Source organism: Physcomitrium patens, chromosome 21 (assembly GCF_059467195.1).
Source record: "Physcomitrium patens ecotype Gransden chromosome 21, ASM5946719v1, whole genome shotgun sequence".
Lineage (NCBI taxonomy): Eukaryota > Viridiplantae > Streptophyta > Bryopsida > Funariales > Funariaceae > Physcomitrium > Physcomitrium patens.
This window is the reverse complement of record NC_143430.1, coordinates 9,516,747-9,571,562: the sequence shown is the minus strand read 5'-3', so window position 1 is coordinate 9,571,562 and position 54,816 is coordinate 9,516,747. Positions and strand designations below refer to the sequence as shown.

At 31.5% G+C, this 54,816-nt stretch overlaps 3 protein-coding genes across 4 annotated transcripts; 1 reads left to right on the top strand and 2 right to left on the bottom strand.

Moving 5' to 3' along the window:
• Positions 1-6,514: 6,514 nt before the first annotated feature.
• LOC112273871 (protein ROOT HAIR DEFECTIVE 3) lies at positions 6,515-9,644 on the bottom strand. Its single transcript, XM_024502889.3, has 2 exons — positions 7,977-9,644; positions 6,515-7,855 (listed from the first exon to the last, which is right to left on the bottom strand). The coding sequence occupies exons 1-2, from the start codon at positions 9,232-9,234 to the stop codon at positions 6,750-6,752; spliced, it is 2,364 nt and encodes a 787-aa protein (XP_024358657.1). The 5' UTR covers positions 9,235-9,644; the 3' UTR covers positions 6,515-6,749.
• A 922-nt stretch (positions 9,645-10,566) lies between these two features.
• LOC112273872 (elongation factor 1-gamma 2) lies at positions 10,567-13,821 on the bottom strand. Of its 2 annotated transcripts, none has more exons than XM_024502890.3 (7): positions 13,727-13,821; positions 13,359-13,511; positions 12,577-12,637; positions 12,423-12,472; positions 12,213-12,314; positions 11,358-11,898; positions 10,567-11,127 (listed from the first exon to the last, which is right to left on the bottom strand). In XM_024502890.3, exons 1-7 carry the CDS (start codon positions 13,736-13,738, stop codon positions 10,748-10,750), a joined length of 1,299 nt encoding a protein of 432 aa, XP_024358658.1. In that variant the 5' UTR covers positions 13,739-13,821; the 3' UTR covers positions 10,567-10,747. The 2 variants fall into 2 exon arrangements, with proteins under 2 accessions (XP_024358658.1, XP_024358659.1); XM_024502891.3 differs by having other exon boundaries at positions 13,359-13,508.
• Positions 13,822-31,243: 17,422 nt separating this feature from the next.
• LOC112274170 (protein THYLAKOID FORMATION1, chloroplastic) lies at positions 31,244-33,293 on the top strand. Its single transcript, XM_024503409.3, has 5 exons — positions 31,244-31,553; positions 31,799-32,066; positions 32,203-32,419; positions 32,696-32,811; positions 32,977-33,293. The coding sequence occupies exons 1-5, from the start codon at positions 31,334-31,336 to the stop codon at positions 33,068-33,070; spliced, it is 915 nt and encodes a 304-aa protein (XP_024359177.2). The 5' UTR covers positions 31,244-31,333; the 3' UTR covers positions 33,071-33,293.
• The last annotated feature ends 21,523 nt before the right edge of the window (positions 33,294-54,816 follow it).

The following is a 54,816-nucleotide window of genomic DNA, read 5'->3' as shown; positions in this document are numbered from 1 at the left end:
CCTTCAGACTCCAAACCTATAGTAAGCACCCAAGACGAGGCGTTCCAAACTTGGCGAAGTAAAGTTAGTGGGATTTACTGTGCATCCAGGAAGCAAGGGCATCGCTCGCATAGCGCTCCAAGCTAGGTTGCGAGAACAGCTTCTGCACTGGTTTGTTGCTGCAGCATTATTCTAATTTATACATTGTATATGGTGAACAAAAAAAACAACGAACAAATCCTTGCAACTGCAAAGGAAAGGACGGATTCGTCCTGTGCCGTTTGTTCGTAGACGATTGTCGACAATACTGAAAATGGGTCACTGTCTGCTATGAGATTCATGCCAAGTCGGTGGCCACTTGCAATGCTGACGACATTTCATGGTCATCAGACTCAGATCCATGCTCCATTTCAGCTAGTGCAGTGTTTCAACCTTCGTCACCACCAATTCTTTTTGCCTCGAAAATCCGGAGCGATTGAGTTGTGTGCCGCGATGATCGTGAGCACATTACGTAATGGAGCACTTCGGGCTACGTTGAAGAGGTTGCGTAGATTGATTGAGTAGTTGTTTTGACACAATTAGAGGAAAAGTTTTGCATAAACGAGTGACATTATTGACAAAGCTATGGATAGTGTAGTGAGATAGCATAAGTTCTGATTAAGTAGAATTTTGTTAGATGTTTAAAATAATATTAGTACTGATTAAGTAGCATTCTATTACATGTTTAGAATAGTAAGGGAGTTGCCGTTGCAGTTGGTAGTTGATGCCTTTTACAAAAGAGCAAATTTCAACATCTTGTGTTTTTAGAGGTTTTATATGTCTTTGTTATGTGTTGTTTTTTTCATGAATGAATTTTATGCTAATTTTCTATAGTTAGTCATTTAACATTAAATCGTGTGATTTTATTTTATAAGAGATAAAATTTGTTACTTAAAATTTCTGTTGTTATTCTTGTTTAAATGTGCTACATTGCCAAATTTTGGAATAGTAGTCATAGCTCACTAATGGTTATGAATTGTAATGATATTTAATACTCAATGATATATTTTTATGAAGAGTTTCAAAGAATGGTTTGTTTTATATCAAGACAAACAATTCTAAATATTAGTGCATTGAATTTATTTCTTTTTCTTTGAACAAATTTATAATTCTATAATTAGTAAAACCTAATTCTTTTGTTCATGTGGTATAAATAAAATATTATTCTAATTGCTCCTTATACATATTCATATCTCTTTGTTTTTTTCTATTCATATGTATTATGATTTTATTTGAAAATAAAGTACAAAAATATATAATTTTATAAATTACTTATCTAATCTAAGTCTCAAGATAATTTGAAGTTGTTGTACAATACTTATTTGATACCAAAAAAATATCTTTTACTAATCTCTTATTTAAAAATCTTTCTTTCATTTTAGTTGCTAAAAAACTTCTATATCAACCATCTTTTTGCTTTTGCTACAACTTTGTAATAATAAATAAATATATAAATCAATATATATATATATATATGTATTGATATTTAATTTTTCAACATTATTTTATTATAAATCATAGTAAAACTTTTAAATTAGTAGTGCTCTTACTTTTATAATTAACTTGCTATTGCCATCATAAGATACATATGTTATACACAAGGTACAAAAACAAAACAATAAAATTCTCTTTATATATCTTACTATTTCATTTTTAGTCTATTGCTTCTCTTGCTAATACAAGAGTTTACTTATTTAATTCTCATTATTTTAATATCATAATATTTATATATAAAAAATTATTATAATTTAATTATTTATTCTCATGAAAATTAATTTGATACATATCTTAATCTATCACTTAAAGATCTAAAATTCTTCTAAGAATAATAGAAACAACATATTTTTTGTTTTAATGTTTTTCAACAACCAAATCTTTTTAATGTGATAACTTATTTAAAATTATCCAATACCTTATTTCATAAAAAATTATTAAGACCAGCTTTGCTTATTTTTTTGCTTATATATTATAACTCAAGATTAAAAAATAAAATAAAATAAGTCAATGTATCAACTATTCAAATGTTCAATTGTAAAGTAAAGATGAAAACAAAGCCAAAATTGATGCAAAGGAGTATATTTACTGTAAATTATTTTTAACAGTTTTACTTTAGTTACACACTTAGTATTTACAACTATTATTACAAACAATCTCATTATTGCCATAATAAACTTCTGATATTTAGGTATTAAGTAAATTTATTCAAAAAAAAATAAAAAAAATAAAAAAGTAGAAGAGATATGTAAAATAAAATAAAATAAAATAGGGTATTGAGCACATTATCAAATAGAGGGCCTTTTATATAATAATGTTTCATAAAAAAAATGATTTAATATATTATTAAAGATAAATTCTTTTGTACGTCAAATATCTAAGCTACAAGAAGAAAATCTTGATTTTGTGAGGTATCTTAGAAATTTAAAAAACCAAGTATAAAAATCTCACTTTAATATGTAATCGAATAGAGGTTGTACTCTAAATACTAATTTGGTGAATAAACATTTCTTTACTAGAGAAATACTTTCATAAGAAGTTATTTTTAAATCTGAAACTCAACTCTAGAATATGTAAAATAAAAGATAGAAGTGATTAAATGTCTTAAGTTTATCATCAATTAAGATAGTAAGAAGCAAGGCACAATAAAAAAAATTAGCAAGTATCAATATTCTATTGTATTAGTTGAAGAGAGAAACTAATCAACAAACAAAAAGAATTAGATTGAACTCTTTCCAAAGAGTGGTTGGCAATTGTATTAGAAATGTAGAAACCATAAAGGGCAATTTTAATGAATTTTAATAATATTTTTTAAAAAACTATCTTATTGAGAAGATATAGAGAATAGATAAAATATATAAAATAAAAAATAAAAATAAAAAATAAAAAATTAAGGAAAAACTTATAAGAAACCAATTATTTAAGATATAATTTTAAAAATCATATTAGCAAATATTTCTATACATCAAATTTAATATTTTCTTATAAAGGCAATTAAAAAAATACATATTAAAATATTAAAATATTCTTGATTTTCTTTATATAAATTTCTGAATTGTAGATTTTATCAATGTATTACAAATCACTTTTATTATGGCTTTTTTATCAATACAAAGATTCTTCTCTAAAATTTGACGTAGTCTAGTACTTTGTGTTATACAGCTATTGCAATCATAATTATATTATCATATTACTAGTTATTTTAATTTTATACAAAAAAATAATATTTGAATTAAAAGAATATCATTCTTGTATCTAAATAAAAAAATTATATATAGATAGATCAGAAACATATATTTTTAAAAATTCTAAAATTAGAATCTTTTATCTTTTTTATTTAAGATATTGCAACAACTTACAAGCTTGTAAGTCTATACTGTTTTTTGAAAAAAGCCATTTTGAAAGTAGGTAACACTATAACATTAAATTTTAGTAATTTTAATCTGAGAAATAGTTATACCTACCACAATTACCAAGTTTTGCAACTCTTAAAAAATATTATTCTTTATAAAAAAAAACTGTATCATTAAATTTTATTTTTAATAATATGCACAAGTAGAAACATTCCTATTTTATTATTATTATTATTATTCATATTTTATTATAATATATCATTATTTGAGTCATTTTAGTCATTAAAAAGTATAAAGCTAAATTTATAACAAATGTTTTTTGACATGTCAAGTAAAATATTCTTGTATTTACTTCCTTCAATTTTTAATTTCTTTTAGATAGTAGATTTAGCTTATTAAGTAGTGATTTAATGCTACTACAATAATTTCTAAGTTTTTCTTGCTATTGGTTTTTATAATTTGTGTGTATATAATCTAATCTCAAAAACTAAAAGACAATTAAATTTTGGCCAAAAACATTTTTTTTTTAGTCTTGTTGCATAAGATCTTCTATATCATCAAAGATTACCAAATTATGTATTTTTTTTATAAATTATGTTATATTTATTTAATACTTTATTTAGAAATTATAAAGTTTATTCCTTATATTTGAATCTTTAATTTTCTATAGTTTATCCTTTTCTTATGATTTCTAATCTTCTTTCAAAACGATTCTTTAATATATTAAAATAAGATTATCAATAAGATTCACAATCAACATCAAACATTAATAAAATTTATAATTCAATCTAAAAACGACCTTGTTTAATTTATATATTTTCTTCATACTTAAATTATATATATAAATACAACAATCAATCATGCAATATTATTTAAATTCTTATAAAGATTACAATAGTTTAATTAAGATAAAGCAGAAATAAGAAAGAAAGAAATTGGTAAATAAGCCATAGAACAACACTCAATTATCTCAATTTTCTTGTTTGTTTGTTTGTTTGTTTTTTTACTAGCATCCAAACATAAAATTCTCTATTTAGGATTTAACCTACCAATGTTTTGGTACCGATCTACCTACTATTCTTTGGTAATTTTAAGATCATTTAAGAGTAAATAAATCTCCAATCTCATATGAGTCAATAGCCATATGTGCATGTAATACCACCAATAGTCTTGAGTAAATGGCCTCCATTTTCATGTAGTTCATTTTGTTGCTTAAGCAGGTAGTGGTGTCTAAAGTGATTTATGCTTCATCAATTTGTAGCAACACACACCAAAGGAAATATGGTAGCTGATCCATTTTCAACCACCCTATTTTTGACCAATAAGGTAGGATATTTCTGCAAGTTTGGCATCTTATTTATGACTAGTTCTGACACCCTTTTGGTCGGAAAAACATCCAGTGCTTGTTAAGTTTATAATGTTTATAACCATGGAAAAGTGTCGCAAGATGAAGTGGATGTATTCCAATTTAGGTGGCAATTGTTGATTGGTTGAGATGGAATTCAAGTTCAGCTGGAGCTGGTTGAAGTCCAGTTACCTCATCTACACATTACAACCAGTTACTTCATAAGTAGCACAAAATTAGGTGAAACTTGATAGCATAATAAGGTGCCACACTTCTCAATTATGAGAAAGGAAGATTCTCAATTTTGTAATCCATGATTGATCAAAATTAGGTTGGCCTATATGTTATATTTGGATTTAAGAGAATCTTCAGCTTAAACATTTATATAAATTCCATTTTTGGACCAAATTGTGTGAAAACACCTAAAATCCTCTTGATTTCTATTTCTCTACATGGGGATATTTTCCTTTAATTCTTACACTAGCTACATATACATTGAAATGCTTAAGTTATTGGAAATGAGTTGGCTACCTTAGTTGGTCACATTTGATCCAAGGAGAACTGATCTAGTGGCATTAAAATTAAAATTAAAAACTCAGCAGACACATGATTGCATTAGGAACCACAGGTGGAATGAGTCACTATGGAACCATTACTGTGCACATAGTTTAGGGCACAGTCAACAGCATTATCTCCAGTAGTGAATTCAATGTGCACGGCTTTTCTAGTACACTTTTGAAGAAGAAAAAATGACCCATCAAGGATTTCCTTCATAAACGTCAACAGAAACTGATAAAGACTGAAAAAAACTTTTAGATGAGGAAACAAAAGTTTGTTTATGGAGGGGGAGATGTCGTTTCATGTGTCGTATTCAAGCTCTCATCTTCTGCAATTGAAGCATCCCAACTACGATATTTGTGCGGTGTATCTGCTCCAAGTCCACTTAGAGCATGCTACAAAACTTTGAATATTTTGATGAAGGATGCAGATGTCATTGAATTTCGTCATGGTTTAACCTTCAATGTAAAACTTCATGTTAACTGTGGAATCGTGAAGTCCACATAATCTTTGAAATAGTAACGATGAGACTTGAAGGATCATTGTTTAGCAATCTTGTGCAATTGGGTCTAAAATCCCCATACCAAGATGAAGAATAGAACATTGGCCACAGATGAAAGGTCGCCAATGGACATCGAGAATAACAATTATTGTTCTCTGAGCTGTATTGCAAGATTATGGTACAAATGATAATGAAGCAGTCAAGTCATAAGAGTGTTCTTAACGAGGAAAGAGAATGTATTCGATCTGAAAACCGCAGATGTTTCTTCAATCCCTTCCAGTAGCCGGGAGGTACAACCATATATAATCTTCAAACCGAGCCCGTTGCCTGTGACTCGAAGCTAAAGTAGCCGGATATACAAACTAACCCAGTCCTTGTGCATAAGTGTAAAACCCACGTTGCTCAAGTTGAATTTAAACGTACAAATGGCGTTCACTTCAGCCCCAGGCGTGCGTAACCAAATGACAGAGTTGCAGTACCAACTACTTACTCTGGGGGCTTGAAAACATAGGAACAGCTTCTGAAGAAGCTGCATCCTGAGCATCGTTGGAGGAGACTTTAACTAAAGCATTCCAATGCATGCAAGGTTGAGGACCACAAATATAAACCTTAGCTTAACTCCGGATTTGTTCTCCCAACACCGAAATAAGGATCAAATACATTAACACGAGCCCGATACAACTTTCCAAATTACGAAATCGTAGATAGACCAACACTCAAAATGCACACATTGGGATACAGCAATCCTTTTAACGATTGGTAGAATTTATTCCACAAAACCAGATAAATTAGATCTTCTCTGCAGTTAAATTACCTGTCACGTAGCTTTTGTAAGAAACGTACTAAACCTTTGCGCCGTAAACTACACCACTCAGCCTAATTTATCTAACTACACATTTGTACACACCTTCAGCCATACATACATTCGCGGCAAGAAAGAAGCATCCACTCTTCGTGTATGCGCACCACAATCGACAAACTAATCGTAAGCAAGCTTATCTTCATTTCTACGATTGGAGTTTGTGAATTCAGCCGGTTTCACAGTGCCTGCATCCGTTAACCCCTTGAACGCCTGCATTACAGAGGGCAAGAACCTGTAGGACACAGAAACAATCCCTGGCAGAACACCATACTGAAAATGGCGGTTGAGATCCAGTTGGACCCACAGTGCCTTAGCGATCAAGAAAACTACAAACACAATAGGAAGATAGATAGGGTTGCGGAGCACTGCCATGATCTCGTTGAATCCCAGACAAAGCATGGCGGCGATGGCCCACGGGGGCGGCAACCATGCATTGCCTTGCCGCTTCGCTTCCTGAGCTGAGAGTGCCTGGCTGATGGTATACTCCGTCTCGGCTCTAAATTGGCGCCATATGCTTCTGCATTGCGAGGGAGTGAGCATGGTATCCTCAGGAGCGATACCAGCCCATGTGGAGGATGCCAGAGGGTTTGAGCTTACGGAGCCATCAACAGAAGAGCCATCGGAGGAAGAATCCGAATCACCAACTAGGGTCATGAGGGCGCCTTCGACGCTGTCTTGGTCGGAATTAGGGTTTAATCGAATGGCAGCGATTACTGCAAGCATCTTGAGAGCACCCACTCTTGCAGATTTTGTGATGGCGCGAACGTTATGCTCCTCGCCCCAGACACGAGGAAGCGAGTCCTCGTCGTGGCCGAAGATATTGTTGAAGCGGTCCTTCATTCGAATTAGAGCTTGGGAGGCTTCCTCCTTAGCTTTTTTCACTACGATAGCGCGGGAGTGTTCGGACAGGTCTGAGAGGACTTGCTTCTCCTCGTCTTCGGTGGGCTCGAATGCAGTGAGTTCTTCCAGAAGAGCTTTCGTGACTTTCTCAGTATCGCCCTCCACGAGCACTCGAATGGATGCCCAAGCGTCTGCGGGAGCTGCATCTAGGATCGCGGCGACTGGGTCTGCAATGGCATCCTCCAAACGCTTCTCGTATTTCGATTTCAGCGATTGCAACGCCTCAGCTCTCAAGGATTCCGCATGTGCGTCGATGTCGCGCTTGAGCTTCTCCCGTGCTTTGGATGGATTCCAAACCGATGATGCTTGAGACACACTCAAATCTGCTAGCAAGTATCAGACTCCTCATCAATTATGGCATGATAGACTGAACGTTAAACAGATCTTTCAAACGAGCACTAAATTTGAATATATAAATCATAATTGAAAGATTGCAAAACTTACCGACGCACGCTTGGTCGAATTCAGTCAATGAAGTCTCAGAGCATTGCCGAACAGCAGCCGCAAAACCCTGGTTCGAGGATTCAACCACGGCTCGCAAATCCTTTTTGAATTTCTCCAACGCGAGAGTGCGATGGTTCATGATTACAGCATCGTACGCTGGCTGGATCATCTCAAGTGCTTCCGAGATGAGATAATTCCGCTTAGCAATCCTCACGCCCTCGTCGAAGAATCCTGCCTCGAGATCATACTCCGAAACATACTTATCTAATATAGAACTTACTTTCTTCCCAAACTCAGGCACCACACCCTCCCTGGACGCCTCCTCGATCATCTTCCACTTTTCATCCTTCATCAAGCTCTGAAGCTTCTCATGCGCAATCTCCTCACACCGCACTGTCGCCACCATAACCTTGTGCGCCGGCAGGTCCAAATCCTTGTTCTCCTTAATTACTTTCCAAATCTCATGCGCACTAAAAGGAAATCCAGTACCCGGCACCACTGCTCGCCTATCTCCCGCCAACCCACCCGGCGCTACAGAATTATGAAACCGTTTCCTCAGCTGCTCAACCTCTGCGTTAAATTGTTCCTCCTTCTCCTCATAATTCGACAGCGCCGTTACTACGACATTAAAAAACTCTGTCAACGGCGTGTCCTTATGCTTCCCGGGCTTCGGCACACTATCCCAAATCTTCTGCACGTCGTCTCTTAATATCGGCTCCAAAACCTCCATGGGCGTCTTCGTTTTATCCCTTATCACAAACATCAAAGTGGTCTTCCTCGGAGAAAATAGCCTCATCATCACCTGAAACACAATCTTCAACAAAGGCTTGTTGGATGCTTGCTCCCGCCCAATATCATGACACCACATGTTGATCAACATAATATCCGCCACCGCCAGAGAAAACAGAGCACTCTGCTTCTCAAACGCCGTGTCATCTTCCCCCCTCTCCCTCCCATCCGTCCCCTCCAAATCCATCACCAAAGTGCACGGATCTATCCCTTCTGCTCGCTGCAGCCACACTCCCTTCGTGGTCTGATTCCGCCCCGTCAACGCGTCCATCTCCTTGAAGGAAGTATGAAACAAATGGTTCAGCAATGTACTCTTCCCAGAGCTCTGCGGCCCCATGATCGCCACCACCGCATAGGAGAGTCCGCATTCTGCAAGCTTCACTGCCTTGCAAAAATCCACCAGTGCAGGCTCATTAAACTTCCCCTCCTCGTCTATCACTTGAATCGCTGGTGCGTCCGTTGGCTCCATCGCTCATGGAAACTCAGAACTCCTCTCAACACTACCCAAACTTTCAATATCTTCAAAAAAAAAAAAAAATCAAAGCGAAGCAAATCCACCGACTCTACTCCAAATTTCGCAAACCCTCACAATCCTCCACAACCCCTCAACCCTTTCAATCCCAGGAACAAGACTCTCAACTCGGTCCTCATCCGGCACACAAATGAATAACTTCCGTTTTTCAGTTAGATCCCTCCACTTTTCCCTACAAATTTTCTACTACGTTACACATATTCTAGTGGTTCCTGCCAGCTATACAGAACACGTCACCACAACACTATATCAACCCTTTAAGAACACGCCGTCTGGAAATCTACTTGTCCGTTCATATAGCTAACAGCTGGTCTAAGGTGACCACATGTCTCCGAACTGTCCGAACAAGGATCGCTAATGCGAAATCCTAAGCTGGAAATCGTTTCTGCTTTCGAGTAATGGATGGCGAGTCCCTGGCCGATGATTTAGGGTTTGCGTTGAAGTTCTCCGTTGTTTGAATAGGGTGTGTGTTGTCTGCACACAAGTGGCAGAGTAGGAAGGCATTAGATTTGCTGGGTGCAGGGGCTGCATCCACGCAGGCGTGGTGAGATAAATTTGGCAAACATTCACACGGCTTGTAATGAAGGATAGATATTGATTGAGATTCTGGCATAGTCAGAGTAACAAGAATCTATTGACTTAGACTTGGCAAGATCTTTCATTTTGCTAATTGTCCTGTTTCAGTGCCTTTTCCGGCAATCAATCCGACATATGAGATTTTCGGATAGATGTTACCCATTCTTTAAGGATGGATATTTAAACTTCCCTAGGGTTACAGATTTGTAACTACTCCATTTTCTAATATATTGTTACTTCCGAATACAGTGAGTAGTCATCGGAAATTTACTTGTACTTAAAGGAGTAATAAATGTGCGTATATAATGTGAATTGTGGAAGTTAAGAGGTGGTGTCTAATGTGATGTTTCTGCCACCGTTGATAGAAATATGGGATGTTGCATATACTCCTTTCCGTTTAGGAACCATCCAACTATTCCTTTCATCGTGTTTGTTACTGATACAATTAAAGAGGTGCAGAGTGCGCCACATTCTTTCATATTGAGAGACTAGGATACTGTGTCCAAATACTCGGTTGAGGAATGACAAGTGGGTGAATAAAACATGAAGGATATTGTTTTTGCCCAACAAATAAAACGCCGGGTGTCAGAACAAGTAAACAGTCATGGGAGAACCAATAATAAATGAAGTATCCATCGATACACTCAATAGACACACTAGAACTGAGAAAAACGCAAGCCACAATAGTCGGAATTGTATGGTCAGGCGGCCACAGGCCAGCGTGGTTTACTCATGCTCACATTGTATTTTCAGATGTCAATCTCAACCCAGATTTACTCCAAAAATGAGGACAAGATTCTACTCACTAATCAAAACTGCAAAGATGCAAATAGGTGCTACAACAGGTCCTACTCAGATGCCACAAGCGAAAAAATCACTTGAAGCACTTGGCCTCCAAGAGCTTTTCGCCTTGGATCGTGTCAGGCTCTTCAAAGTAGGCATTCACAAGTGCCTTCTGCTCTTCGTTGTTGATATCAACCTTGGTCCAGTCGTAAAGCTCGGCATCATAGACCTCATCCAAAACCATCTGGGGCATCTCTAGTCCCCGGAAGAGCCAGACTCCCTTGATCTTGTAGGGGGCTTCCTCGCCAAGGATGCACATCTTTCCAAAAGCGTATTTCCTCATCAAATCCATTCTTTGAAGGAATCCTCCAACCTTGTTCATGGTCACAAACGTAACTTGGTTTTCATCATTGTACTTGTAATCACAGAACCACAATGAGTAACCTTCAGCATCGAACATCTCCCAGAAACCTGTCACAAGCAATCATCAGCAATATTAATGGGTCGGCACAAATTTAAATTTCAGGAACGTAGAGGGCATTTTCGAAATCCAGAGTGCAGATTCAAAAACAAGCTCTGCAAACACGCCAGGCCCATACAGAAAAAACAGACAAAATACAACACAAAAGATCACGTCAACAGAGTTGAACATACACAGTCACTGTCAATTCGGACTATCGTACGAAAATCACATGACTCACCGCTAATTGCCAAGTGGAAATCCTTCGCCTTAGTGTTCGAGTACAGACGCTTCCAGTTATCCAAAACCATTGGGCTGGGTGGGAGTAAATCGAGAGAATTCTTTGCTTTCTTCACTGGGGCAGCCTCCTCATCGTCCACAGACTCGGGTGCGGGTGCAGGTGCAGACGCAGGCTTAGGGGCTGGCGCAGCCTTCTCTTTTTTCTGCTTGGGAGCAGATTCTTTCGGAGCTGCTGTCACCGCTGCCGCAGGTTTCGCGTCCTGAGCAAGGGGTGGTCCCAAAGGCTGGGCAGCTTGGCTGACTTCCCCAATGATTTTCTTGAAGTTTGGTTGGTTGACTAGCGTCCAGAAGTATCTCTCTACGTGGGGGAATTCAGACGTGAATTCCTTCGTGGCGGCCAACTTCACGAGCACTATCATGTTGCAGGTTAGAACGATATCGGCGAGTGTGATAGATTCGCCGACCAAGTATGTTCGGGAAGCAAGGTGTGCGTTCAAGAAGGTCAATGCTCTTTTCAGGTTGCTGATTTTCGATGCCTCTACCTGCAGATTTGTATGTATGTACACCGGCGTTAGACCAATCTCGCATTGGGATAGAACAGATCTTTCTGGGAGAGTACTTGTTCACACAAACAAATAAGTGCACCAGTGGAACAACTATTGCATGGACACAAAAGTGTGCTGTGCCAATTGAGGTACAGTAAATTATTACAGATTGTTCGTGAACAGGCTTTACAAAGCTGTGCAGCCAATGTACATGTGAAGCTAACAGAATTTGACGTACAAGGAGAATAAAAGTGACTTAGGACAGACATTGAAGGAATCCTAGATAAGATTCAAGCAAGTAGAATCAGTACCTCCTCATTGTAAAGCCCAAATCCAAGACGAGGATAAACCCATCCTCCGGCGTTGACGTCAATCTCCATGGTGGCGAAGTCGATCCATTGCTCGACAAGGGCCTATTGTCACAATCCGTATGTAGATTGGATCAAAAGACGGTGATATGTTAACGCCTATCGAGCTTAAACATTTCCATTTATGATCAACCGTTTAGGTCTGATGCTTACCTTTTCGTAGGCTGATGAACCGACAAGGCCTACGTCCTTCTTGTTAGCCACTGCATTCATGCAATGCCATAATTAGGGACTGAATAGAACCCGAGATGTGAAGATGTACATAAACATGGGGCCACGAAAATGAACAAGATGTACGGACACTAACCATAGCGAGCCATAGCGTTGCTCTCGAATATGGGTCCCTCGGGCGTCTGAAGCACTGGAACCTGCAAACACATTAAGCGCAGATTTTAAAAGCTGTTATGTTGTGTCTGTAGACATCAAATGGCATTGAACAAATTCAAGGTGCCCCAAACGGATGATTGGATGCTCCGGAATTCTTTACAGACATCAGAAAAGCTTTCCTCGTTCTTTGGCTTTCAGAGGGCTAGTTGAGTTGGCTGAGCGGACAGAATCAGTCTGGCACAAGACAGTTGCGGATCTCGGACTATGCTTCACAAGTAGCATGGGATCCCAATATTCTTACGAGAACCCTCAAGAAGATGTTGGATATTTATTTCGCTCTTGATCGAGCTCAACGAGTATGATTACACTCCAACGGACCAAGACAACATGAGGCAGAGTCCAACATTAAATCCATACGATATCTGTACATCTATACAGATGTGCGTTTAACTAACGTTTCAGTTAAATTTCCCATTTAAGACATCCGAGTCCGGAAATGACAAAAACCACCCCTCAAGTCGTGTTTCACTAAGATCACCTTCTACTGTTCTCTTAGATGTCAACAACACAAGAATAATTTCTCAGATCGATCCCTACGAAGTCAGTCCCAACCTCAACCTTCACATCCCACTAGTCGAAAAAGCCTCACATATTATCGACTCAACTCAAAGAGAACATCGAAAATGTACTTGTACTGTGAGCAAATATAGTAAAAAAAATTATAATTTTGTGGCTATTTGAACGACAGGTTCGGGCAAGTACCTTTCCAATGGGATTCATCTTCAAAAACTCGGGAGACTTGTTGGTCACTCCCATCTGGAAATCAGGGACGATTTCCACCTTGACGCCGACATACTCGGCGGCAATCAAACTCTTGTATGAGTTCTTGTTGACTTTCTGGGAGTGAATGACCTGCTTGCGAATAGTGAAAAAAAAAACACGCCACCTCAAGTCAACACATCAAACTCCACCATAACCACCTAAAAACTCCAAAAGCCTTAGCAGACCACCAGAAAACCTCTAAAACCCCACGACATTTGAGGGCAATCAACAGATAAGACTAAAAGAAACGCCGCAATGCGATCACCGTCTCCGAAGAAACAAATTAGCAGGGCGAGAGAGAGGCGTACCAGTCCAGCCATCGTGACAGGGGCACCAAGGCAGACGAGCCGGCGAGCTCAGTGTGAAGGTGGCGAGATGGGAGAGAACGAACAGTAGCAATAGGTGAAGAAAACTGTGGCGGCTGTGTGGGAAGAGAGCTTTGTAGGGTGGCAAGGCTTAAGAAAACCCTAGAAACGAACCCCCCGATGGTTGCAGCGCCACTCCAGTGGGTCGACCCTTTCCTCTCGCTCTTTCTCCAACCCCCTCCCTCGGTTAAACACCTTCACCCCGTTGGGCCCAGCAAAACTATCATTTTTAGCAGTTACCAACAAGGGAATGTTCCTTCCGCTGATACTTCATCCGTTTGCTTCGTCAGATGTCGTCGCTTCCACGCATCATCGTCGTCGTTGTGGCCTCTGCTTCTTCAATCATCGGCAAAGAGCTTGCGACGAACTTAAACGTTCCAGGCTTGGCACACACACTCACTCTTCGATCACTGCAATCCGACAGAGTGCAACATCGCTGGAAAGTGCACTTCCTCGGGGGAATTTTTAGGGTTGAATTTTGAGGGGTTTGCTCTACTTCTTCTTCTTCTTCTTCTTCATGTGTCGACATTTCTGAAGGTGAATTGCGAGTGGGCGAAAATCGTCACTGGTGCATCCAACGAAATCAATCCCACAGGATCTCTCGGAAGACGAAAGCTGACAAAACTACGAGAAGAAAAAATTCTTTCCTTTTTCTCTTTTTTTTTCATTCCCGCATTCAAGCCGAACCACGCCGCGCAAGCCGCCACCAGGAGGATGAGAAGTGAGGTGGACGAACATTTAAAACGGGTTTTTTAATGAAAGAAGTTTGGTTTAAGTGTAAAGATATTTCAGTATACTTGTTTAATTTGTTAATCTAACGGTGATGAGAATAGTCAAAGCATACAAGGGTAGTCTTAAGAAATGTCTACAGAAAATATGGTGTAGTTTAGTAAATTATTATGGTGTGATTTAATGAGTTAATGAAAATAATTATGTTCAAATCCAAGTCTTTTCTTTTTTTTAATTTATTATTGAAGAGTACTCTTACCATATCGAAGAGAATATCTACCACATAGTTAATATTTGATTATGTACTAATATTTACTTAAAATTGGTTTATTTTCAATCTAACTCAAAGACATGTGACAAACATTAATTATAGGTTAGAGCCCTCTCTTTGGAATTGAATCCTTGTGAATTATAATTTGTTAATAGACAATTATGAGTACATAAAGTTTAAATTTGCTTTTGCAAATCTACACATAAGAACATTAAAAATAATTATATAGTTTGGTAAAATATGTTGGTCTTTAAAAGACAATTGATGAATATAATAGAATAAACTTAATGAAAAGAATGGCTAAAGTTATCGTCCATATCTAATTCTACCAATAAATTATTAGATTGATTATTAAAACAAAAAATATATAAATAGTCTAATAGTTAATTTTTGGATATAAATATTTTCTATTTAATTTTTTTTTGTGCATATGCATTAGAATTTAAGCCATTTAAATATGATGTTATATTAAAATATAATAGGTTAATATTTACAACAACTTATTATCACGGACATATGCATATAAGCCAATAACTACTTATATAAATAAATAGAAGTAAGTAGAAGTAGGTAAAAACAAGTTAATTCTATAATATCTTTTATAGAAGCTTTCTAGAAGCTTTATAGATGTTGCTTTGTCTCTATAGGTATCTTTAATTGACTTTTTGGATTAGAAATGTAGTCAACAAGTTGGCCATGTGCCACACATGTTGTTAGCTAGAAGACCAAGCTAACTATGTGGCCCACACGTAGAAAAATTTGACTTGTAAGTCAAGGCATGTGTCCTACAAAGTCAACACATATTGGAGGTCCTATAGAACATTACCACATAGCCCCTAGTTAAATAGTATATATAGAGAGAAAAGTGAAGCCCTCTTCACTCTTGTCAACTCCTTTCTTACTTATAGTCTAATTTCAAGAGTCTCAAGTTTTTTTGTCCTTTGGCAATAAGCCTTTTCAATTTATTTTAATATATGTACTCCCTTATTTCTATTTTGTCACTCTATCTTTGACACAGATTTCATTGGTTTATGCATCATCTTTTAATTCATCTCCTTGAAACATTGACAAGAGTGCACTTCTAGTTTCAAAGCTTTGTCTTGTCTTGATTAAGAGTGGATTACCCATTTCTCATGATAAGACATAAGCATATTAGAAGTGACAGATTATCCTCTTCTAAACTGATATTGTTTCTAGTATTTTTTTTGTCTTCAAGTCTTTTCTTTTACTTGTCTTGAATATTATTAGATATTTTTTTGAGTGTTATTATGACAGAGCTCGTTGAAATGAAGAGTGCAATGGCACAAATGTAAGATCAATTGAAGAAAATGATATTTGCAATACATCAACTTAGCTTACCACCACAAGGATCAACAAGAATAGCAGGAAGTGAGGATATAGAGATGATTAGAGTTGCTTCAACATTTGTACCAAATCATGTCCTTCCACCCATGGTAGAATATCCCTCAAGTATTAGAGAACCAAGAGTTGCTTTGTCCAAGAAGTTTGATGTTACAAGATCCAAATTTTGAGGATTTAATTATCAAGTACAACTTGTGATTGAACTTCAACATCAAAGCTATCTAACTCCAGGATCACAAGTTAGATTCATTGGCATACTTCTTTCAAGTTCAGCACTATCATGGTTTTCATTTTTTCCTTGAACAACAAGATCCAATATTGGATAATCTGGAGGTATTTTTAGTAGAATTTTGATCTATATATAGAAAACATGATGCAACTTGTGTTGTGATCAACAAGATCCATATTTTGTGATAAGAAAATCAATTTGTAACATTATATGCTTCACAATTTTGACAACTTGCAACTGATATCAAGTGGAATGATGCTCCACTTATTAGGTAAATTCTCCATGGATTACAATATGAAGTAAAGAAATTGATGCTCAACTTATCAGATCCTTAAACATTGACTCAAGCAATTGACTTTGTTGTGAAATGCGATAATCAATTTTTTGAATTTCGACTTGAGAATCATATAAATGGGCCTCAACGTTACTACAATTTGATGGCAATACCAACATCTCCTCAACACATACATTCAAAAGTAGAGGATATGAAAATTGATGCGGTATATTTTTAACCTCTTATTGAGCAAAAAAAGACTCATCGTTGTCAAGAAGGATTATACTTATATTATCGAGAATCTAAACACATTACTCAACATTATCCAAAGAAGTGACAAAATTATAAAATGAAGAGCAAATCTGTCAAACAAGACAATGTGTTAAAAAATGAATTTGTCCAACTATAATAGAGACCGTGCAGTTGGAATCTTGTACAATTTCTAATGAAGGTCCTATCCTCTCTTTAGAATCCTCTCTTTATTTTATAATAGATGTGCGTTTAGGACCTAATAATTATAAAGCCTATGCCTTGATAGATTCAGGAGCCTCAGCTTGTTTCTTAGACATAAAATTTGTTAAAGGTCATAAAATATTGTTAGTATAAAAAACCAAACCTGTTCATGTAGAAGTCATGAGATGGTCATTCGTTGTCTTTTGGAGATGTTACTCATGAAATATTTCTTATAAATGTAGAAATAAATGATTATAATAGTTACATAATCTTTAATATAATTAAATCTTCCTCTAATCCAATCATTTTAGGTTTATCATAATTAGAAAATTATAATCCTTACATAGATTAGATTTCTCATACCCTTGACTTCTCTAAAAGCATAATTAAGAATAAAATTAATACAATAGAAAGTCGTAAGTCTAGTGTAATTAAACCTATGTTTGTAGGTGCAAGAGCTTTCTTGCATGCTACAAAAGAAGGGTCACCTTGTGTCATTTATGCCACACCTGTTTCTAATTATATGAAGACTTCAAGTAGCATTTCCAACTAATATGAAGAATTTCAAGATGTATTTGATAAGAAGAATGTAGATATTCTTCCAGAACATCATCCCTATGACTGTTCAATTGACCTTCAAAAAAGAGCACAACTGCCATTTGGACCAATCTATAGTTTATCACAAAATAAATTGATTGAATTCAAGAAATATATTGAAGAAAATCTCGCCAAGAATTTCATATGTCATTCCAAATTACTAGAAGGAGCTCCAATCTTATTTGTAAAGAAGAAAGATGGATCATTGCAAATATGTGTTGATTATCGAGGATTCAACAAGATCACCATCAAAAATAGGTATCATCTACTTTTGATATCTAGACTTCTCGATCAATTAAATCAAGCTAAGATCTATACAAAAATAGATCTATGAGGAGCATACCATTTAGTACATATTAAAGAAAGAGATGAATAGAAGATTGCATTTCGAACTAGGTATGGGCATTTTGAATACAACATCATGCCTTTTGGACATACAAATGCATCAATAGCTTTTTAACATCTAATAAATGATATTTTTTGAGAGTTTTTAGATGATTTTGTTGTTTATTATCTGATCGACATCTTGATCTATTCTAAGAATACATATGAACATGAACTTCATATTTGTCATATGTTACAAAAATTAAGAGATGAGAGATTTTTTACCAAGATAGAAAAGTGTGTATTCCACACTACTCAAGTCGACTTTGTAAGATACATCATCTCAAATGATGGACTTATGATGGATCCTAAGAAAGTTCAAACGATTATGGATTGGAAGATTTCAAAAACGATAAGAGATATCCAATGCTTTTTGGGCTTTGCCAATTATTATCGAATCTTCATCAAAGACTTTTCTTGAGTTGCAGCCCCACTTACACGTTTGACTTGCAAAGATAAACTTGAGTAGAGCAAAGAAGCTGAAGCATCTTTTAAAACTTTGAAGTTGTACCAATCTTATATTGTGTTGACTTTTCTAAGGCATTTTTTATGGAAACAGATATATCAAATTTTGCTTTAAGTGCCATAATATCACAAATGGGAACAGATGATAAACTTCACCTAGTAGCTTTTCATTCCAAAATATTTTCAATAGCCAAGATTAACTATGAAATTCATGACAAAGAGCTTCTTGCAATCATGGATTCATTTCAAGAATAGTATCATTATCTAGAAGGCGCTTTCAATCTAGTTATCATATATACAAACCATAAGAATCTTAAGTACTTTATGTCAGCACGAGTTTTGAATCATCGCCAGGTCCGTTGGAGCATGTCTTTATGAAGATTTGATTTCAAGATCACATATTGACCTGGAAAACAACAAGGTTTATGAGACGCCTTTTTTAGACATTTTTATCTTGCATCAAAAGAAGGAGATGCATCTTTTGATCAATAAAGAATAATTTTTTTGAAACTAGAGCATTTTTATCTTCGAGTAATAAAATCAACATTGACTATTGATTCAATCTTTATGAAACAAATCTAAACAAGTATGTCTTATGATCCTCTTGTTTACAATATTAAGAATCTTTCTTCTAAGCCTCAAGATACTTCTAAGTTTGAGTCAAAAACAACCTACTCTATTTCGAAGGTCAATTATATGTTCTAAAAGAAGAAGCACAATTATGTGTTCATCAAGCATGTCACGACTTTCCAGCAGAATGATATTTTGGATACAATAAGACTTTGGAGCTTATATCCAGAAATTTTTAGTGGTCACAAATGTGGAAGGGTGTGAAAGACTTTGTTTAGTCATGCGACATTTGTTCAAGATCAAAAACTCCTTGTCATTGACCTTACGGACTTCTTCAACCATTACTTATTTTAGAACAACCATGCTCTTTTGTTTGTATGGATTTCATTACAAATCTTTCAATTTCATGTGCTTATGAGTCTATATTCGTGATAGTAGATCGTTTTACTAAGATGGCACATTTTGTACCATGTACAAAATCTATCACAAGTGAAGAAACAACTAAGTTCTTTCTTGACAATATCTATCACTATTATGGATTATCCAAGGATATTATATCAAATACGAGAACTTAGTTTATATCTAGATTTTAGAAAATTATTTTTTTAAGATTCTAAAAATAGATATAAAACTATCTTCAATATTCCATCCTCAAACTGATGGACAAATGGAGCATGTTAATCAAGTTTTTGAGAAGTATTTAAGATATATCATCAACTACCAATAAGATAATTGGACAATTCTTTTGCCATTGGTAGAGTTTACTTATAATACTATGGTACATTCTTCTATAAAATAAACATCTTTCTTTGCTAATTATGGTTATCATCCACGACTTAATACTTTTGACTTTTCAAAAGCTGATAATCCTTTGGCAAAAGATTTAGCAAATCATTTGTCAGAGCTACATGCAACAATGAAGGCGCGATTCAAAGAAGCTCAAGAATAACAAAAGATCAATGCGAATGTGTGTCGAAAGGAACAACCACCATTCCACATGGGTAACAAGATATGATTACTTCGTCGCAATAACAATACCACTCATCTTTGTGACAAATTGGACTATTGAAGGTTTTGACCATTTTATATTTCTATACAAATCAATCTAGTTGTATATCGTTTATTCCTATCGAAATCAATGAAAATCAATCCAATATTCCATATGTCTTTTCTTAAACATACAAGATAGTGGACATATTAAGAAGAAGACAAGTTCCACCTCATCCTATAGAAATAGACAACAATGAAGAGTTCGAAGTAAAAGAAGTCCTAGATTCAAAGCAACGCCAAAATAAATTAGAATATCTTGTCCATTGACACAGATATGATATTATTGAACGTACATATGAGTCAATAAAGAATCTTGCAAATACAGCAAAGGCAATGGAGGCTTTTCATTGATGACATTCATCAAAATTAAGATGAAAACCTTCTTTATAAAAGAAACAACATCTACGCAAGATAACATTCTACTTTCAATCCTTGTTTGTAGCTTTTTTATAGTTGTGACACTAAAGAAATGGAGAACCAACAATCAATGGATTTGATTGAAGAGTCTTTGTTTGTTGACCTGCGAGATGACACATTACGATTGTGACAACCTTCAAGACAACATAATCCAGATGAAGATCCTCAAGAATGACATGTTTTTTCTTCGAATAGATGGTGAAATACAACGCGTTTGGTATCACAACTTTGGAAGAGACTCCCAATGTTTGGTAATTTTATTAGAGCTAGGAACAACTCCTGACGGTGTTCCAAATATTTTATTTGAAGGAAGTTATAAAGGCCTCAACAACGATGGGATAATAGGGTGGGTCTTCCTGCTTTGGTTTTAAATACTATCGGTGGTTGAGAGGCCCTATCAACTATCTTCGAAGAGAATAAAGATCTAAGTATGTAGCAAATATAATTTGTTGCATCATAGATTTCTTCAACATATGATGATCGCTCCTCGTGGAACTCGTCTTTAGAAAGAGAGGTAATGTCATGAATATATGCATGTAAGCCAATAATTACCTGTATAAATAGGTAGAAATAAGTAGAAGTAGGTAAAAACAAGGTAATTCTATAATATCTTCTATGGAAGCTTTCTAGAAGCTTTACAGATGTTTCTTTGTCTTTATAGGTGTCTTTAATTGATTTTTTGGATTAAAAACAAAGTCAACATGTTGGCCATGTGCCACACATGTTGTTAGCTTGAAGACCAAGCTAACTATGTCGCCTACACATAGAAAAACTTGACTTGTAAGTCAAGGCATGTATCCTACAAAGTCAACACATATTGGAGGTCCCATAGAATATCGCCACATAGCCCCTAGTTAGATAGTATATATAGAGACAAGAGTGAAGCCCTCTTCACTCTTGTCAACTCCTTTCTTGCTTCTAGTCTAATTTCAAGAGTCTCAAGTTTTCTTCTCCTTTGGAAATAAACCTTTCCAGTTTCTTTTAATATATGTACTTCCTTATTTCTATTTTGTCACTCTTTCTTTGACACGGATTTCATTGGTTTATGCATCATCTTTTAGTTCATTTTCTTGACACTTATATCAATCATGTGTAGGTCTTTGTTCTTAAATATATATCATCTAATTAAAATATGTATATATGTATGTATGTATGTATAATTTTTAATTTTAAAAATCTATATGTGAGATTTATTTATTTATTTATTGAAGTTTATAGACAAATTTAACAACTAAACACAAGTTAATAAAAATAAATATATTTTATTAACTATATAATAGTCTATAAAAAGATTATTTTATTTTTTAAAAAATAAAGCTAAAAAATATTAAAAAATAAAATATTTAATTAAAAATTCATCATTTATTTGTAAAATACTTGTAAAAAATCAAAAACATTTGTAAATCAATAACATATATAATATTTACAATATAATATCAGATTCTAAAAACATTGCTATTATCATTTATTATTGTTATATTTTAATATCATCTATATTTCTACATATATAACTAGATATTTTTAATAATATAAGAATAAAAAAATAAAAGATTAGAATATATAAAATATTTTAATAAGTAAATTATTTCCTAAAATTATTTTAGTTTTTATAATTACTACTAAATAATATATTATATATTATATATTTTCATAAACTTGTAAAATTTTTAAAAGTCTAATAATAAAATTAAAATTTTGAATAACATGTTTTTAATATATTTTATAAAAAAATATTCTCTAAAATTAATTATTTAATTAATTTAATTTCAACTCGTTATATCAAAATAAAAATAATAATTTTGCAATTAGATATTATAAAGATTTTGCTAATGTCACTACAATTTTTTCTACTACTATCATAACTTATTACCCAGTTGACAAATTTATCAAGTTTTTTTATTATTTAATTTTTATTCTAATTATAAAACTTACACACTGAAATGATTTAGATAATATTGAACAAAGAATACTTGTTTGGTTTGAAAGGTACTAAACAAAAGTAGTATGTATTGGATAGATGTTGTGGCTCCAATAGCAAAAATTGTGGTGGTATTAGTAATACATATATTTAACTATAGATATTGTAAAGTATTATTTATTTATGATCTTCTTACTAATTTTTAAAATATATGTTTTTAAGAGTTATAGTTTTTTTAAAATATTATTACATATAACAGATCAATCCAAAAAAAACCATATTAAATAAATAATATATGCAACCAACCTAAATCTTATGTAGTCACATAAAACTATACTATGAGGCAAGTTGTGGCATTATCTATGATTGGCATGTAGAAACCATCTATTCATTTAGTTAATTTTTTCAAAATTATTAAATTACTGATTTTTGGTTGTAGAAAAAAACACATATAAAATATAAATATTATTATTATATCTAAAAATAACTAGTTATAAAAATAATTAATATATAATTTTTTTATCTACTTCTTTATATTACACTTATAAAACTCTACACCATATACCATGTTGTAAATAAAGTAAACTCTCAAATTTTGGTTGGACTTCTATGCTCATGTTATATTTGTCTAATTTCAAATGTGCAATAAATCATTTTTTGTAAGTTTATAATTCAATATTGAACTATAAAGAATAAAGAAAAAACATATGGCATAAAAAAATTAAAATTATAGTATAAAAACAATTCTATTTGAAATCTCTAAAGTATTTTTTTCAAAGTTAAATTTTTTTATCAAGTCAAATAAAAAACAATATGAAGGAATAATTAGAATTTTTTTATGACTACAAGAAAGCAATCCAAATATGTTATAACAAGCAATTTAAGATTTCATATTTTTAAATATGTAATTCTATGTATATGTATATATATATATATAATTCAAAAAATAATCTCATAACTATTATTCGAAACATGTAGTACTTAGAAAATCTTGATTTAAAACATAATTGATGTAATTAACAATTGTAAACATCTACTTTTGTAGGAAATTTTAAAAAATGGTAGAAAATTTAATTTAAATGTCTAAAACTAAGAATCAATCTCTCTAGAAACATTAAAAATATATATTATATAGCTTATAACATATTTTCATTGAACTAAATACACCAATTACAGTTTTTAACTAGCAATAAGGAAATTACTAAATTTCTGAAAATTTACATTTAAGAATTTTATATACAACTTCACTATTGATTTTTAAATGTAATTTTTTTAAAAAAGACATCTATAAAAGAATTAAAAATTTATAGAGGTTTTAGAACTTTTAAACACTAATTAACAAAAGAAAAAATTAAAACAACAATGGAAAATTCTTGAAAGCCAACAAAGTATCACAAAAAGTTTAAAAAATCATAATATAATCATATTAGGTTTAAACATAATATTAAAGATAATATTTCATTAGGATTATGTAAAAAATAAAACCAATGCTTAGGCTTATAGTATATATATAAATATAAATATAAATATATATAAATATATATATATATATATATATATATATATATATATTATTTTCTTTAATTGATATATGTAATATAAGTTCAAATTAATTGAAAATATTGTATATTCATATATACTAATTAATATTTAGAATAAAAAATATTAATTTTAAATATAATTTTAAAAATTAAGTAAGAAAGTTAAAATAAAATAAATACATGCTATTGATAGATACAATTTTAAATATCAATAAACCAACTCCTTATCACCTATAAATATTATAGCAAATAAATGGATTATATGTTTGATATATAACTTGTTATATTAAAAATTTATTTAATCTATTGCATAAAAATTGTTGAGATACTAATGTTTTAATTAAATAAAAAAAATAAAATAAAGTTAACATGTTTTGAACTTTTGTATTTCATATTTTAATTCTTGTCGATAAAAGAATGATTAATTAGTTTTTCTTATAAGATTATATTACATTAGTGCAAATATTCAAAGTAAAAATAATAATTTGATTTAAAATATTTGACAAAATTGCCTCACCAACATGGCTTTATCTTAACTAAATAATCTTAAATTATTATATTTTGTATATTATATGGAATAATATATGAGTATATATTTTTACTATATTTTTAAAGTTTTATAGATTTCAAATAATTTATAAGATTCTAAATTTTAAAAACATATATTATAAAGTTTTCTTAACAAGTATAAATTTAGATATAATCCAAACTCCAATTGAAATTTATTTTATTTGATTATATTACATGTAATAAAGTTTTTATCTTGAAATATGGTTTATTATTAATATTAATAAGATATATATATATATATATATATATATATATATATATATATATATATATATCAGATAGAAAATATAAGTCTTAATTATTTTAAATATAAAGTATAATATTTATATATAATTTATAAATAAAACTAAAAATTATCTATATATATATATATATATATATATATTACAAAATAATTATAGTAGTAATTTGTAGGATTTTAAATCTATAATTATTTATCACTATTATTTTTACATAGGTAGAAAAATATTCCATTAGATTGTATTTATTAATAATCTTAGAAATATTTTAAGAATGTTTGAGAATTTTCTCTAACTTCCAATTTTTGTTCTCATCTAAATTCTATAAATTTCATTATTCACAATGAACTAATTAGTAAAATAATAGATGTATTTAAATATCAGAATATCCATGTTTTTGAATTTATTATATATTTTTATATCAAATTTCCTTCATTTTTTTTAATACACTCTAACTATATTATGATTTATTATGAGAATAGAGTTTGAATTGTTTTTTCATTAAAAAATTAAATATTATTATTAAAACTTAGTGTATCATTTTTTTATAATATTTTTTTGCTTAATTTAATATCAGCTTGTTGAAAATTTTTACAAAAATTGCAAGATACAAATTTACAAAAAAATTATTGATTATATCTAGAAATTAATCAAAACATCATATAAATCTAAAATACAGCAAGGAATTAAATATATGTACAAGATTATATGTATATATAGATTTGTAAATTATTTAATTTTAAAGATAAATATTTAAATATACTTTTCATGGTCATGATATAAAAGTGAAAAAATAATGCTTAAATTTTAAAATAGTCTTATTTTGTAATATTATGAAAGAAATGAAATTACTTGATTTATAAACTTTTCTAATATTATACTTTAAAAATTTAGAAAGATAAATCTATGTCTATTAATATGATTTAATAATTTTCAACCAAAATCATAAATTATTATGATGCTGATTTTAAAAGATATATAAGCATAAATTTTTTTACTTACTAAGTATATAAGTTATAAATACAAATCTTCTTTACTTATTAAAAATTCATGAAAACATTATCACTTAATAAGAAATATAAGAATTTAAGATTGAAGTTTAAAATTAAAAATCATTTTTAAGTATTGTAAAAATATAATTTATATTATTTATCTAAAAATATAATTTATATTATTTATCTAAAAATATATAATTTGATCTTATTCCAATTATCTTTTTTTCTATTGAAATAAAGTTCTTAAATAATTTTAGATTAATTTTATCTAGTAATTAAATTAGCCACAAGAAAATATTGGCATACTTAAAAACTTTCTAATCCATGTTAGCATTGTATTTCCTAATGTAATTGTTGAGTTCATATCTTTTAAAACGAATGAATTTCTAACACTAGTAAAATTATGATATTTTAAGGAATCAAAATACATATGCATGAAGAGGTAATTATGTTTGAAGCTTATATAAGTAGTTAAAACCACACTCCAATTTTATTAATGCCACATCCTACTTTCTACCTTATGATCCATTTTGTACATGTCTTTTGTCTCCAACCTCATTTCCAACCTTCTTCCTCTGCTTCTCTCCTATTCCAACCCTGCCCAATTTCACTGTGCTTGACCCTATCCATTCTTGATTCCACCCTTATCTTAAGTTTTTGAAATTAAATAATTCAATTGGTTAGTTATTTTCTTTAATAATTAAATAAAATATATCTTAGACTTTAGCCTTTCAAAATCATCTAAAAAATAATAATAAACCAATACATTTATTTTTTTAAATAATAAGAAGTTCTTTTGATACTTTTTTTGTTTGCACAAGGATATAGTAAATAATTGAAATAGAACTTTATATCAATCTTTTTATTTGATTTTATTATTTATCACATCCACAATCCTAATTAGAATCCTATAAATTTTATTTAAATTTTTTTAATTACATATTTTCTATCATCTTACAAAAAAAATTATAATTATAATTATAATTATAATTAGTTAATATATTAATTTTTGTATATCTAATTCCACATATTCATAATATAAAAAATAAATAACAAAAAATTATGTTATTTTTAAGGATATTTTGAATAAACTTTTCAACCGTGTTTATCCATGTAAAATTGAAAATATTTTTATAGATATTTCTTAATAGATATGTATTAAATTTAATTTAAAATAAAATAAATTTAGATTAATTTGATATTGGTTTAAAATGACCATATCTATTATAAAATGTCAAACTTTAAACTTCTTATATTCTATCTTAAAATTTAAGGTATACATTAATTTATTTTGAGTGTTTTATTATTCAAAAAATTCAAATCAACTTATTATTTTTATATTTTGTATCAATAAATTTCAGCTACTTAAAACCTAGCTGATAAACTCTGAAACATGTATGATTAATTTATAAAACAAAAAGAACTCCTAGGAAAGGAATGGAGTTGGGATGGGGATGGAGGTGGAGTTGGGGTGGAATTGGGCAGGGTGGAGAAGGGACAAGTAGCTTTAACAACTTCCTGTAAATAATGTAAAGTTTCCACCTTAAAATTGTAGAGTTTCATTTTAATAAAATATTTTCTTTTTTATTTAAATCTTAAAATATAATTATACAAAGGATATTAAAATTTATATAAAAAATATTTTTAAATATAATAAATTATTAATATTCTAGATATTTATCAATTCTTACATAATTATAACATATATAAATGTTCTTATTATTTTTAAAATTTACTAATATTAATTTAAAAATTAAAATATTTATTAATTTTATTATAATAAAACCTATATGTTATAATACTAAGTATTATTTTAGAGTATTATTATAAATTCAGCCTATAGATTGTAATGTTTTTTAATAGGTGACTACCATATTACTTTTGAAAAATATTAATGCAAATTATTAATGATCAAATCATAATTTTATCAAATTCAATCTAATTAAATGATTTTAAGGGAATTTAGAAAAGACACCTAAGTGCAAAAGATGATAAAGTCAATAGTATTATAATAAGATAGAAACTTTTTTCAATTAATAATTTATAACACATTCTTTAGTAAATTTTTTTAAACATATGCAAATCTTTGATCTAAAACTGATATTTGATAATATTATCAATACAATATTGTATTAAATCCATAAGAGAATTTTATCTAGTAATTCACCATAAGTGAAGTAAAAACAATTATTAGTTTCTGAACATCCTTATATCTTACAATATACCAGAATTTTATACATGGTTGAATTTAAAGACTATATTTGTTTAATTTTTTATTGGATTTTTATTAACGCTATCTCTTATTTTGTACAACATTTTAGTTACAATAATTTAAGTATGAGTAATAATTTTAAAATTATGCAAGAAGTGTTAACTTTAAAACATGTTATTTATTATTTTTTATATTTTTTTGTTTTTGTTTTTTTCTAATAGAAAATTTTGGATAAAATTACTTAAGTCAAAGAAATATTGTTTCTAATGAATTTTATTTATAGTTCTTTATTTAAGTTATTTACAAATTGCTTTTTACTTCAACATCCAATTCACAAAAGAAGCACTTAGAGCCACTAAATCCTTGTAGCTTCTTCAACATGGATTTAGTCTATGCACAATAAAAGGTCTTTTGATTCATCTCCTTTAGATTCTTCTATATGATTCATCCATTACATCAATCTCCTACTTGCTTTGAACTCGTAAGCTCAACACAAACCATTGCTCCCTAATAGATTCATGCCAAGAAGAAGCTCAAACAAATTGCTCTTTGGCACATCGATCTAGCGTAGTCTCAAATGCACATAAGAAGTTTGTGAGTGAGTTTTCCATAGAAGGTGGTGTACAATACGTCTAGCCCAATTGAAAGGCCACATTTTTTTTCCATCTTTCCTAGCTCAATGATAAAAATCCAATACAAATAAATGCCCTTGTTATTGTAGTAATATTTAGCCTACACATTTATATGATAGTTCTTTTTCCGAAAAACATTTTTTCTACTTAGATATGCCACTAGATGATTGTAGAAATAAAATGTAGTTCTCCAATCTTATAAAAATCTCATTTGGGTTGTATAAAAAATATTTTTAGAAAGTGAACTAAGCTATATCTACTTAACAATGCTCGTTGTAACAATTTGTCTTCAATAAACTACTTTCTCCATGTTAAAGTTAAGTTTTGATGAAAAATATGTAGCAAAAGTTTTGATGAAAATGAAGATTGAAAAATCTAATCAACTAGAAGGCCAATTTTTCTCTCTGATTTATTCCATTGATTTATACCCCATTTGATGTGTTTTATAATAAAGACTAGATGAATCCGTATTCTTGTCACAAAAAGTGTGACTCAAATGAAGCATTTTTTGAGCCAAAGAATATTTTTAAATATAAATATAATACAATATAAATAGAAAGAAACAAAACATACAATACAGCTTTCAACTATGGAGTAGGATAGGTAAATCCATGTTGTTGTCATAGATAATATGCCAAAAAGTAATTAATTTTGTTCAAGGAACTATTTGTGAAAATACAAAAAAATATTAAATTACATTACTCATGTTGTGACTTGAAACTTGTGTATTATATGTTGCAATATTAATTAGAATTTAATATGCACCTTGCAAAATTCCATCACCTCTCACAGCTTGCGCCTCGTCTCATTGGTGTTTGATTGCCCATTATTTCTTATTATGCAATACACCTATCGCCCCTTTTCTCTCGCAACTTGTGCTTCACATTCAATTGCACATTCACCTTCAATTAGATTTAATTGAAGAAAAAAAATAAGTTCTATGAACTCCTTATATCATTGATTGCTATAAATATTGATGTAGCAATAAATATTGATTCTCCACCCTTTCTATAAATTGACTAAATCCACAACATATAACATGCTTGAGCTTGAAAAATAATCATGTTAGAATAAACTAAAATAAAATTTTGCTCTTATTACGCAATACACCTATTGCCCTTCCTCTCTCATGACTCACATCTCATATTTAATTCCACATTCACCTTCAATACTATTTAGTTATAAGAAAAAAAAAATGAGCCTTGTGAACTCCTTTTGTCATTGATTGGTATGATAATATAATATTGTTGATAATAATCAATATTATTAATATAATGACATTCATTATAATATTGTTGATGATAATATAGATGGAGTTTCACCTTGTTTAAAGTGTCATTTAAAGTATGATAAAATGAATTGGTGATAGACAATTTAATCTACCATGTTTGCATTAGAGTTTGATTTGAACCAAAACGGTTCTAAAATAAAATTTACATGATTCAAGATAGTGTTTCTAGCCTTGTCATATGAAAGAATGTACAATTAATAATTGCAATAGACAATCTCTACACTCACATTGAATATCCACTTCACTCCAAATGCTATTTACTAATACATTTTCCTTACCTTGTACCCAAATGTAATGTCAAAAATAAGTAATCATTTGGCACATTCAACCAATTTTGAACACCATTGAATTGGAAACAATGCAATACACAACACCCTATGTATTAGACCATGCTTCATTGCCATTTGTGTTCTCATTGACATAATTAGAGTTCAAGATGAGACGTATACTCTGCATAATCTCATCACCCCTTAGAGCTTGTGCCTCGCCTCATTGGTATTCAATTGCCCGCTTCTCTCTAAATTATTGTAGAAAAAAAAATGTGCTTTATAAACTTTGTGTAAACTTTGCTTTAGTTTCAATCAAGCTTTTGCTTTCTTTCAAACTCAAGACAATGTTAAGTTTTTTGATGAAAACCAAGACGGGTGCATGAGGTGAATGAGAGCCACCACTTATCTTCTTGATATATACATACATACATACATACATACATATATATATATATATATATAAACGCAAAATATAGAAACAATGAACAATTATATATGTGTGTATATATATATATATATATATATAGATAGTAACACATGCACGTAAAGGAAATTAAAAGATACTGAACTTTAGCAAAACATCCATCGAAGCGAGGCGCATGGAAGGAGAGAGAGCTGTGCAGGCATTCCATGCATGCATTTTTTCTCACCCCCCCCCCCCCCGCGACCAGCGACGCGCGTGCAACCTGGCCCTCGCGGCGTGACACGCGACCTGTGGGCGTGACGGGATGGGAACATATGGGAACACGGCGAACCTCCCCGCGAGGCGTGGCCATGACGCAAGAGCCAGAGTGGGAGCGTCGCTCGCTCGCTCGCAGCCACAGCCCGCGCGGTGGCGCCACCTCACAGCGGGCTATGGCACGGGTGGTGGTGGCCATGGCGTGTCCCCATCTCCAATTCTGGATAAGCCTATCTCCCTCCCTGCCCCCCTACCTCGCGCAGCTTCCCCGTATGTGAACGCGAGCTTGCACTCCCGCCTCATCGCATCCGTCTCCTACTTGCGGTCTCGTGGATTGCGTCGCCATCGTTGCTGTGACGAAGGAAGACCTGGACCAGGTTGTAAGGAGATTGGAGTCGTGGTGATGGCGGCTCTGTCGAGCTCGACCGTGGCATCATTGTGCGTCAAGGGTGCAGTGAGGTTTGACGCTAATGGGGCCGTTGAGAAGGCCAGGAGCTTGAGGAGTGTGGCGTGGCAGATGGGTGCGTGCCCGTTGGAGCAGCTCCGTTCTGTCTCGAAGAAGGTTGAGGTTGTTAGTGCAAGGCGCGGCGTTGTGGCGTGCGCTGCTGCTGCTGCTGCTACTGGTATGATTCGGTTTCTGATCCTTGAGCTGAGAGGATGATTTATGGCTGCGTTTTTGTGAGTGAGGTAGCGTTTATAGAGGGATTTGGGAGTGTGAGGTTCGGGGTACGCGTGAGTGTAGTGAATTGTGAATTGTACAGATTTGGAGATGGGGTGTTCTATGATGGGTTTGGATTGGAGTTTTGAATTGGAGACATTGGATGTGAGAGATTTTGATGACATTTTGGGCGTGGTTCGGTCAGGGCAGATGTACCTACAGTGTCGGAAACCAAGGCATCTTTTATTAAGAGCTACCGGAAACCCATCCCTAGCATTTACAGCAACGTAATTCAGGAGCTTTTGGTGCAACAGCACTTGATGCGATACAATTCAACTTACACTTATGACCCAATTTTCGCTCTGGGGTTTGTGACTGTCTACGATCAGCTCATGGACGGTTATCCTGACGCTACCGACCGTGATTCGATTTTTACGGCTTACATCAATGCGTTAAATGAGGACCCCGTGAAATACAGGTTGATTTTCCCACTTCGATGATGCTTCGAACATGCTGTTCAATTCACATTAATTCGGGCCTCGCAGCATGCATCAGCGCTGTATGTAGGGGTCTAGCATTTCTGATCAAGAGATGCTGTTTTTGGGAAATTGCAGAGAAGATGCTAAGAAACTAGAAGAGTGGGCCTCTGCTCAAAGTGCAAGTGGAATCACCGACTTCACATCCAGAGACGGAGAGGTGGAGGCTACTCTAAAGAGCATCGCTGAGCGTGCGGGTTCCAAGGACAAATTTCATTACAGCCGGTTTTTCGCTATCGGTCTATTCCGACTTCTCGAATGTGCTAAAGCTTCCGACCCAGCTGTGCTGGAAAGTGTAAGTGTTGTCTTCGATGACCATATTCTACTCAGTCAATACGTACTTTTGTCATACTCTCTTCCTTCATCCTTAGATAATTGGGTTGGTAATTTAGGATACAAATTTCGCAACGGCATGTCTGAATGGCAGGCTCCTCCTGCTTTTCTGCAACGACCTATAAAGCCGCACAATTTCTACAGTCAGGACTTTTTCATTTGCGGTTTCTTGATTCCAGATCGAAGGTTTTGTATGAACTAACTGGAACTGTGGTTGGGACTTTGTGTGTGGTTGCAGCTTTCTAAGGCACTGAATGTCAACAAGCGGAGCGTGGACAGGGACTTGGACGTGTACAGAAATCTTTTGTCGAAGTTGGCTCAAGGAAAAGAATTGATCAAGGAGTACAACGAGAGGTAGGCTGCCGGTGCTGGTCACTCTCAGATTCAGAAGTGAAAGTTCAGTTTCTCAATTGAAAGTTGACCTTCGACACAATGTCTTGTAGACTACACCACTGCTCTCAACTGGAAAAATGTTACTCTATAATGTGGTCACTAATATTATCGTTGTCATTGCCCCAGGGAGAAGAAAAAGAAAGCAGAGCGAGACGCCGCTGCCGCAAATAAACAATCAGCTGACACAGTTGCCCAGACTGGGGGAGCCAAATCGGAGTAGAGCTTTTAGACTCGTGGCCAGTTTCTTGTTTGCTCACTGTCCATCCTTTCGTACCCAATTATTCTTCTAGTTAGAATGGATCCCTCTTGTCAAGAAACTTACTCTTAACTTGACATTGCGGCGTTATTGAGCATTTGAGAGAGCAAATCATGCCTGGGGCTGGGTGGATGTACCATGTCTGAGATAACCCTGTAACATTCAAGAAACATTGATTCTCACACAACTAACTGTGCCACCAAGGTTGTTCGCTTACATGTGGAAAGATCTTTATGCACTTCGATGCTATTCAAGAGAAGAAAGCTGATTTCACAAGCTTGGTGGTTTGCATATCGGCAATGAAATTATGGATACTAGCACACAATGGAATACAGCTACCGGTTGTTTCCTTGACCACATACATGCTGTTCTATTCCGGTACTTATTCACAGACTTGGCTGAAGAGCTGCCGAAAGCCCATGAAGTTTGTGTAACATGAAGTATCAACAACGTCCGACTTCTTCACACTGACCCCGCAGCATCCACAACTCCGGTCAAAATCATCACTACATGATTAATATATCCTAAATAGTATATAAAGTTAAAATCTATTCTAGACGAATCGTCGCCCACAGTAAAGTATGTTGCACTTGTGTTCTGAAACTCCAATCTTCACGTACTGTCGTTGAGGTTTTGTAGCACCGACACCCCACCCTTTTTCACCCAATGCTGACACATCTAGTTTATTGCTGATTCAAATTCCATGTTCTTCCTTTAGGCCACTCCATTATTGCGTTTTTCATAAGTTCCAATATCTGCCTTTTTCACCTTTTTGCAAAATTAGCACATTATCAAATTATCAAGTGCAAAATTAAGTGGCCAATGAGGTTCTAGACAATGATATAGAATATAGTAGAGATAGATAGATTGATTTACTATTCTCCTATTTTAATTGCAGCTATTGGTTAAATTATATAAAGAACAATTAATTCTACTTCACAAAATTAACATATTAATTTATTTCATTAATTAATGACTCTCATTATTTGTTCCATGAGGCTAATTAAATTAATCTTCTAAAAATTCTAATATATGATTTTAAAAATGTAGATATAGATGTGTCAATATTCTTATCATATTGATGGAATATATCCACCTCTATTCATTCACCAATACAGCCTCAGTGATTGGCTGCTTAATTTACATTAGTTATACTTAGACTTTAAAGTACATATAAGATATTCTTTCTCTTAGTACGTTCTCTCTAATTCATGATTTAACCATAAGAAAATTTTGGAATGCAATATGGTATCAAAGCAATCATAGACCCTCATCCCTTGTTGTTCACTCTTTTTTTCTTTGCTTTCTTACCTACTTTTTATTTCTTTTTAATTATCTGTTATGAAGTTTGTCATGACAAAAGATATCTATGAGAATTCTAAACTCCAAGGCATTCTAAACTATGCTATTTGATCATACAAACTTAAAACACTACTCTAAGTTAAGAAGCTTTAGAGCATAGTCAATCCTTCCATTATTTCTATTTTCAAATCTTCTTTCATTGACTCATTCCAATTGAGACAAATAATAGTCGGCTCTACAACTTAAGCACCATTATCCTCCGCTGCATCTACATAAAGTCCTTCACTTGAAGTCTAACATTACAAGGCCTTATATATTATTGTAGCTACGATAAAGGATTTTGTACTCCCTCACATTATGAATATTTCAAATCCTAGAAAAATTTAGATAAAATTAAGAGACTCGTATAGTTTTGGTTCTATGAATTCTAGACTATTTCTTAAATCTCAACTTTATAGTATTAGTATGATAGACAAAGATGACATTGAGCAACATATTATGATTATTAATAATCTAAATAGACAACTTACATACATTGGAGTATTAATATCACACAAAAATCTAGTGGATAAAATTTGAATCAACTTACCTTTAAGTGGGGACATCTTAAAATAAATGATTTCAAGAAGATATCACACTTTCACATTTAATAAGTCGGAGCATCTCTTCTTACAAAAAGGCAGTGTAAGAACTAGAATTGTGAAAGAAATGAAGAAGAAGAAGAAGAAGAAGAAGAAGCCCCAATAGCTCATCACAAAACATTGTATATCTTTAGATCCAATTTTTGCAATAATTACAATTATATAGACAAGGAATACTTTAATTTTTCTAGCAATTACTCTTTTAATTTCAATTGTATAAACTTCTTAAGTACTTATTTCTAATCCAAGTCTTATTAAATAAAAAACTTTAGTAGAAGATCAAAATCAAGGTTTGAAAAAGACAGTTGCAATAAGTCTGGAAGTTCATTCTATTGAATAATCAATTGCAAGCTAAACTGTATTTGTATCAAAGTATAAGAATTGGAAGCAAGAAAATGATTCAATTCATTATAATGCTTCTCAAATCACTCTATAAATATTAGCAAGATATCTCCACTTCACAAAATTTAAACGTTTTTTTAAAAAGGCTGCTTATTAAAGACATGAATCACAACAACAAAATCCTCAAAATATTCTTATGTCACTTAAAAAGAATATATATTCATTCAAAGTAGTATAGTATTAGAATTAAAATGGCTATTGTCAAAAATAACAAGAATAGAGACTCTTGAAACTAGATTAAGAACAAGAAAGGCTTTGATAAGAGTAAAGAAGACTTTATTCTTGTGTCCATATATACTATCTAATTAGAAGTTATATGATAACATTCTATAGGACCTCCAACACATGTTCAACTTGCAAGATACGTATCTAATTTATAAGATAAGTTTCCTATATGTGTGCCACATGGTTAACTTGTACCACAAGCTATCAACATGGTTAATATGTGGTTAATTTGTTGGTCAAGTTTCTAATCTACCAATCAACTATAAATATGTTTAAAGTCAAATTTACACCTATGAAGCTTCTAAGAAGCTTTGCTATAAGATATTATCAAATCTATTTACATTTATCTTCAATCTAATACTTCTTATCCAAATAAATATATACATCCATGATACTATCTTCTATTCTAAGAACAAGTTCTATAATGAGCAGTGATCACATATTGAAAAAGTCCAAGATACAAAAAATTGGATTTTTAATTTATTTTCATCTTTTTTCTCTTCAAAGGTGGTTGATAGGTTCTTTTAGGCATGAATAGTGTCTAATACCAGGGTGGAAATACTACCTTATTATTTGATTATCATTTAGACTATTATAACTCCCTTTAATTAAAACATTTGAAATACCATCACGGATGGTTTCTACTTCTAATAATATCAACAAATCTTGAGAGTCTCTTCTAAATTTGTGTTACCAAATACATTATATTTTACCATCTATTCTAAAAAGAACATGCCATTCTTAAAGGGCTTTATTTCTATTATATTGTATTGAAGGTTGTGACAATTGTAATATCTCGTCTAGTAACTCAAAAAACAATAGCTCTCAAATTGAATTTTCTAGTTGTTGTTTATCCATCTTCTTAGTACCACAAATATAGAACTATAACCAAAAATAAAAAATAAAATTCAATCTTTCTAAAACCATATTTTTTTTTAGTCAAAATTTTGCTATTCTTCATCTTAATTTGGATAGATATCATCAATGAAAAGTATCAACCTTTTTTATTGTATTTACAAGATTCTTAGCTAACTTCTATGTACATTCACTAATATCATATCTACACCAATAAACAAAATATTTAAGCCTATTTTAGTAGTGTCTTAAGTTTAAAACTTCTTTAACCTCAAACTCTTAATTATTATCCACTTCTATAAGAGGATGTGGTATTTATTTTTTTCTTAGTAAATCCACTATCTTATATGGCTCAAAGAGAGATACATAGAATACAAGATGAATCTTCATAAATACTAATAGGTGTAATTAATAAGCAACTAGATTGATTTGATCACAAATAAGAAATGGTTCTAAGTCTATGATAATCTAATTTGTCACAAGGGCAAATTGTCCTGATATTATGATGAAGTGACCATATCTTATTGCTAATATAGAATTGAGATTATTCCTTGCAATAGGCATCTATATTGATTTTTTGTCATTTTAGAGCTTTTATATTAAGTATAGCTTTATTTAAGAATCTAACAAATCTTTTGTTGTAAGATTATCAACTTTTGAAAAGTTAAAAGTATTAAGTTTTAGATGATAACCATAATTGGCAAAAAAAATGTATTAATTGAATAGAAGAATGTATTGTATTATTATAAATAAACTTTACCAATAGTAAAAGAGTTGTTCAATCATTTTGATAGTAGTTAATGGCACTCCTCAAATTATCATAGACATACATATTTACTTTAATATTTATCTATATAATTAAATAGAAATAAATAAAAATAGATTTATTTCATAATATTTTTTAGAGAAGCTTTCTAAAAGCTTTATAGATGCTTCTTTGACTTTACATGTGTTTGTAGTTGATTGATAGGTTAGAAACTTAATTAATAAAATAACCATGTATTGATAGCTTACGAAACAAGCTAACTATGTGGCGCACATATAAAAAACTTATCTTGCAAATTAAGATACATGTCTTGCAAAGTCAACACATTTTGAAGGTCATATAGAATACCGCCACATATTTCCTAGTTAAGAGTATATATGGAGGCAAGAATGAAGCCCTTTTTACTCTTATCAATGCCTTTTTAGTTCCTAGTCTTGTTTCAAGACTTTCTAGGCTTCTTGTCTTTGACAATAGCTATTCTAGTTTAATATTATATTAACTTCAAGTGATTTTTTAGTCTTCTTGAGTGATACAAGAGTGTATTGAAGTTTTCTTTCTTTGAAATTCATGTCCTTGATAGTTTAACAAGAATACTAACTCATTTTTCTTGTCTTGTTTTAGAAATGAGTGGATTATCCACTTCTATTGTTGTATTTTGAAGGTTGTAGATTTTCCACCTTTAAACAATTTTTTTAGTTTTCTAACATTGATATCTTGTTTAAACAAAGTGGATTATCCTTCATTGTAGAATTTTTCATTTGATGTTAGAGATTGTGGATTATTTTTCTATAATTTGACTTGTGGATTTGTTAAGTTATTTGAAATGGAAGAGAACATCATAGATGCTATACTTGGCAAAAGTAAGAATAGATTTGTAACTATTATTGATTTCCAAAAACTTTTTAGTACTTTTAGGATAGAAATTTCATGCATTAAAAGTACCAATTATAGAAATACTAATTTTACATCTATAGAAGAAGTTCAAAATCTATATCAAGAAGTTGTACAGTTAAAAGAAGAAAGTAAATTAATCTCATAAATAAATCCAAGAAGTTTTGCTACTATAAGTACAATAAGGATAAGGATTAGTATGTCTACGAAGTTTGATGGAATAAGATCAACTTTATAGTATTCAATATATTGCATGGTTGAAGATTTGGCAAACAACCATCTATAATTTCTACATATAAGGATTTAATTTTCTTAACTAAGAATATTTCTTATTTTTTAATAGGATCATTATTTATAAAATAAGCTGAGGCTTTTATATCTAAGAAGGCAAAGACTTTGTGAATATTTGATCTTAAATAAATTTCTATTATAAAACAAGGTGAAAAATTAGAAAAAAAAAAATATGACCTTTATTAGATATTAAACAAGATTCTAATTGCAAGGTTCCTATACTAATTAGAGAAACTTATTTTCTAACACATTATCTTTTTTGACTACCATGCTCTTCATTTTATAATTACATTGCTTCTTTAGAAAATATTAAGTAGTGTATTTAGGTTCTTTATAACATAAACACAAATCTTTTTTTATAAAGTTGAGTCTTTTTTTGTTCAATAAGAAATTTAAAACATACCATGTTAATTTGCATAGGTTTTTGCCTTGATGAATTAGCTTCTATAAACTTAAAAATTATTATGATGACTTAATTTGTACCTTTCTATCCAAATCTTTGTTTTTGGTGTCTTTTAACGAGTTAATTGTTATTTGCAATGGCTTCAATAATAAATTGCTCCAAAAAATATGTTCTTAGTATTGTCAACAATAAATTCTTGACAATACTAAGAATATATTTTAATTCATATTTTAATTTATAGCTAGTGAATAAAAAATATGTTCTTAGTATTTTAATTCATATGAAATTAATTATTAAAGGCTTTGTCATTTTAATCCAAGTTACAAGAAAGGTTTAAGAATACAATAATATATATAATGGCTAAATATAATCTTTTTTATAAAGATAGGAGTTTGGTTTCTATTATTTTTTTAATATTATTTTTTTTTAATATTATTTTTTTTAATATTATTTTCTAAATATGACAATAAAAACTTCTTAGAATAAATTTAAATTATAAAAAATTCTTAAATTCTTTTCTACCAAAGGTACAAATTAAAAAAATATACTTTCAAATATAAGTGCATCAAGATATTAAGAAGAATTCAAACTTAGATAAAACTTTACTTATTATATAAATCCTTGAAAATTTGATTCTATTCTATCAAACTTCTTTGATATACTTATTTTTAACTCAATCATACTTATAGAAGCAAGACTTTTAGGATTTAATTGTGAACTTAATCTACTTGCTACTTTCAATTGCATAACTTCTTGGTATAGACTTTAAACTTCAATGTTTACTTCTTCTATATACATAGGAATAGTACCTCTATAGTTGACATTAGAAATAAGTAATATTTCTATTTTAAGAATATTAACAAGCTTTTGAAGATTTAGAATAGTTGCAAATCTATTCTCACTTCTATTGAGTGTATCATAGACATATTATCACGGACATACATACTTACTCTAATAATTACTTAGATGATTAAAAGTAGATAAAAATAAATAAAAGTAGATAAAATTTCATAATATCTTTTAAAGAAGCTTCTTAGAAACTTCATAAACATGATTTTGACTTTACAAGTGTTTATAAATGACTTTAAGATTAAAAATTTGGTCAATAAGTTAGTCACATGTCATATGTATAGGTAATTTATGGAATAAGCTAATTATGTCACATATACATAGAAAACTTGCCTTGCAAATTAAGACATGTGGCTTGTAAAGTCAATACATGTTAGAAGTTCTATAGAATGTTGTCACATAGCTTTTAGGTAGATAATATATATAGATGCAAGAGTGAAGTCTTCTTTATTCTTGTAAATTTCTTTCTTACTTTAGTCTAGATTCAAGACTCGTTAGTTTTCTTGTGTATAAGAAATAGCCATTCTTAATGTATATTTTTTTTATTTCTATTTGGTTATATTTCTTCGAGAAAAATCTCACTTGATTATTTGCTTTTATGAAGTTCTTATCCTAGAAAAATTGACAAGAATACACTTATAATATCAAAGTTTTATCTTTTTTTAATTAAAGGTAGATTATTTCTTTTTCTTAATAAGAAATAAACATATTAGATATTTTAGATTATCTTCTATTAAACTGATTTTTTTTTTTTTTTTTTAGTATTTTCTTTGTTCTCAAGTCCTCTCTTCTATTTGTCTTCAGTGATATTAGATATCTTCTCTTTTTTCAGTATTAACATCGCAAAGCTTCTTGAAATGAAGATTAAAATGGCATAAATGCAAGAGCAATTGAAGTACTTAATGCTTGTGATTCATCAATTCAATTTACCAACATAAAGAGCAATAATAATAGCAAGAAGTGAAGATAAAGAGATGATTGGAGGTGCTTCAACATCTATATCAAATTATATCTCTTTTCCTATGTTAGAACATTCTTCTAGTGTTAGAAAATTAAAGGTTGCATTGCTCAAGAAGTTTGATGGTATAAGATCTAAATTTTGAGGATTTATCAATTAAATATATTTTATGATTGAACTTCAACTCCAAAGCTATCCAGTTCTAAAATTATAAGTTAGATTTATTAATATATATATATATATATATATATATATATATTTAGATTCAATATTATCATGATTTTTATCTTTTTTTGAACAATGAGATCCAATATTAAATAATTTGGAGGCTCTTTTGGTAGATTTTTGATCCATGTATGGAGAACATGATGCAATTTATGTTGTAATTAACAAGATCTATATTTTGCAATAAGGCAATCCATTAGAAACATTATATATTTTACAATTTTGATAACTTGAATTAATATCAAGTGAAATGATGTAGCATTTGCTAGCCAATTTTTCTACAGATTACAATATGAAGTAAAAGAATTGATGTTCAACTTACTTGATTCTCAAACATTGAATCAAGTAATTAACTTTGCTATAAAGTATGACAATCAATTTTTTAAATTTTAATTTGAGAGTCATACAAGTGAGCCTTAACATTATTATAATTCAATTGTAATACCAACGTCTCTTCAAGAGATATATTTGAAAGTAGAAGATATGTAAATTAATATAGTATGTTACTAACTTCATTTTGAGTAAGAAAAGTCTCATTATCATCAAGAAGAATTATGCTTGTATTATAGAGAATCTATGCATATTATTCAATATTATCCAAAGAAGTGATGCAATTATAAAATGAGGAGTACATCTATCACAGAAGATAGTATGTCAAAAAAGAAATTTATCCAACTATTATAGAAATCATGTGGCTAGAATCTTGTATAATACCTAATGGAGGTTATATTCTCTCCTCAAAACCCTCTCTTTGGTTTATAATAAATATTATTTTAGGACCTAAATATCTTAAAGTCTTTGTCTTATTAGATTCATAATGTGAAAGAAGGATTTATCTTGTATCATTTATACCAAGCCAATATCAAGATTTTCAAGATATATTTGAAAAGAAGAATGTGGATACTTTTTTAGAACATTATCCATATAATTGTTCAATTGACCTTCAAAAAGAAGCTCAACTGCCGTTTGGACCAATCTATAGTTTATTACAAAATGAATTGGCTATATTCAAGAAGTATATTAAAGAAAATTTGGCTAAGAACTTCATATGCTATTCCAAATTTCTAGTAAAAGCTCCAATTTTATTTGTAAAGAAAAAAGATGGATCATTGTAGATGTGTGTTGATTATCAAAGAGTCAATAAAATCACCATCAAGAATAAGTATCTGTTATCTTTGATATCTGGACTTCTAGATTAATTGAATCAAGCTAAAATCTATATAAAAATAGATCTATAAAGAGCATATAATTTGGTATGCATCAAAAAAAGACATGATAAAAAGATTATATTTTGAACTAAGTATGGACATTTCAAATACAATGTCATGCCTTTTGGACTTACAAATATATCAGTAGCTTTTCAATATTTAATACATGATGTCTTTTGAGATTTTTTAGATGACTTTCTTTTTTGTTGCATAAATAACATCTTAATTTATTTTAAGAATAAAATTTAAAATTCATATTTATTATGTGTTACAAAAACCAAAAGATGCAATATTGTATATTAAGATAGAAAAGTATATATTTTACTTCAACAAGTTAATAACATATTACATAGTTGATAGGTCTTCTTAGCCATCAATAATGTGCTATACAAGGAAAAGAAGATCACCTTGTTATTTGATTGTTCTTAAGATCTTCATAACTTTCTTCAAATAAAAGATCTAAAATACTATTAGGAATTTTTCCTACTTCTAATAAATTCACCTAATATCGGGAGTCTCTTCCAAAGTTGTGATATCAAACATGTTGTATCTTATCATTTATTCAAGAAAAAACATGTTATTCTTGAAGATCTTTATCTTGATTATATCGTCTTAAAGATTGAGACAATTATAATCTCTCATCCAATAAGTTAGCAAATGATAGCTCTTCAATTGAATCTACTAATTGTTGATTTTCCATCTTCTTAGTACTACAATATATACAAAAGCTACAAACAAGGATAAAAAGTAGAATATTATCTTTTCTTGATCTTGTTTCTTTTATAGCAAAGATTTGCTATTCTTCATCCAAATTTTGATAGATATTGTTGATGAAAAGCCTCCACCTTCTTTGTTGCATTTGTAAGATTCTTTGCTGGCTCTCATGTACATTCACTAATATCATACATGCGCCAATAAATAAGATATTTTAACCTATTTTGGTATCTCTTTGAGTCTTAGACTTCTCCTACATCAAAATTTTTATTATTGTCTACTAGGAGGAAGTGACACTTTTTTTTTTTAGTATGTTCATTGTTTTATATGATTCAAAAAGAAATACATGGAATATAAGATGGATCTTCTTTAACTTTGATAAGTATAGTTGATAAGCAACTGGATTGATTTGTTGTTAAATAAAATAAAGGTCTAAGCTTATAATAGTTCAATTTTTTACAAGAATAAATAGTCTTGATATCACAACCAAGTAACCATATCTTGTCACCTACATTGAATTTTAGTTATTCTTTGCAATAGAAATTTGTATTTATTTTTGGTTGTTCTTGAGCTTTTTTTAATTGCACCTTTATTGTTGTATGTAGCTTTGATAAATGATTTACCAAATCTTTAACCATACAATATGTTGTTAACTTATTGGCTAAATTTTGAATCTATAAATCAACTATAAACACATCTAAAATCAAATTTTGCATCTATAAAGCTTCTAAGAAGCCATACTATTAGATATTATGAAATCTATCTACATTTATTTTCAACTTAATAATTCTTCTCTAGATAACATATATGTTTCTGACGTTGTCTTAGTCAAAGTATTTAAAATTTATGGTACAAAAACTTTATATAAATTTTAAACTTCATTAATAGATTCTAGGGCCAAAGCTCATGTTACCAGCAATTTAAAAATTTTGACTAATGCCAAAACAACACCTTGCTTCATTGTAACTACTACCAAAGAAAGATCTCTATTAATTTTAAGATAGAAAATTATTAATCTTGATAGTAATAAAGCCTCAAATTATATTTTTTATATTTTTTATATGATTAAAAATTTATTATCAATTTTTTAAAAAATTGATTGAAGTTATTATTTAATCTTTGGCCCTACAATTTGTTGGATATTTTAAAAATCTTATCTTTACAAAATATTATCCAAAAGAAGCAAAAAACCAAGAAATTATCTCTATAATTTAAAATTTTTATATCAAAAAAATCAAATGTCTTATAAGATAACTTTTCTATTAATACTGTCACTTCATCTTACCTAGAAACAACAAAAATTTGGCACAAGTACATTGCTTATCTCAACTTTTAATATTTATACAACCTATTACATTAAGAAATGGTTACATTAATGCAAACTTTACTTTTTGTTAAAATTTCTTATAAAGCTTGTTACTTAATTTGCACTACTAGTATCTAATTTCAAAATCAAGTTTAATTCTAATTGTTATATAATTTCAATTAGATCATAGTAATTTATGTGGACTCATATTTATTACATTTAACAAAGGCTCTTAATACTTTTTAACTTTTATTGACGACTTCTTAAGATAATTATAGCTATACTTTCTAGTATACAAAAATAATACATTTAAACATATAGAAATTTCAAAAATATGGTTGAAAAAGAAATACGTCAAATACTATCTTATTTATGCATAAATTCAAGTAGAAATTATTTATTCAATGAATTTACCTCTTATTGCTTTAAAAATATCATAAGACATCAATTAATGATAATATGTATTTTTTGATAAATTCAAATTATTAAAAATAAAAATAAATACATTGGTGAAATAATACATGATTTGTTATTTGAAGCACATTTACTATCTTACTTATAAAAAATAAAATAAAAACATCCATATAACCAATTATATTTTTAATTACTTCTTGTATTGAATTCTATATAAAATTAGTCTTCTAAAGCTTTTTTAATATCAAAAACTTAACCTATTCCATCTACATATATTTAATTGTACAAGTTATTATTATCTATAAAATAAAGATGAATTAGAAATTAAAGCTCAAAGATCCATATTCATAAGCTATTACAACAAATGTAAAGCATATAGATTATTTATTTTTAAAATATACAAAAAAAATTATATCAAAAAATATATATTTTAATAATATAATAGTGAAGATCTTATCTACTACATATTTGATCTCTTTTAATGATGACATACTTTGCATCTTTTTGGATCTAAATTTTACAATATCACTTTATCAAAATACCATAATAACTCCACTATCCAATATGATTCCTTGCATCAATAACTTTTCAATTTCTTTATCATTACAATCTTCAAAAGATCTTCAATTTATAAATTCAACTCAACAATCTTCTTTTTTAAGTACAAACTTGCCTATATACTTTCTCCAACATTCAAATTGAATCAAAAAATAAAACAATAGATTACAAGACTATATCCTTTCTGTCATATCCAAAGACCTAAATATTTGCATCATTCAAGCTTCACTAGATCTCAACAACAACAAAGTATTCTTAAAATAGGTAACAAGAAATGAAGATTGGAACATTGCTTTGTAGAAAGAACTATCATCTTTTGTAAAGAATAACACATGGATTCTTAAGCCACTACCATCTAATAAGCACACTATTAGTACCTAATAGATTTTCAAAACAAAACAAAATGTCATCTTTACAATCAACTTCTAAAAAGAAAAACACACCTTATGGCATGTGGCTTTAAAGAAGAATATTTTGTTGACTTTGATGAGGTTTTTCCTCTTGTGATTAAGTGGTCTACCATGAGATCATTGGCAACAAGAGCTTCCATTAAACAACACCTCATATATTAGCTAAATCTCAAAACAATCTTTTTATATGGCAACTGTAATTGTCGTTTTACTTATTCTACAAATATCTTTCAGAATAAACCTATATAGGGAGATTTGAACGCAAGAAAAGACTAAGTACATGAGTTCTACTTGTTAGGATTACACAGTTAACCATATTCTGAATCACTGAAAATACCAAAGAATACTACAATACTTTCTACTTCCTAATGGTACTATGCAATCATTGATAACAACATAGGACAATTCTTGTATTGTCTTAAAAGACCACTCCAAATACATAAATTCCATCCAACACCAAAAATAAAAAACTTCCACTCCAAACAATCTATCTTCATACAATTTTTGGAATGACAGATTTCTTCTATCGAAACATACACAACTCTCAATAAACAATAATCATAATCTTTCATCCATTAACAATCTTCCACAGAATCTGATAACAAACTCCCAATATCTTCTTACAATAATCCAACCATATAGTACTCCAATTACATAATTAATAACTCATAAATCAATCTCTAATTTATTCTACAGACTCACTTTTCAATATTCAAAAACTATTCATTACTCTTCAACAACAAAGAAACAAAGAAACAAACAGGTAGCACCAAGCTTACCTCAGCTCATGACTATCACATTCTAGCACTCAGACTAACTTCTACAACTCCTATATACTTACTCCCTATTCCTAGATTCTAACCATAATCTTGTAATTAACTGCTTTTAATAACTAAGTTAATCCTTCGTCCTCTTGAACTGATTATTCTATAGACTATTAGTCTATTTTACCAATATCTTATAAAAACGAATTAATATCTATTCTACATAGCCTCACTCCTATCTATGCAGCATCCTTGCAAACACACAATTTTTACCTATCTAAAAATTATTTAAAAAAATTCTATAAAGTTACTATTTCCTCTCGCCCATCCGATTGATCACTTATGACATTAATCATTGTTGGTTCTATTGATTTTGATTCTATGTGCAAATCTTCCTCCTCCTCTAATCCGTCCATCAATTCCTTCCTCAAGTGGTTTGAGAGATCTTCATTATACTCTCCTAATTTACAAACTTAAGTCTCCAATTTCAAGATTTAGGCATCATTGAGTTCTAACTCATGCTGCTGCTCACTCATCTATTCTGGAACAACTTCAATTGACGTTTGTGACCGGCTCCTCACGATTAACTCTTTAATCAATGTTGCCACCTCAGCTTATAAAACTTCAATTTCAAACCTCAACTTCTCCATTTTACATCTGGATTGATCATTCAATGCCGCTTTTTCTTTTATCAATAATCCGGCCTTTTCTCGTTCCACTTCCAAGTGACATTTGAGTTTCTCCCATTCCAAATCTCATATCTTGCAAGTCTAGAATAATTCATCTTGTTGTCCTTCCACAATCCATAGTATGTATTCTTTTTCTTGCATCCAAGCTTCTTGTTTTTTTTACAAATCTCCTTTCCAATATCAACTTGGATTTTATATTCTCTTGGAAGATCCGTTCTTTCTTTGTAATTTTTTGGTTCTGCTTTGATATCACCTTGTTGCTGGCTTCTAGTTCTTGTTTGCTACTATCTTCTACATCTAATGCTCGCATCATACCATGTATTTGTGAAATATGCTTTAATAGAGCATTCTTAAGAGGTTATCTTTTGAGCAATCGACCTTGTGGAAATGCCAATTGATTGATATCCATTATAACTGAGGCTTCATTCTCCTCTTCCACCACAAAATAAATTAGAACCAACTCCGATTCAATAGCTAGAACGATCCCTTGTGCCACTGCATGATTTGATTCTCCAATTTTGTGTATTATATCTACTGCGTTGATATTTTGTGCCATTGAATTCTATTCTCTCTGTGGAGGCACTGGCACTGGTATAGGACTTTCCTCGACTGGCGATGTTTGACACAATATGTACATAATCATAGCAGACACATAGTTGGAACAAAGCAAATATGTGAACTTCTCCAATTTCCACTTAGTTCCTATCTCAACATGAATACAAGTAGCTATGTAAGCTGCCCAATTGAACACCATTCCTTCCAACGCTCCTACCTCTGTCGTGTTGTAACACGACTATATGGTGAAAATATAAATGAAAAAGATTTTATTAATATTTAATCATCTTGGATGTTGAAAACAGTGGCTAATTTTAGTGCCAATATTCAAAGGCTAGTTAATGTCATCCCATTGCAAGCTATACCACCGTACATGACATGAGCAATATGCTCCACTAGCATCATCGAACCAAGTATCCTCCGTACCAACGGGATAATCAGGATCATTTTCTAACCCTACATGGAACAAGCTTAGTAGGTATATACCAATGGAGACATCCAATATGTTTAATAAGGGTACAAGAAGACCACTTGGTTGTTTTCATTGCAGACAGATTGGTCATTATGCTAGTAAATGTCTCAATGCTAGAGCCAATGACGATTATGTACCAGTGTGTGGGAATTGCAAGCAGTCGGGGCATACTTATCAGCAATGTAATGCTTTGTTCAATTTCAATAATCGAGATCAGTAGATCCAAAGCTAAGAAAAAAAATTGAGGAGATAAATCGAGGTCCTTAAGATTCTCCGATAAATCAGGTGGAATGTGTCCAAGCCGTTTTTACTAGGAATTGGCAAAAGAAGCAAGAACCAATTCAATATTTGAATGAGTCTGATGCGAAGGGCCAATTTGATCCAATTACGGGGACATCCAATCCAGGTCCTGTTACGGGCCTCTTACCCAGTATGAAACCTAACTCGGTTGGGCAACCCAATGAGGTCCCGATTACGGAGGCTTTGGTTCCATTTCAAGCTGTTCCATTCTCTATGTCGTTTTGGGAGAAACGCCCTTTCTATAGAAGGATCCTCTTACAGGCCAGAATTCTATGGAAGCATAGTCTGCTATTCCAATTCCGAGTCCAAGGCGAAAGAAAAGGGACGTCACGGAGTTAAAAAAAAAAAAAAAAAAAAAAAAAAAAAAAAAAAAAGACACTAGGAGATCAGGATTTTTTGGGGGGATCGGAGAGCTAGCTTCAAGCTCCTTCGAAAGGTATAAGACTGAGTTTCATAGAATTTGAGAGGACTTGGCAATCATTGCTCAAAATCAGTGTTTGTATTGTGATTTGGTTTTTTTTGCAATAAAGTTAAGGCTAGTACTCTTGATTGTTTTGTAAAATTGGACAAATATCTAGGGTTGAAATTTTAGAAGTGTCTAGATGATTGAATATGCCAAGTGCATGCAAAAATTTGTATTAATATAATGGTACAAATAGAGGATATTTGATCATTAGTGTAAAGAGGTATCAGAAGTTGGTAGATTGAGGTTGTTTAGGGTTTCTGTAATATCTGGAGATCTACTAGCTGGAATAAGGTGAATTTTAGTATGTCAACTCGAAGACTTAAAGGCGGAAGTGCACACAAAGTTTGAATGGGAATTAACAATTGAAGAAGGAAAAATTGCAATTCAAAGTTCGTCATCAACTTTCTAGGCGGCGGTCAAGGGACATCAGTGTGGATTTACGGCATTTTCTTGCAATCTATAAGTTGGATTGGATTGAAACTTCTTAAGCATTTAGAAGACTTACAAAGACACTAGTGATAGAAGTTTTAGAACAATTGAACAATCTGATTGAGAATTACAGCTTACCAAAGCTCATTGTCTAAGATTAGGATTTAAAAATTAAAAAATTAAAAATTAAAAAAAAAAAGAATATTACTAATAAAAATAAATAAATAAATAAAATAAAACTAAAAAATAATAAAAGAACTTGTACTTATAATATCTTGAAGTTATTAAAAATAGTGTTTCTAAGTACTTTGTATTGGGATTAAGCTTTTACATTGAAATCCGAAATAGTTTACATTTAGATGGTTGAAACCTACTAGACTACTTGAATACTTACAAAACATTGCTTTATCTTCTATAGCCAGATGCCTGGTGCATTTTCAAGTAAGATAGCATGTAATACAACATCACTGCATATAATAATCGTTTGGACATATACGTGGGGTGTTGGTATAATCCTAACGGCCTCACTACAAAGTAGAACTATTTTACAAGTTCTAGTGAAAGTACTTTAGTAGTCCGCCAACCTTGGTTCCTCTCAAAGGGTGACATACCTCCCTTGAAAATTCTTCGAGGGCTGAAATCGCTTGATTCATTTGCTCCTACTGCAATTTCTCCAATGAGCAGAAACAACACCTTTTTCACGATTGTTTCATCAATCTTGATAATTCTCCCTTATATGATACTCGATCCATCTTTGGGGTCGTAATTCATGATGTATTCCTCCACTAATGCCACATTGATTGGTGATAAGTGATCTGATTGGTGCAAAAATTGGAACAACTATGCATTCCAAAAGTCTCTTATTCTTCTCGATTTTTAACAAATATCTAAATTCATCAGCTTCATATTTGTAACGATTATCATAGATGATGGTTTTGACATGCGATTAGCTTTCTCATTTCAGCCATTGTCCCTTTTATCTACAGCTTGCTTTGCACTTTCAATCGCCATGACGCTTTCTCTTAAGTTCTTAACCTCTTAATTAAAACTATTACTCTCAAATACGCAAGTAACATAAGAAATGGCAATCTCAGAAAAAAAAACCAAAAATGACAACACATAATGACCTCTAATTGGTACCCCACTTCTATTCTCTTATTACCAGTGATCATGACAACATGTTATCCATACTGTCTGTTTTTCACTTCCATCCCATCTAGAATATTAATAATTACTAATTATCTTTTCAGCCTCTTCTACACCCTAATGCACTTATACCATAATTAGGTTTATCTTAAGTCCATTTGAAGTCACCTCCCCCACAAAAAAATAGAAACCTGTCCCGAATTTTATGTATTATATAACCATAATTGGTTCCCATTAATGTGCATACTGAATCAATAGTCCATGAAATTCTCTAATTGAACAGATCCATTGGAGAATCCTTCAATCACCCGATACGGCTCATGCTAGCATACTTGAAATTTGTCCAGAAAATGATTAAATTAGCTATCATACAGCTATACCAAATCATTGGGCATAAAAAATTTCAGACACAACTTACTATCATAGTAACTCTTCTTCCATTTTTGAGTTGCTTCTATGTTGAACAGAGCCATAGCTCGTATTTCATCCAATTCCTCCAATTTTATCAACTAAGATTGTAATGACTCTTTATCACTAAGTCTTTCATCCAAGGCAATCCGTAAACTTTGAACCTCCAGCTTGATGGGTAAAATGGCTTCTTATCCATAAACAAGTTGGAATGGAGTAGAGTTGGTAGTTACTTTATATACAGTGCGATATGCCCACAAAGCCACAAAGAGTTTGATCTCACGAAGGGTATCCACCTTCAAAATTATCTTAGTCAAGATCTTGTACAAAATTTTGTTGGTCTTTTACATTTGTTCATTAGCACAAGGATCATATGGAGTGATTTTTTGATGCTTGATCTCATACATGTTTGTCAAGGTTGCTATAGTAGCATTAATGAAATAGGTGCCGCAATCGCTAACCAATTCTTTTGGATATCCAAATCAAGTTATAATATTCTCATATAGAAAAGTGGCCATTGTACTGGCATTATTATTGTAGGTAGCAATAGCCTCTACTTATTTTGTTACATAGTCCGTGGCGAGTAAAATATACCATTTTTTATAAAGTTTTGATGCTAAGGCGATGGAACCAACAAAATTAATATCCCATTTTTCAAATGGTGCATATGCCAAGATTGGTATTAATGACATGGCTAAAGTATCCATGGGTCGACCAATTTGTTGACAAGGATCACAACGACAAATAAATTGGTGCGCATGAAAAAACATTGTGGGCCACCAATATCCTACCATTAAAGCCTTGCGAGCAGTACTGTCTCCCACAAAATGACCACCACAACTATCTAAATGGCAACCCTCCAATATCAACTGTACTTCACTTGGAAAGATACAACGTCATATAATGCCATCTTTGCCTTGTTTATACAAAGCATCACAAATCATCGTATACTGAGCACTCTTTAGAATAAGGCGCTTCTTAAGCTTATCAGTGAAAGTCTGCGGAAAGATATGGAAAGTCAAAAACTGAATGATTTCACTATACTCGAGGGAAATCACATTGACTATAAATAATTTGGTGTCCAAAAAAGCAACAAGGATAGGCTCGTTGCCGAGAATATTAGATAAATAGAATAAATGATCAACATTCACATATTTCTTCCCCGATCATACGACAATTATAAAATTGAACTCTTGTAGGAGTAATATCCATTGTACAATGCGCCCACTCAATTGAGGCTTATTAATCATGTATTTGAGGGCATCATGATCTACATAAAAGACAAATGGATATCCAAGCAAATAGTGCCAAAATTTTTGAACCGAGTAGATTATATCCAACACTTTCCGTTCAGTAGTAGTATCATTACGTTTGACAGCCACCAATTGTCGATTGGCATAATAGATAGGATGATCCAGACCCTTATCATCCTTCTAACTTAGCATTGATCCAATAGCCACATTGGATGCATCAACGTACACATGAAAGGACTTCATCCAATGAGAAAACACAAATATTGGCACAGAGACCAATTTTGACTCCAATGCCTCAAAGGCCACAATACACTCCATGATACGGAGGTTTCTTCAGTAAGTTCATTAAAGATTAATAAATAATAGTAAATAAACAAATAAATCATCGATAATAATTGACATGGCCGACAAACCCTATAACTCCAAAGACCGTCTCTGGTCTGGACAAGTTCATTACATGCTTCAGTTTCTCAGGATCCGTAGGAATAGTATGGTTGTAGACAATATGGCCCAATAATTTTCTAGATGGAATACCAAATTGACAGTTATCTAAGTTCAATAATATTTCAAATTTAACGCATCGAGCCAAACATTTACTTAAACAATTAAAATGATCTTATTTTTTACTGAATGCACAAAAGTCATCTAAAAAGATCTCCATAAACATCCGGAGATAGTCTTGGAAGGCCTGAGTTATCACTCTTTGAAATGTGGCTGGGGCGTTACATAACCCAAAAGGCAACATGTGATAAGCAAATGTGCCTCAATGTGTACTATAGGTTGTCTTGAGTTGGTCTTTCATTGCAATTTGAACTTAATTATACCTGAAAAATCCATCAAGGAACAAATAATATTTGTAACCTACTACAACGTCCAATATACTATCCATGAAAGGCAATAGAAAGTAATCTTTCTTAGTGGCCGCATTAAGTTTTTGAAAATCTTCACAAATGCGGATTTTGCCATTCTTTTTTGACACCATCATGATTGATGAAACCCACTCACTATTTGATACCGGGTAAATAAAAGCAATTGCAAGAAGCTTGTCCAATTCCTCCTTTACGATGAGGGAATATTTAGGATTAAGGTGATGTTGCCTCTGTCGTATGGATTTAGCATTTTCTTCTAAAATGATATGATGCTCTTAGACTTCAGTAGGAATACCTTTTATATCATCATAAGTCCAAGAAAAAGTGGATTTATGATATAAGAAAAATTTTGTCCAGCAGATCAAGTCTTACTCTTTAATACATTCATAGACATTAATTGTCTGAGGTTCTGTTGTGGTTGCCAAGTAGATAGTTTGACATAAAGGTGTAGTGGTGATGTTCTATTTCAACTCCCATGCTGGTTTAAAATCAATTGGTAAGTCTGACATGTGCAAAGTCCTAAATCCTATATCCATTGCACTAATATGGTGCACATCATACTTGGTCATCCAATCAACACTAACATAATCAAATTTTTTCGAATATGTTAGGTATATTAAGTATTATCCTAGATATCTACATTGGTAAACCACCCGAGGGTGTTGTGCTGCCTCCACAGTCGCTTTTGTAATCGGTGCTATGGCGTCATCATCGGAGCTAAGCTCATCGTACAACATCAATTCAGATGTTGGCAATTGAGATTCTCCATGATAGTGTACTAGGTACATTGTAACACCATTTTATTTGCGTCCTTGCCAATTGTCAAAGTACTCCAACCCCAATCATTCTTGTCCTTTGTTTGATAAAGTTAGGGTCGTCTCAATAAAATTGGATATGGTAAAGTCGAACGTTGTAGCCAAAAGATGATATAATTGATTTCATATGTAATACTAGCAATTATAGTTTGAACACTCTATAAAATGTCCATTGATTTAACCCGGCTATGACCTGCCATCTATAATACCAATGTCGTGGGTACTAAGTGTTCCAAATCTAAAGCATCTATTGTATCAGCGTTCATTAAATTAACGCTGAAACCATCATCCACTTGAACTCCCGAGATCATAATACCATCAATCAAAACATGAATGGTTGGTGCACTTGAATCAGGATTCAAACTAACTTCACAAATTTCTTTATTACGTTGCCTATGCCATGTTAACGATGAATTCAATGTAGAACGATACTTTAGGATGACCGCTAAAAGTTGTTTCATAGAAATAGAAGACCAAATAGCATCCAGATCCTTTAAAATATCATAGAATTTTATACTTAGGATAATTCCTAATGCCTTCTTTCTTTTCATTGATTTGAGTTTAACTCTAAGGGATAAGATATTCTTTTGCCTTAGACTAGGAATTAGAACAACAGCTGGAGTTTCTTTAGAATCCCTGTCCTTGCAAGGATCTTTCAACGGATAAGAAGTTTTCCAAAACTGCGGAGAGAATGGAATGGCTTAGAATGGAACCAAAGCATCCGTAATTGGCACCTTATTAGGTTGCGTAACCGATTCAGATCTCATACCAAGTAAAGAGCCCATATCAAGACCTGGATTAGATAGCCCCGTAATTGGGTCCAATTGGCCCTTTGCTTTAGGATCATCTAAAAAAATGAATTGGTCATTTCTCTTTTTACTGACTCTTGTTAAGAATGGCTTGGACACATTCCATCCGATTTATTGGAAAATCTTTGGAACCTTAATTTATCTCCTCGATTTTTCCTTGACTTTAAATCAGCTGATCCCGATTATTGAAATTGAATTGAGTATTACATTGCTAATAAATATGCCCCAACTACTTGCAATTCCCACAAACTAGTACATAATTGTCAATAGCTCTAGGATTGGGATATTTACTCGCATAATGATCAATCTATCTGCAA

Coding starts and splice junctions, on each gene's coding strand:
- LOC112273871 (XM_024502889.3), bottom strand. CDS start 9,234: ATGGAGCCAACGGACGCACCAGCGATTCAAGTGATAGACGAGGAGGGG. Junction 7,856..7,976: donor ATTCGACCAAGCGTGCGTCG/GTAAGTTTTGCA, acceptor ACTTGCTAGCAG/ATTTGAGTGTGTCTCAAGCA.
- LOC112273872 (XM_024502890.3), bottom strand. Junction 12,473..12,576: donor CAACGCTATGGCTCGCTATG/GTTAGTGTCCGT, acceptor GCATGAATGCAG/TGGCTAACAAGAAGGACGTA. Junction 11,128..11,357: donor TTTCCACTTGGCAATTAGCG/GTGAGTCATGTG, acceptor TGCTTGTGACAG/GTTTCTGGGAGATGTTCGAT.
- LOC112274170 (XM_024503409.3), top strand. CDS start 31,334: ATGGCGGCTCTGTCGAGCTCGACCGTGGCATCATTGTGCGTCAAGGGT. Junction 31,554..31,798: donor TGCTGCTGCTGCTGCTACTG/GTATGATTCGGT, acceptor CGGTCAGGGCAG/ATGTACCTACAGTGTCGGAA. Junction 32,067..32,202: donor GAGGACCCCGTGAAATACAG/GTTGATTTTCCC, acceptor GGGAAATTGCAG/AGAAGATGCTAAGAAACTAG.